General features: G+C 45.4%; 3 protein-coding genes and 1 long non-coding RNA gene across 4 annotated transcripts; 2 read left to right on the top strand and 2 right to left on the bottom strand.

Annotated features, from left to right (window-relative positions):
• The first annotated feature begins 25,382 nt into the window (after positions 1–25,382).
• Positions 25,383–29,282, top strand: LOC127308470 (uncharacterized). Its single transcript, XR_007856601.2, has 4 exons — positions 25,383–25,926; positions 26,575–26,627; positions 27,046–27,128; positions 28,865–29,282. It is a non-coding gene; the product is annotated as an uncharacterized lncRNA (long non-coding RNA).
• Positions 29,283–31,274: 1,992 nt separating this feature from the next.
• On the top strand, positions 31,275–31,799 carry LOC139832328 (uncharacterized). The gene has a single exon (XM_071822062.1). It carries the CDS (start codon positions 31,275–31,277, stop codon positions 31,797–31,799), a length of 525 nt encoding a protein of 174 aa, XP_071678163.1.
• A 635-nt stretch (positions 31,800–32,434) lies between these two features.
• Positions 32,435–35,632, bottom strand: LOC127308471 (protein STRUBBELIG-RECEPTOR FAMILY 1). The gene is made up of 10 exons (XM_051339299.2): positions 35,418–35,632; positions 35,200–35,329; positions 35,041–35,112; positions 34,876–34,947; positions 34,729–34,794; positions 34,414–34,479; positions 33,943–34,316; positions 33,578–33,846; positions 32,748–33,458; positions 32,435–32,675 (listed from the first exon to the last, which is right to left on the bottom strand). Exons 1-10 carry the CDS (start codon positions 35,551–35,553, stop codon positions 32,553–32,555), a joined length of 2,019 nt encoding a protein of 672 aa, XP_051195259.1. The 5' UTR covers positions 35,554–35,632; the 3' UTR covers positions 32,435–32,552.
• A 4,381-nt stretch (positions 35,633–40,013) lies between these two features.
• Positions 40,014–42,257, bottom strand: LOC127308472 (uncharacterized). The gene is made up of 2 exons (XM_051339300.2): positions 40,821–42,257; positions 40,014–40,297 (listed from the first exon to the last, which is right to left on the bottom strand). The coding sequence occupies exon 1, from the start codon at positions 42,130–42,132 to the stop codon at positions 40,825–40,827; it is 1,308 nt and encodes a 435-aa protein (XP_051195260.1). The 5' UTR covers positions 42,133–42,257; the 3' UTR covers positions 40,014–40,297; positions 40,821–40,824.
• Positions 42,258–72,089: the final 29,832 nt, after the last annotated feature.

Raw genomic sequence — 72,089 nt, 5'->3', positions numbered from 1 at the left:
CCAGGGATTCCGGCGCCAACGTGGAACCTGCACAACACAACCAAAGTACTTTGCCCCAACGAAACAGTGAGGTTGTCAATCTCACCGGCTTGCTGTAACAAAGGATTAACCGTATTGTGTGGAAGATGATTGTTTGCAGAAAACAGTAGAACAGTATTGTAGTAGATTGTATTTCAGTAAAGAGAATTGGACCGGGGTCCACAGTTCACTAGAGGTGTCTCTCCCATAAGACAAACAGCATGTTGGGTGAACAAATTACAGTTGGGCAATTGACAAATAAAGAGGGCATGACCATGCACATACATATCATGATGAGTATAGTGAGATTTAATTGGGCATTATGACAAAGTACATAGACCGCCATCCAACTGCATCTATGCCTAAAAAGTCCACCTTCAGGTTATCATCCGAACCCCCTCCAGTATTAAGTTGCAAAGCAACAGACAATTGCATTAAGTATGGTGCGTAATGTAATCAACAACTACATCCTTAGACATAGCATCAATGTTTTATCCCTAGTGGCTACAGCACAACACAACCTTAGAACGTTCACACACTGTCCTGTGTCAATGCAGGCATGAACCCACTATCGAGCATAAGTACTCCCTCTTGGAGTTACAAGCATCTACTTGGCCAGAGCATCTACTCGTAACGGAAAGCATGCAAGATCATAAACAACACGTAGATATAACTTTGATAATCAACATAACAAGTATTCTCTATTCATCGGATCCCAACAAACGCAACATATAGAATTACAGATAGATGATCTTGATCATGTTAGGCAGCTCACAAGATCCGACAATGATAGCACAATGGGGAGAAGACAACCATCTAGCTACTGCTATGGACCCATAGTCCAGGGGTAGACTACTCACACATCACACCGGAGGCGACCATGGCGGCGTAGAGTCCTCCGGGAGATGATTCCCCTCTCCGGCAGGGTGCCGGAGGCGATCTCCTGGATCCCCCGAGATGGGATCGGCGTTGGCGGCGTCTCTGGAAGGTTTTCCGTATCGTGGCTCTCGGTACTGGGGGTTTCGTCACGGAGGCTTTAAGTAGGCGGAAGGGTAGGTCAAGAGGCGGCACGAGGGGCCCAGACCATAGGGCCGCGCGGCCAGGGCAGGGGCCGCGCCGCCCTATGCTCTGGCTGCCTCGTGGCCCCTCTTCGTTTCGTCTTCGGACTTCTGGAAGCTTCGTGGAAAAATAGGCCCCTGGGCTTTGATTTCGTCCAATTCCGAGAATATTTCCTTACTAGGATTTCTGAAACCAAAAATAGCAGAAAACAGCAACTGGCACTTCGGCATCTTGTTAATAGGTTAGTTCTAGAAAATGCACGAATATGACATAAAGTGTGCATAAAACATGTAGATAACATCAATAATGTGGCATGGAACATAAGAAATTATCGATACGTCGGAGACGTATCAGACCTCAACAAACTGAAGTCATCCATGGGGACCATCTTAGCGGCCCCTTCCGCAGGCCCATCGTCTGGCATACTCTTAGGCGGTTAAGCCCGAAATAAGAGCCGAGGCTCTGATACCAATTGAAAGGATCGTATGCCGCACCTAGAGGGGGGGTGAATAGGTGCTAACTAATTTTTAGTTCTTTTTCAATTTAGGCTTGACACAAAGGTAAATTCTCTAGATATGCAACTAAGTGAATTTCCCTATATGTCAAGGTTATCAACTAAGCAAGATATAGCTACGCAATATATAGGAGATAGAATAGGATAGAGGTAACCGAGAGTGGAGCACGCGATGACACGGAGATGATTCCTGTAGTTCCCTTCCTTTGCAAGAAGGCACGTCTACGTTTGGAGGAGTGTGGTTGCTACGCAAGCCAAACCAACAGCCATGAAGGCTTCACTCAGATCTCCTGTGAGCAACGCCACGAAGGCCTAGCCCACTTCCACTAAGGGATTTCCTCGAGGCGGAAACCGGGCCTTTACAAAGTTCTTTGGGCACACATCCACAACCGAATTGGAGGCTCCCAAATCTGTAACAACAAAACAATCAACAACAATACATCAACACAAATCAACTAGGGATCCAAAGAGGAACACTAGCAAGGGGGCCCTGATGCGTGCAATTAACACACGTCCGTTGGGAACCCCAAGAGGAAGGTGTGATGCAGACAGTAGCAAGTTTTCCCTCAGAAAGAAACCAAGGTTTATCGAACCAGGAGGAGCCAAGAAGCACGTTGAAGGTTGATGGCGGCGAAGTGTAGTGCGGCGCAACACCAGGGATTCCGGCGCCAACGTGGAACCTGCACAACACAACCAAAGTACTTTGCCCCAACGTAACAGTGAGGTTGTCAATCTCACCGGCTTGATGTGAACAAAGGATTAACCGTATTGTGTGGAAGATGATTGTTTGCGAAGAACAGTAAAGAACAAGTATTGCAGTAGATTGTATTTCAGATGTAAAGAATAGACCGGGGTCCACAGTTCACTAGCGGTGTCTCTCCCATAAGATAAATAGCATGTTGGGTGAACGAATTACAGTTGGGCAATTGACCAATAAAGAAGGCATAACAATGCACATACATATATCATGATGAGTACTATGAGATTTAATCAGGGCATTACGACAAAGTACATAGACCGCCATCCAGCATGCATCTATGCCTAAAAAGTCCACTTTCAGGTTATCATCCGAACCCCTTCCGGTATTAAGTTGCAAGCAACAGACAATTGCATTAAGTATGGTGCGTAATGTAATCAACACAAATATCCTTAGACAAAGCATCGATGTTTTATCCCTAGTGGCAACAGCACATCCACAACCTTAGAACTTTCTGTCACTGTCCCAGATTTAATGGAGGCATGAACCCACTATCGAGCATAAATACTCCCTCTTGGAGTCACAAGTATCAACTTGGCCAGAGCCTCTACTAGCAACGGAGAGCATGCAAGAACATAAACAACATATATGATAGATTGATAATCAACTTGACATAGTATTCAATATCCATCGGATCCCAACAAACACAACATGTAGGATTACAAAGAAACGATCTTGATCATGATAGGCAGCTCACAAGATCGAGCATGATAGCACAATTAGGAGAAGACGACCATCTAGCTACTGCTATGGACCCATGGTCCAGGGGTGAACTACTCACACATCAATCCGGAGGCGATCATGGCGATGAAGAGTCCTCCGGGAGATGATTCCCCTCTCCGGCAGGGTGCCGGAGGCGATCTCCTGAATCCCCCGAGATGGGATTGGCGGCGGCTGCGTCTCTGGAAGGTTTTCCGTATCGTGGCTCTCGGTACTGGGGGTTTCGCGACAGAGGCTTTAAGTAGGCGGAAGGGTGGAGTCGGGAGAGTCACGGGGGCCCCACACGCTAGGGCCGCACCCCCCTAGTGTGGCGGTGCCCCGTGGCCCCACTTCGTCTCCCCTCCGGTCTTTTGGAAGCTTCATGCAAAAATAGGACCCTGGGCGTTGATTTCGTCCAATTCCGAGAATATTTCCTTACTAGGATTTCTGAAACCAAAAATAGCAGAAAACAGCAACTGGCTCTTCGGCATCTCGTCAATAGGTTAGTGCCGGAAAATGCATAATAACGACATATAATGTGTATAAAACATGTGAGTATCATCATAAAAGTAGCATGGAACATAAGAAATTATAGATACGTTTGGGACGTATCAAGCATCCCCAAGCTTAGTTCCTACTCGCCCTCGAGTAGGTAAACGATAACAAAGATAATTTCTGAAGTGACATGCTATCATAATCTTGATCATACTATTGTAAAGCACATGAGATGAATGCAGCGATTCGAAGCAATGATGAAGATAATGAGTAAACAAATGAATCATATAGCAAAGACTTTTCATGAATAATACTTTCAAGACAAGCATCAATAAGACTTGCATAAGAGTTAACTCATAAGCAATAAATTCTTAGTAGAAAGCTTTGAAACAACACAAAGGAAGATATAAGTTTCAGCGGTTGATTTCAACTTCAACATGTATGTCTCATGGATAATTGTCAACACAAAGTAATATAACAAGTGCAATAGGTAAACATGTAAGAATCAATGCACACAGTTTACACAAGTGTTTGCTTCTAAGATAGAAAGAATAGGTAAACTGACTCAACAATAAAGTAGAAGAAAGGCCCTTCGCAGAGGGAAGCATGGATTACTATTTTTGTGCTAGAGCTTTTCATTTTGAAAACAAGAAACAATTTTGTCAATGGTAGTAATAAAGCATATGAGTTATGTATACGACATCCTATAAGTTGTAAGCCTCATGCATAGTATACTAATAGTGCTCGCACCATGTCCTAATTAGCTTGGGTTAACACGGATTATCATTGCATAACATATGTTTCAACCAAGTGTCACAAAGGGGTACCTCTATGCCGCCTGTACAAAGGTCTAAGGAGAAAGCTCGCATTGTGTCAACACCCGGATTTTTAAGTCCAGATGCCTATTATGTCATTCATCGCAATCCCAGGATAATGTTGTTGCGAGGCATAATAGTCGAATATCACAGTCATTATTTATTACAAGCCATAATGTCTTACAATCTTGAATCACATGATTCATCTTACATAAATAGTTGATCTCACAATCAACATACAAGCACAAGTTCATACATAGCTGAAGCGTAACTATAGATGGACTCTCTAGTCCACAGGCCAACATTTGACGTCAGAAACCCCTAGTTGTCGTAGGCGTCCTGCTGGTCATCCTCGTGATAGTTCTGTTCATCATCGTACTCTGGCCATTTGAATAGCCAGGGACAAAGCCGTGAGTACTTTAAGTACTTGCAAACTAATACTAGTGTAAAATGCCAACCAAAGGTATTTAAGCTCTAATTTAACTTGCATAAGCCAAATTTTAGTTCACAAGCTTGGATCATGTACTAACTAACTCAAGTGGGAACATTAGTGTCATTCCCACAACATTGGTATAGTTCCAACAAGTCACCAAATCACCATTCACATTCACTAAGGTTTTTCAAGAATCTGACACAGGAAACTGTATGGCCTTTCCAACCGTCCGTAACCGTGGACACGGCTATTCGAATAGATTTACACTCTGCAGAGGTTGCACACTTGTGCCACAACATTTGATTTCATCCGTCGGAATAACTCCGAGTCACCGTAACACAGTACGCGGATCATCAACCATAACCTTTCACTTACACATCCTAGTATGAGCACCTCTCCCCATGAGCTTGGCCTCCCAGTGAAAACCAACTGTTAACCTGGGAACTGCACAGGGCTTGGCCGTACAATTTCACCTCAATTCACATCATATCCCAACAACGGAGGCAGCCTCGGCATAACCCCTATGACGTGTGTTTAGAGGGAACTCATACTAAAATCTATAAACTTCCAGTTAAGCCCTACCCATAATCAGGTATTGTGGGGGTACTCAAAAATTGGAAAGGTATCGCATTCAAACCAATATCAGTGTCTTATCAAAAATCACTATCTTCTCTTGTTCACATTCAACTTCAAATCATTCAAGTTCAACCATTCACATGTTCCCATCTAGAGTAGTCAAGTTTTAGTATTTTAGCACTAGCACTAACCAAGAGGGGTGCTACATTGCTTTGCTATCTATAAGACTAACTTTAATACTCTAGTAGTTTGATTCACCTATACCATTTGAAATCCATCTTTGAAAACACAACAAGTAAGACTTGTATGGTATAAATGTAGGATAGGATTATATGAAGAAAGATAAGAATCATGGTGCCTTGCCCAAGGAGGGCTTTGCACTTTGCAAGAGTATTAGCTTGCCTTGGTAGTTCTCTAGGTTTTCTTCTTCCTCTTCTGGGTAGAATTCTCCTTCCTCTTGATAATCTCCGGTGCTAGCGTCTAAATTTGAATACGAGGTATAATCACTAAACAAGCTCAAGGACTATGCTAAGCACATCATTATCTCACACAATCTAGGCTAAGCACACACATAAAATAATTAGGTGCATTGGTTTTCTTTATTAAAGAAAAGTGATTTTCTCTCATAGCATATGTAGTTAATAAATTTCCATTTAGTTCTTGAGGAAACTAATTTCCTCTCATTGAAATCTTCTTAAGAGTTAACTTCTCAAATAACCATACTTAAATTCATAATTATTTGAATATGAAAAAGTCCCTGCCTTCTTCTTTTTATCATTTTATTTCTACAACAAATCTCGAGGTGATACCAGTGGCATATTGTAGATATTTTTGCTAGCTTTCCAAATATATAAAGTTTGTTAAATTTGGCCAAGCCAAACAGATTCTATGAATTTTCAAAGTTGGGGTTCTGTATTGAATTTAAACTCAATTTATTAAACGAATTTTGAATTAAACGGGCTGGCGGGAAAACTACTGGGCTCAAATGTTTTAAAAACGGCCCAAGGCCAGCCCACCACGCATCTGTGCACGCGCGGGCCGCCTGACAGTGGGCTCCACCCGTCAGCGACGCTTAACGCCGAAGCGGTATGAATCAACAGGGGGCGTTGGATTAGAACGCGATCTAACGGCTCATGCGTGTCGTCATCGACGGCGAGAGAGAAGCTCGCCGGCGGCGCAGGTAGGGGGTCGGAGGGCTTACGGTGGCTCCAGCTAGGGTTGGCAGTATGCTCGACGAGGTTGTAGATGACGGCGAGGCTCCTGGTAGCAGTGGCGTCGCTTGGGGAGGCCTGGATCGACGGCGATTGCTGCAGAGCTTCCGCGGCAGTGATGCGTCGATTGGCCTTGCTCCGGCGATGATTGAGGTGGCTACTGGTGCTGGGCGAGGCGGTGGTGAGTGGTGATCATGGTGGTGTGCTTGGATTGTCGAGGGGAGGCCTCTATTTATAGTCGCGCGTGGGTGCTGAGGTGCTGCGGCAATGGCGACAAGGGCGCGGCGTTTCTGGTGGGCTAGCGAGCTAGGCATTGGCGCCGTGGTGTTCACGACGTCACCGCGGTCCTTGGAGCGTCAACGGCGCGGTCAATGGTGGCGTACGGTGGTCGGGCGGGCGCGTGTACAGTCACGGCCGTGGCGGGCGCGTTCGTCCTCTCCGGCGGCCGTGGTCGCCAAGGCATGACGTCGGCGTGTCCGGCGAGCTCCGCGTGGCGAGGTAAGTACCGTGGCGCGCGGATATGGTCGGGGTACGGCGAGATTTGGCGGGCGCCGCGTGGCCGGGTCGCGCGCGTCCGTGCGCCAGTGACGTCGCCCATGCCGCTCGCGACGTACCTGGGCGTACCTGGGTGCGCATCGTCCGGGGCTTGTCGGCGTCCTCGCGATCGACGGCGAGTACGGGCGATCTCAGCAGGTCGTGGGCTACGCGTTGGACATGGTGGCCGTGGCGATGGTGGAGAGAAAAGGGGGGAGGCGTGTCAAGGGGCGACGTGGCCGGCATGGCCATGGCTGGCCATGATCTGGTCGTGTCCATGGCGTGCTCTTGTATGGGCTAGGTAGAGTGATGTCCAGGGGACTTGGTTTAGCCAAGGAATGGTCAAGGGGCAGCAAGGTTTGATCAAAATTTGAAAATGGGGATTGTTGAATCTGTTTCAAAGTCTCATCTTTGCTGGCTCATAACTTGTGATCAACAGTGAATTTGGTATCATGATCTTTACAAAAGTTGTTCACCTTGTTGTGTACTTGGATGATATGCAAAGAGTTGGATTTGTTTAGTTTAGAAATTTTGAAATAGAGAGGCTCAAAGTGGTGACCAGACTATAAAAGTCGGAAATGACCATTATCATATGTGATCATATTTTCAAATTTGAATTTGGTTTAAATGGTATATCTTTGATTCTCAAAGTTGTAATTACTCTTTAATATCATATTACAACTATTGGTGAAGATCAAATGGGTCTAGGGTCAAATTTACAAAAATGACATAGACCATATGTTAGGGTTTTTAGGGTTTTACTAATATTTGATTTCTTTCTCTTTTTTATGGATTTGATTTATGATGATCACTTGACCAATCTAGGGTTTTGGAGTTCATCACATACACAAAGTAACAATCATCATGGCATATCACTCAAAATGCACAAGTCCTATGCAGGGTACTATATGCAAAGTAAAAGTTTTTGTTGGTTCTGAAATTTGGATATTTGGAATTGTTCTTCTTCCTTTATTTAAAATTTGGGATGTTACAAACCCTTCCCCCTTACAAAAGATCTCGTCCCGAGATCTTAAAGAAAATTAGGTACTAAAGAGATCTGGGTATTCCTGCTTCATGTCTTCCTCTCGCTCCCAAGTGGCTTCATCTTCGGTATGATTGCTCCACTGTATCTTTAGGAACTTGATGCTTCTGGTGCGAGTGGTTCTGTATGCTTCTTCCAAGATGCGAATCGGCACTTCGCGGTAGGTCAGATCTTGGTTGATATCCACCGAACGGTGATCGATGTTCTTGAACACTTCAGTCTTCTCAGGAACTTCAAGGCACTTCCTAAGGAGTGAGATGTGAAACACATCGTGCACAGCCGACATTTCTGCAGACAACTCCAGTTGATAGGATACTTCTCCTCGGCGACTCAGAACTTTGAAGGGTCCAACATATCGGGGTGCGAGCTTTCCTTTCAGCTGAAATCTCTGCATTCCTTTCAGGGGGGATACTTTGAGATAGACAAAATCTCCGATCTCGAAGGTCATCTCTCGGCGTCTCTTGTCAGCGTAACTCTTCTGCCTGGATTGCGCCGTCTTGAGGTATTCGCGAATTTTGTGCACCTTCTCTTCAGCTTCACGAAGAACATCAGGTCCAAAGACTTGACTTTCTCCAACTTCCGACCAATTCAGGGGGGTACGGCACTTCCTTCCGTACAGAGCTTCAAAGGGGGCCATCTGTAGACTAGCTTGGTAACTGTTGTTGTACGAGAACTCAGCATACGGCAAACAGTCTTCCCACTTAGATCCATATTCCAGTACACATGCTCTCAGCATGTCTTCCAATATCTGGTTGACTCTCTCGGTCTGTCCATCAGTCTGCGGGTGATAGGCGGTGCTGAAATTCAGGCGGGTTCCTAGTCCTTCATGCACCTTCTGCCAAAATCTCGAGGTAAATTGTGATCCTCTATCTGACACTATTGACTTCGGGGTTCCGTGCAAGGCGACTATTCTAGAGATGTACAGCTCAGCTAACTTTGGGCCTTGGTAGGTGGTCTTGACAGCGATGAAATGGGCTACCTTGGTCAATCTATCAACAACTACCCATATGGAATCATTTCCTTCGCTGGATTTGGGCAAACCTGTGATAAAGTCCATTCCTACAGAGTCCCACTTCCATTCCGGAATCTGTAGTGGTTGCAGCAGTCCTGCGGGTCGCTGATGTTCTGCCTTGACTCGCTGACAGATATCACACTTGGCGATGTAGCTTCCGATCTCCCTCTTCATACCATGCCACCAAAATTGTTCCTTTAAGTCCTGATACATCTTGGTACCTCCGGGGTGAATAGAGTATAAGGTGTCATGGGCTTCTTTCAGAATAACTTGCTTCAACTCTGAGTCTGACGGTACACACAGGCGTCCGTTGTACCAAAGAACTCCTTCTTCATCTACGGTGAATCCCGGTGCTTTTCCGGCGGCTATCTGGGTTTTGATTCCATCAATGCTGGCATTTCCCTTCTGAGCTTCCTTGATTTGACCAATCAAGGTGGGTTGTAGCTCCATGCTGGCTAGGAATCCTTCACTGACTAACTCCATTCTAAACTGCTCAAACTCCTGGTATAGGCTGGGTTGTTCTTCGGCTATCATTGAGTTTAACTGACACGGCAGTCTACTCAATGCATCCGCTACCACATTGGCCTTGCCGGGGTGGTAGTGGATCTCCATATCATAATCTTTGATTAATTCTAACCATCTTCTTTGCCTCATGTTCAGTTCCTTCTGGGTAAAGATATACTTCAGGCTCTTGTGATCTGAATAGATCTCGCAGCGATTACCCATGAGGTAATGACGCCACACCTTCAGTGCTAAAACTACGGCTGCGAGCTCGAGGTCATGGGTTGGGTAGTTCTGCTCATGCTGCTTCAGTTCCCAGGACAGATAAGATATCACTTTGCCTTCTTGCATAAGCACACATCCGAGACCAATCTTGGATGCATCGCAGTAAACGTCAAAGGGTTTGGTGATGTCCGGCATGATCAGAATTGGGGCTGAGGTTAGTCTAAGCTTGAGTTGTTGGAAACTCTCCTCACATTTGTCAGTCCATTCGAATTTCTTATCCTTCTTCAACAGTTGGGTCATTGGTCGAGCGATGCTTAAAAAACCTTCTACAAATCTGCGGTAATATCCGGATAATCCAAGAAAAGCGCGGACCTCGGTCTGGGTGGTTGGGGCTTTCCATTCTGCAACAGTCTTGATCTTGGCGGGATCTACGGCAATACCTCCTGTAGACAAGATATGTCCCAGGAATCCTACTTCCTTCAACCAAAACTCACATTTGCTGAACTTAGCATACAGCCTATGCTCCCTCAGGGTCTCCAAGACAGCTTCTAGGTGTTGTTCATGTTCTTCTTCAGACTTGGATTAGATTAGGATGTCATCGATGAAAACGACAACAAACTTAACCAGAAAGTTCATGAAGATCTTATTCATGAGATTCATGAAATAAGCGGGGGCATTGGTCAATCCAAATGACATGACATTGTACTCGTACAATCCATATCTGGTGGTAAAGACAGTTTTGGGAATGTCCGATGCACGAATCTTCAGCTGGTGGTATCCAGTCCTGAGATCAATCTTTGAGAAAACTACGGCACCGGTCAGCTGATCAAACAGGTCTTCTATCTTTGGCAAGGGGTATTTGTTCTTGATGGTGACATCGTTAAGCTTACGATAGTCCGTACATAAACGACTGGCACCATCCTTCTTATCCACAAACAAAACTGGGGATCTCCAAGGCGACGCACTTGGTCGAATCAGACCTTTGGCTAACAGTTCATCCAGTTGCTTCTTCAGCTCCACTAGCTCTGCTGGGTTCATGCTATAGGCTCTCTGAGCGATAGGTCCGGTTCCGGGGATTAACTCGATGATAAACTCGATATCCCGATCTGGGGGCATACTGGTAAACCATCAGGAAACACATCAGGATATCGACAAACGACCCTGATTTGATCCAAGGTTGGCTTGGCTACACTTTGGTTGCAGGTAAATTTTCTGGGTAGCAGTTCAGAGACATGTTCTACTATGATACCGGTGCTACTGGTCATGGTGATGGCTTTCTTGGCACAGTCAATCATTCCATGGTGTTTGGCCATCCAATCCATTCCCAGCACTATTTCCAAACCTTTGGTTCCCAGAATTATTAGATTGGCATAGAAATCTACTTCATGTATTCTGATGGGTACATTTTTACAAAATTTTCTAGCTTTAGTGGTCGACCCGGGGATTTGAACTATCATGACATGTTTCAAACTGAGAGGTTGAATTTTACTTGCGGATGCAAAGTCTTCGGTGACAAAAGAATGAGATGCTCCGGAATCAAACAACACTCTGGCAGGTACTGAGTTGACAGGAAACATACCCAGTACAACATCTGGTGCTTCCTGGGCTTCTTCAGCATTCATGTGGAAGAGACGGTCGTTGCGGTTATTGGGGTTGTTGGGGGCGAACTTCTTTCCGGTGGAGATGCGGCGTTGCTGCTGAACAGGTGCAGCGGTGTTGCCGGCGAGTTTGGCGAGTCTCTTGGGGCACTCGTTGGAGTAGTGTCCCACTACACTGCACTCATAGCAGGTGATGGTGGACTTGTCCTTGGTTGCGACAGGAATGGCGTTACTCCCAGTCCTTGGAGCGGTGTTGGTGTTGTTGTTGTTGGGGTTGGGGGCTCTCATTGGGGCACGGTTGAAGTAGTTGGTGTTGATCTGGTAGTTGTGGTTGTGGTTGGGATGGCCTCCTGGCCTGGGGTTTCCTCCACTCCGGTTCTGAAAACCGGGGCGTGAAGTCTGCATCTGGGGTTTGTTGTTTCTGGGGGCGAAACCTCCGCTTGAGCTGGGGCGATACTTGGGAGTATTGCTGGGCCCACTCTGGTGCATCATGCGGCATTTGCGGTTCTCGTTGGCTTGGTTCAACTTGCCCTCCATCTGGATGGCGGAGTCAACAAGGGCTTCAAGGTCAGCAAAGGGCATGTTGACTAGGACAGTCTGCATCTCATCATGCAGTCCGTTTAGGAATCTCTCCTGCCTCTTCTCTGTGGTGTCAGTCTCATCGGGGGCGTACCTTGACAGTGTAAGGAACCTGTCGCGGTATTCTACCACCGTCATCCGTCCTTGCTTCAGTTCGCGGAATTCATCCCGCATCTTCTTGATAAGACCCGGGGGCACATGGTACTTGCTGAACTTGAGCTTGAAATCTGCCCAAGTCATGACTTGACCTCCGTTCATGGCACGGGTGCTGGTCCACCAGGCTCGGGCTGGTCCGGCGAGGTAGTGGGTTGCAAACAGGACCTTCTCATTGGCTTCAACTCCGGCGACCTCCAAGTTGTTTTCCATAGTCTGGAGCCAGTCGTCGGTGTCGAGGGGTTCTTCAGTTTTGCTGAACACCGGAGGGTTGGTATTCTGGAAGTTCTTGAGTTTGGATCCGGGATGATCATGATTCCCATGGCCTTGGTTAGCAAGGTTTTGAAGGGCTGCGATGTTGGCTTGACGTTCAGCCCTTTCAGTCTCCCTGTCTTGAAGCAGGGTTTGCAGCAGTTGCATCATGGCATCGTTGTTGTTGCGATTGGGAGGGGCCATATGAATATACAGGAGATCATAAGATAAGAGGGAAATTCTATGGTTTATTTTGAATAAGTTCAAAAACTTGTAAAAACTTGAATGCTTTGGATGACACACACAAACATTCATTCATTCATTCATGCCACATCACATATTACAAACTAGTAGTTCAACACTCCAATGGTTTTAAGAACCATTTCACATGCTACGATACAACCGACGGGATACAACTCATGCCTACATCAGTGCTCAGGTGTGGCTGCCCTCATCCTCAATGTCGATGGGAACGACATCGTCAGGTCCTGGCTCCAGGAACGCGTAATCCTCCTCCTCAGTGAACTCGTCCTCCTCGAAGTCATCATCGTCACTCAGGAAGGCTCCTCCTCCCTGAATATCGATACCAGCTTCATCCTCCTCCATCTCCTGCAGCTGCTCCTCCTGGGCCTTCACCGTGGTCTCAAGTGACGCTATCTGAGCGCGAAGGCGCGTGATAGTGACATCCTTCTTCGCACACCGCAGGCGAAGCTTGTTGCGGTCCCGAGACAGCATCTTGATGCGTCGCCATGGGTGGCCAGGGCGAGGTGAGTCTGGTTCGCGTACATCCTGGCGTTATCCAGATCCTGCTGAGTATGGTACAGCATGAAGTCTAGATGCTCGGCGTGATGCCTCAGCTCAGGGTGAGACTGCAGAGCCATGGGTACTCCTGCGGCATCACGCTTCACTAGGTGAGCGAAACGGGACGCAAGCAGGCGCACCGCGTTCTGTCCGCAGAGGCGTGCCAGTGCCTCCTGCAGGCCGCGTGCAAGGCCATCGAGCCAGTTGCTCTCACGGAAAGAGAACAGGATTCTCTCCGCGGTAGGAGACTCCATGTTCCCCCTCAGATCTGCAGTAATGATCCATTGCATCTCGCCGCCAGGCTGATCGTTCACTTGGATCCCATGGAACTCGGGCTGGAGGCGCCCCAGAAAGTTCGAGACCGCAGTGAGATCATGCTCGAAAATCAAGCTGCCTCCGTTACCAAGTTGGTAAAACTTGGTGTTGACGGGTGCGTTGGGCTCCATCTGAAAGTGAATTGGGAGAATAAGTTAGAGATTTGAACAAGTGTGGCAAAATTTTAAGTAGACATCATAAGAAAGAGCATGTTTTATCAAAATTTCGTAAAATCCTCCAAGACAAGAGTATGAATAATTTTTCATAAATACTTTCTTCATTTTGATTTCAAAGTTAAGTTTTTCTGAACGCCCATTCTAACTAAGGTTTTCTAAGGTCAAATAATGGCTCTGATACCAACTTGTCAACACCCGGATTTTTAAGTCCAGATGCCTATTATGTCATTCATCGCAATCCCAGGATAATGTTGTTGCGAGGCATAATAGTCGAATATCACAGTCATTATTTATTACAAGCCATAATGTCTTACAATCTTGAATCACATGATTCATCTTACATAAATAGTTGATCACACAATCAACATACAAGCACAAGTTCATACATAGCGGAAGCGTAACTATAGATGGACTCTCTAGTCCACAGGCCAACATTTGACGTCAGAAACCCCTAGTTGTCATAGGCGTCCTCCTGGTCATCCTCGTGATAGTTCTGTTCATCATCGTACTCTGGCCATTTGAATAGCCAGGGACAAAGCCGTAAGTACTTTAAGTACTTGCAAACTAATACTAGTGTAAAATGCCAACCAAAGGTATTTAAGCTCTAATTTAACTTGCATAAGCCAAATTTTAGTTCACAAGCTTGGATCATGTACTAACTAACTCAAGTGGGAACATTAGTGTCATTCCCACAACATTGGTATAGTTCCAACAAGTCACCAAATCACCATTCACATTCACTAAGGTTTTTCAAGAATCTGACACAGGAAACTGTATGGCCTTTCCAACCGTCCGTAACCGTGGACACGGCTATTCGAATAGATTTACACTCTGCAGAGGTTGCACACTTGTGCCACAACATTTGATTTCATCCGTCGGAATAACTCCGAGTCACCGTAACACAGTACGCGGATCATCAACCATAACCTTTCACTTACACATCCTAGTATGAGCACCTCTCCCCATGAGCTTGGCCTCCCAGTGAAAACCAACTGTTAACTCGGGAACCGCACAGGCTTGGCCGTACAATTTCACCTCAATTCACATCATATCCCAACAACGGAGGCAGCCTCGGCATAACCCCTATGACGTGTGTTTAGAGGGAACTCATACTAAAATCTATAAACTTCCAGTTAAGCCCTACCCATAATCAGGTATTGTGGGGGTACTCAAAAATTGGAAAGGTATCGCATTCAAACCAATATCAGTGTCTTATCAAAAATCACTATCTTCTCTTGTTCACATTCAACTTCAAATCATTCAAGTTCAACCATTCACATGTTCCCATCTAGAGTAGTCAAGTTTTAGTATTTTAGCACTAGCACTAACCATGAGGGGTGCTACATTGCTTTGCTATCTATAAGACTAACTTTACTACTCTAGTAGTTTGATTCACCTATACCATTTGAAATCCATCTTTGAAAACACAACAAGTAAGACTTGTATGGTATAAATGTAGGATAGGATTATATGAAGAAAGATAAGAATCATGGTGCCTTGCCCAAGGAGGGCTTTGCACTTTGCAAGAGTATTAGCTTGCCTTGGTAGTTCTCTAGGTTTTCTTCTTCCTCTTCTGGGTAGAATTCTCCTTCCTCTTGATAATCTCCGGTGCTAGCGTCTAAATTTGAATACGAGGTATAATCACTAAACAAGCTCAAGGACTATGCTAAGCACATCATTATCTCACACAATCTAGGCTAAGCACACACATAAAATAATTAGGTGCATTGGTTTTCTTTATTAAAGAAAAGTGATTTTCTCTCATAGCATATGTAGTTAATAAATTTCCATTTAGTTCTTGAGGAAACTAATTTCCTCTCATTGAAATCTTCTTAAGAGTTAACTTCTCAAATAACCATACTTAAATTCATATTGACCAAAGTCAACATTCATTATTGGTATTTGAGAAAATGATTTAAATGAGGTATGTCACCTCATACCATTTGATAATTCTATAAATGATTTAAATCTCCAAATATTCATATAGGAGTGTTTGAACCAGGGGTACAAACATCACATGAATTCATTTGGGACAAGATTTAAATGAAGTAAAATACTTCAGATGCTTTACATAATAGTTTTGGACAATATCACTTAGCTAAACTAGCCATATAGTCCACAATTAATCTAGGGCATGATCATGCAAAGTGACCACACCATTTTCTTGCAGAAACAATTAGTGTAAGTCAAATGTGAGCTATAGGAGTTGGAATTAATTTCATATCTATTTTGGTTGATTTTTAATAATTATTTGAATATGAAAAAGTCCCTGCCTTCTTCTTTTTATCATTTTATTTCTACAACAATATCGAGGTGAGACCAGTGGCATATTGTAGATATTTTTTCTAGCTTTCCAAATTTATAAAGTTTGTTAAATTTGGCCAAGCCAAACAGATTCTATGAATTTTCAAAGTTGGGTTCTGTATTGAATTTAAACTCAATTTATTAAACGAATTTTGAATTAAACGGGCTGGCGGGAAAACTACTGGGCTCAAATGTTTTAAAAACGGCCCAAGGCCAGCCCACCACGCATCTGTGCACGCGCGGGCCGCCTGACAGTGGGCTCCACCCGTCAGCGACGCTTAACGCCGAAGCGGTATGAATCAACAGGGGGCGTTGGATTAGAACGCGATCTAACGGCTCATGCATGTCGTCGTCGACGGCGAGAGAGAAGCTCGCCGGTGGCGCAGGTAGGGGGTCGGAGGGCTTACGGTGGCTCCAGCTAGGGTTGGCAGTATGCTCGACGAGGTTGTAGACGACGGCGAGGCTCCTGGTAGCAGTGGCGTCGCTTGGGGAGGCCTGGATCGACGGCGATTGCTGCAGAGCTTCCGCAGCAGTGATGCGTCGATTGGCCTTGCTCCGGCGACGATTGAGGTGGCTACTGGTGCTGGGCGAGGCGGTGGTGAGTGGTGATCATGGTGGTGTGCTTGGATTGTCGAGGGGAGGCCTCTATTTATAGTCGCGCGTGGGTGCTGAGGTGCTGCGGCAATGGCGACAAGGGCACGGCGTTTCTGGTGGGCTAGCGAGCTAGGCGTTGGCGCCGTGGTGTTCACGACGTCACCGCGGTCCTTGGAGCGTCAACGGCGCGGTCAATGGTGGCGTACGGTGGTCGGGCGGGCGCGTGTACTGTCGCGGCCGTGGCGGGCGCGTTCGTCCTCTCCGGCGGCCGTGGTCGCCAAGGCATGACGTCGGCGTGTCCGGCGAGCTCCGCGTGGCGAGGTAAGTACCGTGGCACGCGGATATGGTCGGGGTACGGCGAGATTTGGCGGGCGCCGCGTGGCCGGGTCGCGCGCGTCCGTGCGCCAGTGACGTCGCCCATGCCGCTCGCGGCGTACCTGGGCGTACCTGGGCGCGCGTCGTCCGGGGCTTGTCGACGTCCTCACGATCGACGGCGAGTACGGGCGATCTCAGCAGGTCGTGGGCTACGCGTTGGACATGGTGGCCGTGGCGATGGTGGAGAGAAAAGGGGGGAGGCGTGTCAAGGGGCGACGTGGCCGGCATGGCCATGGCTGGCCATGATCTGGTCGTGTCCATGGCGTGCTCTTGTATGGGCTAGGTAGAGTGATGTCCAGGGGACTTGGTTTAGCCAAGGAATGGTCAAGGGGCAGCAAGGTTTGATCAAAATTTGAAAATGGGGATTGTTGAATCTGTTTCAAAGTCTCATCTTTGCTGGCTCATAACTTGTGATCAACAGTGAATTTGGTATCATGATCTTTACAAAAGTTGTTCACCTTGTTGTGTACTTGGATGACATGCAAAGAGTTGGATTTGTTTAGTTTAGAAATTTTGAAATAGAGAGGCTCAAAGTGGTGACCAGACTATAAAAGTCAGAAATGACCATTATCATATGTGATCATATTTTCAAATTTGAATTTGGTTTAAATGGTATATCTTTGATTCTCAAAGTTGTAATTACTCTTTAATATCATATTACAACTATTGGTGAAGATCAAATGGGTCTAGGGTCAAATTTACAAAAATGACATAGACCATATGTTAGGGTTTTTAGGGTTTTACTAATATTTGATTTCTTTCTCTTTTTGATGGATTTGATTTATGATGATCACTTGATCAATCTAGGGTTTTGGAGTTCTTCACATACACAAAGTAACAATCATCATGGCATATCACTCAAAATGCACAAGTCCTATGCAGGGTACTATATGCAAAGTAAAAGTTTTTGTTGGTTCTGAAATTTGGATATTTGGAATTGTTCTTCTTCCTTTATTTAAAATTTGGGATGTTACACATTGGATTTCTCGCTTTTGATTATTCTCAACTTAGACATCCATACCGGGACAACATAAACAACAGATAATGGACTCCTCTTTTAATGCTTAAGCATTCAACAACATGTAATATTCTCATAAGAGATTGAGGTTTTATGTCCAAACTGAAACTTCCACCATGAATCATGGCTTTAGTTAGCGGCCCAATGTTTTTCTCTAACAGTATGCATACTCAAACCATTTGATTGTGAAAACCGCCCTTACTTTAGACAAGACGAACATGCATAGCAACTCACATGATATTCAACAAAGGTAAAAGTTGATGGCGTCCCCAGAAAACATGGTTACCGCTCAACAAGCAACTTACTAAGAAATAAGACACATAAGTACATATTCTTCACCACGATAGTTTTTAAGCTATTTTGTCCCATGAGCTATATATTGTAAAGGTAAAGAATGGAATTTTAAAGGTAGCACTCAAGTAATGTACTTTGGAATGGCGGAGAAATACCATGTGGTAGGTAGGTATGGTGGACACAAATGGCATGGTTATTGGCTCAAGGATTTGGATGCACGAGAAGAATTCCTCTCAATACAAGGCTAGGCTAGCAAGGTTGTTTGAAGCAAACTCAAGTATAAAACGGTGCAGCAAGACTCACATATAAACATATTGTAAGCATTATAAGACTTTACATCGTCTCCTTGTTGTTCAAACACCTCAACCAGAAAATATCTAGACTTAGAGAGAACAATCATGCAAACCAAATTTTAACATGCTCTATGTAGTTATTCATTAATGGGTACAAGGTACATGATGCAAGAGCTTAAACACGATCTATATGAGCACAACAATTGCCAAGTATCACATTATTCAAGACATTATACCATTTACCACATGCGGCATTTTCCGTTTCCAACCATATATCAATGAATGAGATAGTTCAACTTTCGCAATGAACATTAAAGATAAAGCTAAGAACACATGTGTTCATACGAAACAGCGGAGCGTAATATCTCCAATATAAAGAATGCTAGGATCCGACTTTATTCAAACAAAACAAAAATAAAAACAAACAGACGCTCCAAGTAAAGCACATAAGATGTGACAGAATAAAAATATAGTTTCACTAGAGGAACCTGATAAGTTGTCGATGAAGAAGGGGATGCCTTGGGCATCCCCAAGCTTAGACGCTTGGATCTTCTTAAAATATGCAGGAATGAACCACGGGGGCATCCCCAAGCTTAGACTTTTCACTCTTCTTGATCATATTGTATCATCCTCCTCTCTTGACCCTTGAAAACTTCCCCCACACCAAACTCGAAACAAACTCATTAGAGGGTCAGTGCATAATTCATATATTCAGAGGTGACATAATCATTCTTAATACTTCTGAACATTGCACAAAGCTACTGAAAGTTAATGGAACAAAGAAATCCATCAAACATAGCAAAACAGGCAATGCGAAATAAAAGGCAGAATCTGTCAAAACAGAACAGTCCGTAAAGACGAATTTTAAAATGGCACCAGACTTGCTCAGATGAAAATGCCCAAATTGAATGAAAGTTGCGTACATATCTGAGGATCACGCACGTAAATTGGTAGATTTTTCTGAGTTACCTACAGAGAATTCTGCCCAGATTCGTGACAGCAAGAAATCTGTTCCTGCGCAGTAATCCAAATCTAGTATTGACTTTACTATCAAAGACTTTACTTGGCACAACAATGCAATAAAATAAAGATAAGGAGAGGTTGCTACAGTAGTAAACAACTTCCAAGACTCAAATATAAAACAAAGTACTGTAGTAAAAACATGGGTTGTCTCCCATAAGCGCTTTTCTTTAACGCCTTTCAGCTAGGCGCAGAAAGTGTGAATCAAGTAACATCAAGAGACGAAGCATCAACAACATAACTTATTCTAATAATAGAAGCATAAGGTAACTTCATTCTCTTTCTAGGGAAGTGTTCCATACCTTTCTTGAGAGGAAATTGATATTTAATATTACCTTCCTTCATATCAATGGTGGCACCAACAGTTCGAAGAAAAGGTCTTCCCAATATAATGGGACAAGATGCATTGCATTCAATATCCAAGACAACAAAATCAACGGGGACAAGGTTATTGTTAACCATAATACGAACATTATCAATCCTCCCCAAAGGTTTCTTTTTAGCATTATCAGCAAGATTAACATCCAAATAACAATTTTTCAATGGTGGCAAGTCAAGCATATCATAAATTTTCTTAGGCATAACAGAAATACTTGCACCAAGATCACATAAAGCATTACAATCAAAATCATTGACCCTCATCTTAATGATGGGCTCCCAACCATCTTCTAACTTCCTAGGAATAGAAGTTTCAAGTTTTAGTTTATCTTCTCTAGCTTTTATGAGAGCATTTGAAATATGTTTTGTAAAGGCCAAATTTATAGCACTAGCATTAGGACTTCTAGCAAGTTTTTGTAAGAACTTTATAACTTCAGAGATGTTACAATCATCAAAATCTTTTTTTCGCGGGCACGCGAACGGCGTGCCATATCTTTATAGAAGAAAGCAACAACAATTACAAGAAACCAGAGGGGGATGCGAACATCTGCCCTTGGCCAACCCACACACACCACCCAACTCGACGCCTACTCTCGCAACATGACTCTCCGCTCCCCTCCCCTCGCAGCCTCCCAAAGGCTAAACTCCTCCAACACACTATCAATGATTTGCGCCGTGGAAAGCTGCCTATCTAAGTTTCCGAAGACCCGGGCATTTCTTTGCTTCCACAACGTCCAGGCAACGAGCAGGACAAACGTGTCAAAACCTCGCCTATCCTCCCTCCGCAATCTCTTCCTCGTCTCAGTCCACCATCTCTCCAGGTTGGTGTTCTCCTGCGGCTCCTAGAGTTGCGATCCCATCCTTCTCAAGCAGCCGAACCAAACCATCCTTGCATACAATCATCAAAATCTAAACCATTATGAGCTACAGCAATGGGATCATTGTCCCCAATGTTGGAAAAAATTTCAGCAGTTTTATCACAAGCAGTTTCAGCAGTTTTAGCAATTTCAGGTAATTTTGCACGCTTTGCACTAGGAGTAGAAACATTGCCAACACCAATTATTTCACCATTGATGGTAGGAGGTGTAGCAACATGTGAATCATTATCATTACTAGTGGTGGTAATAGTCCAAACTTTAGCTACATTATTCTCTTTAGCTAGTTTTTCATTTTCTTCTCTATCCCACCTAGCTCGCAATTCAGCCATCAATCTTATATTCTCATTAATTCTAACTTGGATGGCATTTGCTGTAGTAGCAATCTTATTATCAATATCCTTATTAGGCATAACTTTCAATTTTAAAAGATCAACATCAGAGGCAAGTCTATCAACCTTAGAAGCAAGAATATCAATTTTATCAAGCTTTTCCTCAACAGATTTGTTAAAAGCAGTTTGTGTACTAATAAATTCTTTAAGCATGGCTTCAAGACCAGGGGTACACTCCTATTATTGTTGTAAGAATTACCATAAGAATTACCATAACCATTACCATTAGCAGAAGGATATGGTCTATAGTTGTTACCAGAATTATTCCTATAAGCATTGTTATGGAAATTATTATTTTTAATGAAATTCACATCAACTTGTTCTTCTTGGGCAACCAATGAAGCTAAAGAAACATTATTTGGATCAACATTTGATCTACCATTCGCAAGCATAGACATAATCACATCAATCTTATCACTCAAGGAGGAGGTTTCTTCGACAGAGTTTACCTTCTTACCTTGTGGAGCTCTTTCCGTGTGCCATTCAGAGTAATTGACCATCATATCATCAAGAAGCTTTGTAGCCACCCCCAAGGTGATGGACATAAAGGTACCTCCAGCAGCTGAATCCAATAGGTTCCGCGAAGAAAAATTCAGTCCTGCATAGAAAGTTTGGATGATCATCCAAGTAGTCAGTCCATGGGTTGGGCAATTCTTTACCAAAGATTTCATTCTGTCCCACGCTTGAGCAACATGTTCATTATCTAATTGCTTAAAATTCATTACGCTACTTCTCAAAGATATAATTTTAGCGGGAGGATAATATCTACTAATAAAAGCATCCTTACATTTAGTCCATGAATCAATACTATTCTTAGGCAAAGATATCAACCAATCTTTAGCTCTTCCTCTTAATGAGAAAGGAAACAATTTCAATTTTATAATATCACCATCTACATCCTTATACTTTTGCATTTCGCATAGTTCAACAAAATTATTAAGATGGGCAGCAGCATCATCAAAACTAACACCAGAAAATTGCTCTCTCATGACAAGATTCAGTAAAGCAGGTTTAATTTCAAAGAATTCTGCTGTAGTAGCAGGTGGAGCAATAGGTGTGCATAGGAAATCATTATTATTAGTGTTTGTGAAGTCACACAACTTAGTATTTTCAGGAGTATTCATTTTAACAGTAGTAAATAAAGCAAACTAGATAAAGTAAATGCAAGTAACTAATTTTTTTGTGTTTTTGATATAGAGAACAAGACAGTAAATAAAGTAAAACTAGCAACTAATTTTTTTGTGTTTTGTTTAAGTGCAGCAAACAAAGTAGTAAATAAAATAAAGCAAGACAAAAACAAAGTAAAGAGATTGGAAGTGGAGACTCCCCTTGCAGCGTGTCTTGATCTCCCCGGCAACGGCGCCAGAAAAAGAGCTTGATGCGTGCAATTAACACACGTCCGTTGGGAACCCCAAGAGGAAGGTGTGATGCAGACAGTAGCAAGTTTTCCCTCAGAAAGAAACCAAGGTTTATCGAACCAGGAGGAGCCAAGAAGCACGGTGAAGGTTGATGGCGGCGAAGTGTAGTGCGGCGCAACACCAGGGATTCCGGCGCCAACGTGGAACCTGCACAACACAACCAAAGTACTTTGCCCCAACGTAACAGTGAGGTTGTCAATCTCACCGGCTTGCTGTGAACAAAGGATTAACCGTATTGTGTGGAAGATGATTGTTTGCGAAGAACAGTAAAGAACAAGTATTGCAGTTGATTGTATTTCAGATGTAAAGAATAGACCGGGGTCCACAGTTCACTAGCGGTGTCTCTCCCATAAGATAAATAGCATGTTGGGTGAACGAATTACAGTTGGGCAATTGACAAATAAAGAAGGCATACCAATGCACATACATATATCATGATGAGTACTATGAGATTTAATCAGGGCATTACGACAAAGTACATAGACCGCCATCCAGCATGCATCTATGCCTAAAAAGTCCACTTTCAGGTTATCATCCGAACCCCTTCCGGTATTAAGTTGCAAGCAACAGACAATTGCATTAAGTATGGTGCGTAATGTAATCAACACAAATATCCTTAGACAAAGCATCGATGTTTTATCCCTAGTGATAACAGCACATCCACAACCTTAGAACTTTCTGTCACTGTACCAGATTTAATGGAGGCATGAACCCACTATCGAGCATAAATACTCCCTCTTGGAGTCACAAGTATCAACTTGGCCAGAGCCTCTACTAGCAACGGAGAGCATGCAAGAACATAAACAACATATATGATAGATTGATAATCAACTTGACATAGTATTCAATATCCATCGGATCCCAACAAACACAACATGTAGGATTACAAAGAAACGATCTTGATCATGATAGGCAGCTCACAAGATCGAGCATGATAGCACAATTAGGAGAAGACGACCATCTAGCTACTGCTATGGACCCATGGTCCAGGGGTGAACTACTCACACATCAATCCGGAGGCGATCATGGCGATGAAGAGTCCTCCGGGAGATGATTCCCCTCTCCGGCAGGGTGCCGGAGGCGATCTCCTGAATCCCCCGAGATGGGATTGGCGGCGGCTGCGTCTCTGGAAGGTTTTCCGTATCGTGGCTCTCGGTACTAGGGGTTTCGCGACAGAGGCTTTAAGTAGGCGGAAGGGCGGAGTCAGGAGAGTCACGGAGGCCCCACACGCTAGGGCCGCGCGGGCCCCCTCTAGGCCACGCCGCCCTAGTGTGGCGGCGCCCCGTGGCCCCACTTCGTCTCCCCTCCGGTCTTCTGGAAGCTTCGTGCAAAAATAGGACACTAGGCGTTGATTTCGTCCAATTCCGAGAATATTTCCTTACTAGGATTTCTGAAACCAAAAACAGCAGAAAACAGCAACTGGCTCTTCGGCATCTCGTCAATAGGTTAGTGCCGGAAAATGCATAATAACGACATATAATGTGTATAAAACATGTGAGTATCATCATAAAAGTAGCATGGAACATAAGAAATTATAGATACGTTTGGGACGTATCAGGCCCTCAAACAAATGAGGGGGAAATGTAAATCGCTTCGGTGAGGATGTAGATCGGTGTCTTCTCCTTCGAATCTCCAAAGATCAAGAGCTTTGGTTGGGGGAGGAAGGAGATCTTGCAAATCTTGTGTTCTTGAGGTGGCTCTAATGGTGGTGAAGCTTGGCAGATTTTGTGCAAATGATTGAGCAAGGAGCAAGGTAGAAGAAGGAGTGTATAAATACCCCCTCCATAATCCAGCCGTTGGGGCTTCCGGGGGGCCGGATAATCCAGCCTAAGGCCGGATAATCCGCCCCCCCCCCCCCCCCCCCCCCGGAAAATCCGGCCTCAGGGACAAAACCGGGTAAATATCCGGCCAAATGTCCGGCCCCTGTACTGAGCTGCTTTCCTTCTGGTCCTTAGCCGATTTCGAGGGGGCCGGATATTCTGGAAATATCCGGCCCGGATAATCCGGCCCTGGGACAAATCCGGGCAAATATCCGGGCAAATGTCCGGCCCCTGTCCAGAGTAGCAAACCCTCAAGTCCTTAGCCGAAAAACTGGGGGCCGGATATTTTGGAAATATCCGGCCCGGATTATCCGGCCTGGTGATATTGTTACAGCTTCTTTTTGACATGTCTCACCACATCCATCACACCACTACTGCAGAAATGCTTATAGCCTCCAAGTGATTAGTGACCGGCGAAATTGTGACTGTCACTAGTAAGTGTATAAGCCTGTCACTGATACAAAACACTAGTGACAGACGTACAAAAAAGATGTCACTGGTTCTTTTTTTGAAAGGGCGGCTGAGACCGAAAATAATTTAGCGACATGCTAATAAAAAAAGCCTGTCACTAGCAATATGTTATGTGTTTGCCCACCAGCTCCTCATCAACTGTGGCCTGTAGGCTGTTCTTCCCACGCGCGTCGTACCTGGGCCGGCTGGAGACTTCTCGGACGCGACGTACGCGTAAGACCCGAGCGAGCTGGCCTCTCCTTGCATCGATCGGTGTAGGTACAGGCTCCCTAAAAAAAGAAGGGTACATGCTACAGGAGAGATTGGACGTGGCTGTATGCAGTACGAAGTAAACCGAGCTTGTTCTAAAACTCCACCAAAACAAATCGAGTACCCCATTACCCCATGACCCCGAGCCCTCCTAATCCCCAACCGCAGCCGCGCTTCTCCCGATCGCAACTCCGCGCCGCCAGCCCACCCCAACGCTGCCGCGCCGCCAACACCGCCGCGCCGCCAACCCAGTCCAAAGCCGCCGCGCCGCCAGCCCACTCCAACGCCGCCGCCCCACCTCCCTGATCCAATTGGAGAAACACAAGTTATGTTGTTCTATTTCATCCCTTCGACCTCCCTGATAAACTTCTGAATTTACTTCCAAATTTGTTGTTCTATTTCCTTGATCCGATCGGGGAATCAACATATTTTTTCTTCTGTTTTCTTGATCCGATAGGGGAATCAGCAGATTTTTTATTTTATTTTCTTGATCCAATCTGGGAGTATTCAGATGAGGAATTGGATTTACCATGCAAAGACCTAGAACGATGGTACAAGGATGTCTAGCAGCCGGAGGCACTTGGCCAGACCGCAGCAGCATCAGCTGATGTTAACATCGCAAAGAAAAAGACGTTTGTTCAGCATCGGCAATCAAGTCAGGTAATCAGCCATGGTTTCTTGGATGTTTAGGCCTGATGAAGATCGGAGCGAGTAAAACTGATCCCCTCATGTTTGGTAATATTTCACCTATTTTGCCGCAGTGAGCTTTCAGTTTCACAAGGTATTTACATGGTTATTTAGAACAAAAGGCTACGCAACCAATCTAAGATCAGCCAAATGGTGCAAAACTAAGAGCAAAATACTAAACGTGTAAGCTTTGGACCAAGTTTAGTAGAACGAAGGGTCTGGCATGACATATGATTTCATTATCAACTGATTTTCCCTTCCGTTATTTAGAATTCCGCTGAAGAGCCATCTGCCTGCTGGAATATCTCACGTTTGGAATTCAATCTAAATGTTCACACTTAGAATAATACAATGCTTCTCTGTTGAGAAACTGCCATTTTTATGTTAGAAGTATTATTCATGATATGAGGTTGTCTAACAGCCCGCGCCCTCGGCGAGACCGCAGTTGTATCAGCAGCTGTTAAGCATTGGCAACCAAGTCAAATAATTAGCCATGTTTTCCTTAATCATTGTGTGCAATCTTAATGTTCGACCTCAGAGTAATACTATGTATATAAAGGTTTTCAAGAATGGTGCAATTTACATCGTGGGCTCCTACTGATGTTTGGTCTTATTTTGCAGGCACGATCTCTCCGTGGCAGGGAATTTATGATCATGACTTCACTGTACAAGAGGTAACAAAATTGTTGATAATTCATGGAAAGTATAAATTGTAACATGTGTAGAAGTTACTGAAATTCATGCTCTTCGTATTTGCTTGGATTTAATTAATTATTTCTATACATAAATGTTTTTATCAGATACTATCTTAGCTATCTTTCTAATGGGATAAATTCCCTATGTTTGATTCTAATCGTTAGGAAACTCTGCTGCGTGCTACTACTATATGTGAGGCTTACCTCATTAAACAAAATATATTAGTTGCCTACAACACGTGCTTTCACTTTAACCCTAACATTCATCACATTAGTAGTTTTCTAAATATTTGTAGGAGCTCACAAGCAAATAGTGTAAAGTAATTACATGGAGCGATTTACGAATTATGCTTATATTATTAACTTTTCTTTGACTGGAGGGTCAATACATTGTTAGAAAATGATGTGGCTGGATACCTGAAACCTGGATTGGCATGTATGATTCCCAATTTTTCCCTCTCTGCTGCTACATCTTTCATGGTACGTACCATGCTGTTAAACGGTTGAGGTATAACATTGTATTTCTCTTGCTCTGTTTCACGATTACATATTTACAAAAGTAGTTAAAATGCATATATATAGTGTTGCTCTTTCAGTTCTTCTTCGTAGCAAAGCTTTCCCTTTTCTCTGCGATATGATAAATATCAAGAAAGGTAAATTCCAGACCTAAACGCATGGTACGTATTTCTTGGTTCATATAGTAATATTTATTTCCTGAGTAAGCTAACATGATGCTATATTCCCACATTATAAAGTAAAACACATCCTTTCCATAGAATGTGGAATATTATTTTCAAAAGCATCACTTATCTAGCGCATGTGGAGCAGAATACATGTTCTTGATGTGTAAAGCTAGCTAGCTGTGTAAGAAAAAAAACAATTTGATGGAATCCCGTACACTAAAATCTAGCGCATCTACTACTCTTGTTTGATTGAAACTCACGACGAAAAAAAAGCTCACGTGAACCTGGCGGCTGAAAAACGGGAAAGGGTTTGTGTGATTGCTAAACACAGCAGCCCTACATACACATGAGGATTAGGGACTAAGATTAGGAATGCACATACATCGTATATGATTGTTGTACCGTTGCTAGTCTGGAGAGATAATTAGATCGAGTAATCACTTGGGGGGACAAAGCTAGTGCGTGTGGACGCGCGTGACCATGCTGGTACGTAAGGCCAGACTTGATCACACACAGCCACACAGGATCAGCTCGTTATAAGTAAATAGAGCTGAAGGGAATTAATTCTGCTGGCCAAAATATAAACATCAGGCACGAAATATATATGCATCCTATAATCTTCATTATCATTTATTTATCATATGATTGTATTTAGGCATGTACAAAATCCGGGCGAACACCATCAGCAACGTATGGGTCGCATTTGGTCATTTAACCATGACCAAATATATCACAATATTTTTGGATTTGTTTTGTGCAATTTTTTGTCACATAATGCACCAGGGGCAAAAGCGTCTTTTCATGTCAGTCCTTAACACCGTTAGTGCTTAAAATGAACTATAGTGTCATATAAGGGAAAAGATTTAAACCAAGTGTCAAATCAGGAAGAAAACAGAATCCAGTGTCAAAGAAGGAACCAAATTTTCAAGTAGTGTCAAATAAGGAATTCTCTCTGTATATATGTTGGTCTAACCAGCCATGTGGGAACTCCTCTCTAAAACTGTTGTGGTATTGTTGGTAAATAAATAAATGGGGTCTTTCATTAGTTGATTAATCTAGGAGCGTAGGTCAGTGCTAAACTGAACCATAAATCAGATCCCTGTTGTTTGTCACAACAGATTAGACCACACATCACTGAATTTGCATACTGCATATGTGTCTTAGTAGCTTAAGAAGACCTGGAACCATGAAATCCATCCTTAGTGTTCCTTGGGACTGTTCCAGATACAACCCTTCATAATTATCAGACATGGGTAATGCTCAAATGGATTGTTGATTTATGTTTTGAGACTGTCCCTCCTTGATAATAGCTTTATACTTCATGACAGTTTGTGAGCTTGTGGAGTCTATGTTTGAGCTAGTATTCCATTTTTTCGATTCCAATGTTTCTCTTAATTTTGGGTATTTTGGTTCAGTAACTAGTCGCTGTGTTTGGGCTTCTGGTTGCTGCAAGATAGGCAGTTAAATATTCATGCAGCTTCCAACATATGTACTTGTATACTCAGTCTCGCTTGGTTGTGTTACTTCACGCAGGGAAAGGGGTCAAAGAGCACTGGAGCAAAGATTGGCTGAAACTTGCTGCGGTTAGGAGCACGGAGAGCACATCAAGCGATGCATCTGACAAAGTTTGACCCTTGTGTGAAGCGACTAGTGCGCATTGTGAATTCCTGGTGCTTGCTTTACCCAAGTGATGTTTTCTGGAGGACAGACGGATCATCCTCGATTCGACGATTTCTCGTGTACTCTTTCAGCAGCCCCATCCTCAACCTGAATGTTTCCCTTTGCGTTGTAGTATAAATTGTCTGTAGGCGCTTCTAGGACATATGGTGATGTGTGATGTACTGATTTAGGGAGCCCTAGTGAACTGTGCAACGATGCATGGATATGTCTTACGACTATTTAGCTGCATGTACTGATTTTTTTATAACATCTTCTTATGCTATCTGGAATATTTGTGGAAAAAGCATTTATTTTTTTATTATGAAAATTGAAACCAGTGACAGGCAGGATAATGAGCCTGTCACTACAAAGCCTCACTGTCCGCAGCCTTCCATCGCAACTAGTGACAGGCATTTATTTTTGCCTGTCATTAGTATGCACACATCAGTGACAGGCACATGCCAGTCACTAGTGATCTGATACCAGTGACTATGCCTGTCACTAACATGCCTTTTGTGCATGTCACTAGAGGCCAATTCTGCAGTAGTGCACATGTATATGTAACTATATAATCCCTGTACCACTTAGACAAACATTAGTGTATCACATACATTGACATCAAACACACAAAACATAATATGAGAGATGTTCTTTCATGAGGCCTCATATTTATGTGCCGGTAATTTTCCAACGACACACAAGCGTGGTTAGTTTTAACACGAATCTTCAACATCAGCCGTGGTTCTGCATAGTAATGACCCGTCGGTAATTCTTAAGCAAAGCATAGTTTTCTAACGGTAATTCCAAAACAAATCAACATTTGCCCCTCTTTACCTGGGTAAATTAATGTTTTGTTCTTCTACGGAACGATCAAAATAATATACTTGCTCCACTGGTCATCGGTTTCTTCTATACCAACTTCGGAAACTGCGAAGCTCCCATCTGTTGTCTCTTTTAAGCAACAAAAATACCACTTTATTTTTTCTGGTATCTCCGGAAAAATGATCTGTTATCTTTGTTATATTCCAATCGATGCGAGTTGTTCTCACCCCAGAACTACAAGTTTCACTGGTATACTACCTCTTCTTCCACCGTGTTAAATTTCACGTAGATACATTTTTCATACAAAAACCTTTTCATCGGAGGTTGTATGCAACTAGAAAAGCCATTTTACTGATACATGGCGCAATTTTGCAAAAAAAATGAAATTCATTTTTGTTAATTTCTCTTGCAACTAGATGACATAACACATGGTCCAATGGAAGGATTTTATTTTTTGAATTTTGTAACATTTTCTTTAATTTTTTGAAAACCTAAAAGACGATCCACGAGGGAGGGGGTGGTGGGAATTTTGGGCAGGAGTTACCACCAGTGGCGCACCACATATAGCAGTGGCGCACCAATAAGTGGTGCGCCGCTGGTAATCGTAAGCCCATCTATACCCCCAACCTCACACTTACCAATGGCGCACCAATCATAGTTGTGCCACTGCCTCAAATAGCAGTGGCGCACCTATGCTTGGTACGCCATTTGGCAAATGTGGGGAGTGGTCAAACCATGGTCACACATAGTAGTGGCGCACTACCTCACCAGGTGTGCCATTGGTAATCTACTAGCAGTGGTGCACCATGGTGCGCCACTGGTAGTGATCCTACGGCTAGGCATTTTTCTAGTAGTGCGTCGTCCTCGTCCTCCCCCGTGCTCGCCTCCCACCCCGCCTGTCTAGAAGCCACCGGCCATCAAAATCACCGGCGCCTGATCTCACCGCATGGTCAACTCGCCGGTAGTAGGAGGCTGTCACCACGATCGTCCGTCCGTCCCACCCGCAAGGTGTTCGGCGGATTGCCGCGACGGAAAGCGATGACGAGAGCTATTCATGGAGGAGGAGAACACTGTCGCCATCCGGCGGCACTAGCAATAGATGATGCTGGCGAGCCTCCTCCGCCAATCCATTCTATCCTTCGTCATGCCTCGGCGCGACGGTTCAAGGGTTGGAAAGACGAGGAACAAGGAGCGGCACCGTCAAGCTCGTGCCTTTCTTCCTGACTCCGACTACTTCGTCAACGACGCGACTCACAAGCCGAAGGATTTTTGGCGTCAGTTTAGGATGAACAAGGATCTGTTCATGAAGATTGTCTTCAGTGTCAGAGAGTACGACGACTACCTCATGTGCAAGCAAGATTGCACCGATTTGTAGGGCTTCTCCTCAATCCAGAAGTTTACTGTTGCATTGCGCTGTCTTGCATATGGAGCTCCCTCGGATGCATCCGATAACTACCTACGCATGACGGAGTCAACATGCTCCAAGACTGTCTACAAGTTTTGTCGAGCCGTCATAGCAGTATTTGGTGGAGATTATTTGAGAGCACCGAGGACAGATGATACATCTCAGATCCTGGCACAAAATGCAGACCGAGGGTTTCCTGGGATGCTCATTGGGGTTGGAAAAATTGCCTTTTTACTTGGCAAGGGATGTTTAAGGGGCATAAATGTTAGTGCAATGTTATTCTTAATGCGATGGCAGACCATGACCTCTGGATTTGGCATGGCAGGAATCCACAATGATATCAACGTGTTGCAGCGCTTTCCGGTGTTTGTCAGGCTAGTTGAGGGACAAGCTTCTTCCGTGAGCTTTGATGTCAACGGCCACGCATACAACAATGGGTACTATCTAGCCGATGACATCTATCCAACGTATACTACATCTCTGAAGACAATCCCTGCTCTAACTTCAGAGATGGACGCTTATTTTGCGTCATGCCAGGAAGCAGCTCGCAAGAATGTTGAGCGGGCTTTTGATGTGCTCTAGCATCGCTTCGCCGTTGTTAGGTACCTCCTCTCACTTGGTCAAAATCTCAGATGTAGGAGGTGATAAACACTTGTGTGATCATTCAGAACATGATCATTGAGCGAGCGTGTTGTAGATGATGATCAACCATTTGATTATTAAAAACCTTTTGCTGAAGTTGAGATGTTCAACTTCAGGTGGATCTAGCTGTGCATCTATGGGCGAGGAGAGGAGCCGCCAACACATGATTTAAAATTTAAATTATAGTATGAATAATTCCATTTGTATTTATGTTAAACTATGTTAAACTATTGTATGAATAAATTTATGTGTTTGAAAACTGTTTGAACTATTGTTTGAAAATATTGTATAGAAGACGTAAATAGGAAAAAGAAATTGAGGACGGCGGTACAGGGGATGCCGGTGTGGGACGGCTGTCCCTATAGTTTGGGAGGACATGCGAGCGACCCTTACACTCGTCCTGGCGCAATCGTCGGCGCCTGTTTGAAAGCCCGGTGAACATGCTCTAAACATAACCATAAGGCGCAGATTTTACTTTGTAGCCTAGGCAATGATAGTTTTTTTTTTAAATAATAATTTATATATTAAGCAAGCAAGCCGTCTCATTAAAAACGTTCCAGTCCCCTTCGATAGTTCGGTACTCTGGTAAGGAAAAGAGTGCCTCCTCTTTACCAAATTGTTACAAGAAAACTATCGAGTTCAGGCGAGCGAATAGTTCCCCTTTTCTCCGAATAGTACAGGCTTCGATGTCAATCAGAGCGAACAGTTCCACGCTAGAGGCATCTCTCCACCGTCGCTCACCGCGCGCGCCTCCTCCATGGCGCGCCTCAGGTCCTGCACCACATCCGCCATCGCCGGCCTGAACTCTGCCTCTCGCTGCACCACGCAAGCTCCGTTACAACGCAACGCAAGAAGAGCGAGAAACCATGACGATCAAGCTTTAGTTACCTGCACACATCTGCTGATGATGTCCGCGAATCGCGACAGGGACCTGACCGGCACCGGTGTCAGCGTCCCCCCAAGCCGCGGGTCGGCCATCCTCCGCAGCGTGCTCAGGTCGTGCAGCCGCGCGCTGGCCCATGGCACCAGGCGCCTCTCATCCCTCGGCCGCGCGCCGTCATAGGGCCTGCGCCCGGTCAGGAGCTGCAGCATCAGCACCCCAAAGCCGTACACATCGTCTGTGGCCGCCGCCGCTTCTTCCGGCGGGTAGTTGTTGTCGTGCCAGTAGTCCTCCGAAGTGCTACCTGACGGCGGCGTCGGCGCAAATGAGGCTAGGCCGCACCCGGACACGCGCACCCGCATTGTCTCAGCGTCGACAAGCAAGTGCTCCGGCCTGAAAAGACCGTGGACTACGGCGACATCGCCTCCGTCGCCGTCGTGGAGGTACTCGAGAGCCTTGGCGACCTCAAGGGCCACGGCGATCCGAGATTCCCATGGGAAACTGACGCCGGAGCCGTCGTTGGTGTCGCCATGAATCATGTCGTCCAGTGTGTTCTCGCTGAAATGTCTGTAGACGATCAGCCTCTGGCCATGCTCGACGCAGCATCCCACGAGCTCTTCGACGTTGGGGTGTCGAAGGCCAGCGATGGCCTGGACCTTCTTCAGGAAAGCGCCGACCGCCATTTTCACAGCCATGTCGTGAAGGTTCAGCACCGCAAACTAGAAGAAAGGTTATCCATGGAATGGAAGCCGCCATCAATAACACCACCAAGAGACGGTACATCAAGACCATCTGAGCATGCATGACACGAGTGGGAATGGGAGTCAGTTCAATTTACCTTGCCTTCTGGGTGCTCTGCTAGATACATTTTGCCGAACCGGGTTTCGCGCATGAGATTCTGATCGCTGAAGCTATTGGTGCACTGTTGCAGCGATGCAACCGTGAAGAACCTGAAAGAAAACCGCGGAGATTGGCCTTCTTCTGAACTTCCCTGAACACTGTAGCCTGAAACAATACTCGGCATGCTGTTGTTCTGCAGAGATGGATGAGCCCATGAACCCGATGTCCTTGTATGATTTCCTGGACTTCCCACAATCGCCTCTGCAACTTCAGAGGTCCAACAAGAAACAACGATCATTTATGTCTGAATACGCTACCGATTGACTGTGAGAAGGAAATGTCAACAGAAAAAAAAGGATATACCTGTGATTCGTTCTTTGTCAGAGTTGACAGCTGCACCAAGCTTAGTAGCGTCCCTCCTCCAGCTCGGCGCCTTCATCGCAGATCCCCTTAGGTACCCTCCATGAATGGACCTCTCCTGCCGCCTTCTTGACACGACCAACACGATCACGAGAATTGCGATGGTCAGTGAACCGGCGGCGAGGACACTGTATCCAGCAGCCTTAGCTGGGGAGACCTTCATGCTGTGTCTCGGGGGACCAGAACCGTGTGCAGTGCCCTGTGGAGTAACTTCTGGGATTACATTAATTTGAGGGTGTGCAGCTGGAGAAGGAGACGGCGTCGTGGGCGGAGAGGAACTGGGGATCAGTGCATCAGTGAAATGGTTGCCGTTTCTTCTGCAGAATATTCAGGAAAGAATGGTCCTGTCAGATAGGCAGTAGTCAGCTGAGCTCTTACGGCTCTTGAATATCGATGGGAGGATGGAATTCTTACAGAAATTTTGGGATATTGAGCATCTTCTCTGGGATTGATCCTGAGAAAACATTGTTCTCTACATTCCTGCAAATGTCCACACAGAATCAGTATTTGGGAGCGAATGATGCGAAGAAATGCAGTACGAAGAAAATCGGTAAAATGGTGGTAGTAACAATGTTCAGGGCCAGTATGATATTTGTATCAGAGAAATTGTTTTCTTTTCTCCAGAACACCAAGAATTTGCGCGTTATTATTTTGTTAAGAAGGATTAGTGTCGTAACCATCATTTGATAGTATGAGCTGGGTATCTGTCTAAATTGGTGAAGCAATTACAAGTCTTTCAGGGGAAGATCACGTAGCATATCAAGTGTCCCAGTTAGCCTGTTGTTCTGCACATGCCTGCAACACATTGCAAAACCATAAACAAGCAGGAAGAGAATATCATGGCAGAATTTACAAGCATGATATTCAGGTACTCACAGTGTTGAAAGGGATTTAAGCATTGCCATTGAATCCGGGAGCTTGCCATTGAGATTGTTCGACGATAGATCCCTACATGAACACAAAACAAGAACAGTTTTCATCAACGAAATTAACTACTAGTGGACAGAAAATAGAACTTAAATATGATGCGAGATCACGGACAATCTTGTGATGGCAGTAAGCTTTCCCAGTGCCTCCGTCAGCTTCCCCTCCAGTCCCACGCCTCTGAGCTCTCTGTCAGGTTCAGAAAAAACACTTCTGACTACTGGAATGTACAATTTTGAAAGTAAACCGCCACGGTGTGGAGAGCGAAGCGCTTACATTGCTGTTATGTTGGGACCGATGCACTGCACCCCTTGCCACGCCTCCTCGCAGGGGTCTCCTCCCGTGGCAGCCCAGCCACGGAGGTCCGGCGAGCCAAGTGAAACGTACAGCTTGTTTACAGCATCAACTGCTTCAACAAAACCAGAGGGAAACAGTACTTATGTTACATGCATTGTGCTGCAAGGCTCAACAAAGTTCTATCAGATTCTTCTCACCGTTTTGTTGATTGGTGTGGGGCGGTGTAAAGAAGGGGATGGGGAACGGGAACACCTGGGAATACGAATGCTCTAGCAAGCAGAAGGCAAGCCATAGGAGCATCCACGTCTGTGCTCTTCCTCGCATTGGCTCCATGGATGGATCTTGGTGATTAGCAGCCACTGAGATCAGGTCAGCATATATACAATACAAGAGGCAGCATGATGGATTTTCATAAGCACCAGCACTGAGTATAGTATATATATAGTACAATGAGTTTCTGGTCACCTACCCGTTGACTGACTAGGTGCTTGGCAACCTGTATGTCACTGGAGCAATCCTTCTCTTGGGTTTCTTGAGACATGCTCTACAAGTTAACCCTCACAAACGAAATTAGACATGCACTGCAAGTTAACCTCTTGCCGCAGAGACTTGTGGAAAAAGTATTCTCAAACAAACAAAAAGATAATAATGCTACCTTTAATCTTGAGAACACTCTCTCTCATCCATTGTTGTTGAGCTTTAAAGTCGTGGATTTTCCTCCATAGCCAACCAAATCACCCAATACTTTGGTATTCGAAGGAGGGGGGCCCGATCTACCTATCTTATCAAGGAATATTTTAGGTTTTTACATCTTGTACGATATAATCACCAAGAGAACAGACAAAATATGTAGCGACGTAGACATATTCCCTGAAAATAAGCTGCTGACCCTGACAATGGTTACACCATGACCCCTCTAAAAGCAAGATGTTATATCATAGTTAATTTCTATAGATTTCACTGTATAAGACCCAAACCAGTTTTGCAAGTAAATCATGAACAGGCTATACAAGAATCTCAACAAAATATGGTTAAAGGTAAAATTACAGTAAAAACTAACTAATACATTGCAGCTTTCGACTTGCACATAACGTAAACAAGGCCTACACCACATAAACATTGTACAATTCAAAAACAGTAGAAAGGTAAATGTGACACTGACACGGTCTGACCTGCCTTGCATGGTAGTAAGCTTTGTCCATGGAGTTCAGAATCTCGTAGTATAACACAGATAAGTTAAGTAGTCAAGATCTTTTAGGACAAGTTAAACAGTTTGCCAGGGCAATACGTTACACATAAAATTATATTAAAAATAAACCCATTTTGAGCATTAACCAGTTCAGTACTTATTATGAATCATCAGATACATTAAAATGTTGGGCAGAAAATGAAGTGCTGCAACCACAGGTCCCAACAAGAATAATTAGACAGGCAAAACACACCAACACTCTCAGGGCCATTCTCCCAACACAAAAGAACAAATGCACCTACCTCACAGCATGACTCTACTATAAAGATGTGGACAAATGAACATCACGAATCTTTAATATAAGCGTCAACAAATGCACCTACCTAATTTGGAAAAGTTGCAGTTGCTTTCCTGATTTTGGAAAGTTACACAACAAAACTCAAACGCTGAAAACAGCATATGCATCAATAACCTGAAGCACATGAATACACTGAGCAGAGCATAGTGTGGCTGCAACAGTGGCGAGGTTGATGTCTAAACGTTGACCAACGGGGGAATGATCCCTCCTTTGGCTATACGTTGTTAGGTAGGATGAGACTCTCCCCACGGATGGACGCTAGGATGATAACCCGGTTTATTCGCCCCTCCCTGCGAAATTACCGCGAGATGGGGATTCGAACCCGGGTGGGCTGGCTGCGCACTCGCTTGCCTTACCACTGAGCTGGAACTCAGTTCTTAACAAAGATAAATAGAGTGGCCACAAAGCACACCACCACAACAAGACACGGCATTGCTTATTTGCTTCCAACACAAAAGAACGATACAGCTCTTACATATTAGAGCCAGATTCCGGAAAATTCAGCTTGCTTACAGCACGCCTTGGTTAAATAAGCCTAATACAGACGTATCAAAGAGCATAATGGCTAATTCCTAATGAATAATCCCAAGGCTCAAGTACTGTATCTAGCCAGGATATTTCTCAGCATCATCATGTACATCCTCCATTTCTCCTCAAAGGCATCAGACGCATGGCCCAAACAAGAGAAGTCCAAATGCGAAGTGAGTTCATCCCTGCAGATATATTTAGTTAAAACTCATAATAAGAAACACACTTTGATGCAATAAATATATTTGCTTCCATCCTTTCACAGTAATGCCTTATGTGCAAAATTGGAAATACAATTAAAGTTTATGACTAAATGCACACAAGCTGCTGATTCATGCTTTCAAGAAGCCCTGTAGCCATGCTATATTCTTAGTCCAATCAGGAAGCAGTGTACAGAAAAAGTATAGCAGTCTAAGATGTGAATGGTGAACTAAAACATTTCGTAACATGTTACTGGCGCTCAAACATTAATCAACATGGATCATATGCAAATTTGGTGGGACATAGATGCCTTTCCCGCTATGCAATGAAATTGTTTTCATTAATTGACTCTAGCACGACAATTAATAAAAACAATTTCATTCCATAGCCATCCTTTCATGGTTTCACAAGTTCACATATATTTGTATAAAACGATTGCTTTCGACACGAGGAAGGGGATTGCTCGCCGGAGAGTGGAGTGCACGCAGTGGATTTCTCGTTGGCGGGAGAGGAAGCGGCGGCGAGGCGGATGAGGTTTGACCTGCATTTGTGTCGCCGACCGGGATATATAGCGGCCAAGAGCGGTTTTGGGCTGCGGCCTGGAAAATATATCCTGATGCGGTATGGGTGTCTGCTAGAGATGCTCTTGTAGGAGTAGTAGGGAGGGTGACCATCAAACCTAGCCAACGGGCCACGCTTTGGCGTGCCGGCACTCGGCAGTCGCAGTCTCTCCCACGTCGGCTGTGAACTCCATCCCCTCCGCACCATCATGCGCCACCAGGGCATCTTCGAACGCAGTGGCCAGGTCGCAGTCGAGCCTGAGTAGTGCGCAAAGCATCTCAATGGATAATGGTGGCAGGCGGCGAACTTGGCGATCGCATCCCTCGTGGCAGCGTCGCCCTCCTTGATGATCCCTATGCGGTGGCACAGAAGCTCAGTGCCATGGCCGCGATCGGTGTGTTGGAGTTGTTGTAGAACTGCTGCGCCAGAGCGAGAACCCTGTCACGCCGGCCAGAGTCTTCGTCCTGTTCGTCGGTGGGATGGCGCGCGGTGACGACTGACGACCAGGCCGGGTCAGGCAGCACCGCAGCAGGGGCGGCAACAAACAGGGCCCCGGGCTGGGACGCGGCGGCGGCAGAGGTTGCAGCCTCGATGGTGCCCAGCAGAGGCGGAGGGTGGTGTTCTGGTCACCATGCACCGGAGTGGCAGCCACGGTGCTCGTCAGTCGTCACAAATTGGTGAAGAAGGGCCGGAGAGCCGGGCGAAGCTCGCATCCTCGCGCTCCCACCAGAGGAAGGCATGAGGCGCTCTGCCGTGACGGTGTGACGCGCACCGAGGTGAGCTGGAGATGGAGCGCGCGCGGATGGCTCGCCGGCCAGAGGCGTGGAGGAGGCGAGAGCATCAAACGGGGAAGCTTCACGGCGGCTCCCGTGTCATCGCGGCCGCTGCCTCTCCTTTCATCTGGCAATCTGGGTCATCACGGCGGCGGTCATTATATTGGCGACGCCCATCATCCCTTGGTTCCCTCCGGCGATCATCAGCCGTGCGGTCGCTGGCAGGAGCACGGGAGCGACTCCGGAAGTCTACACAGGCGCGGCGGCCACGACGGTATTCATCGTCGTTGTCGTCTGTGCGGCGGTCGCGGTCGCGGTCTCAACGGTGGTTGTAAGGTTGTTGTCGCGGCGGCACGGTCGTCCCAGTCTCGCCGTCGACGAGGTACACCAAATCGATGAAAACATGACGATTATAATACTATTCAAGTTGCCCACCGCGTGGGACATGTCGCGAACGCTCCTATAGCGTGGTGGCCACGTGCCCTCTCCCGACAGTCGGAGATATCCAACCCGGTTTCGATACCTGGGTCTCGCACTAAAAAATCCCCTCCATTATCCCCGCTATGGGCGCCGTTGGGGGTTTCTCACCTCATGCTAGGCTGAGTTTTTTTTGTACTGCATAAAACATTCCGTAAGGCCACTGTAATCTTCTGGTAACATACCTGTTGATGCTTGGCAGTTCAGACTTTTCACTCAATCAGAAAAAGGACCATAATAATAGTGAAAAACATCGCCGACCAGCGCACAATGGGAGAGGAGAAGAGACGATGAGTATTCTCAATCGCCATTAACATGACAAGGGAACTAAAACAAAGGGCATATGTGTGAGATAACCTAGCTAGGAAGAAACAGACAAGACGTGTCAAATCCAACCTAGCACAACACTTCCAAGATAAATCCATATATCTCTGTATTAAGATGGCGATACATGAATGCTTCAGACAAAGCTTCCACTGTCATTTTTCTGACTGTCTCAAAATCTGAATACAAACATGCATGCAGTAGTAGCTGAACGAACATGATATGATCAATCACTGTTGCTTCCCTGAATTTGAAAAGATATAAACACTAACAGATAGCATGGGAAAAAAAATCTGAAGAAGTAATGAATCATCAAATGCATGAACATCCTGTGGAGAGCATAAGGTGACCTGCACAAGAACGACAAGAGTGGCCGCAGAAGGAACCTGAGAAGTTAAGACATGGGTATTCTCCCAACTCAAAAAGAAGAGCTTACATATTAGAGTTCGATAATTCAGCTTGCTGAACGCATCTCTTGCTTAAATACGCTTAGCACAGTCATGGCAACGTACATGAAAGCTATTTCCTAAGGGATAACGCCATGGGTCTAGTACTATATCTAGCAAGCATATTCGCAGCACCATCTTGTCCATCCTCCAATTATCCTCGATGGCATCAGATGCATGGCCCAAATAAGAGACTCCAAAAGCAAAGCAAGTTTATTGTCTGCAGATATATAGCAAATTCTAATAAGCAACTAAATTGGATTAGTATATGCAATAAAGATTTTTTATTCCTAGTTCCACAGTAAGGCCATATATGCAAAAAAAAGTAAGGCCATATATGCAAAACTAAAATATACGGAACAGTTTAGTACTAAATGCAGAATAAGTTGCTCAGTTAAGCTCGAGTCCCACAGCCATGTTATTTATTTTGTATCAGTTACAGAGTAGTGTACATAAAAGGTAACAGAAACATAAGATGTGAAAGGTAAATTTAAATCATTCCGATGTGAGGGTGCTCAAACATTAACTGTAGTGAGGGATATAGATGTTTTTGCTGTGCTATGAAATGAAATTGTTTCTTCAATTGGTTTGTTTCATGGCAACTGTCCAACAGGACAAACAAATCAAATCATGGCCACCTTCCCTAGTTTGACAAATGAAAAGTTGTTGAAGTAGCACAAAACAAGTTCTACATGAACATTCGGGACAGCAAAACACACTAGATATAACCAAAACAAACTTACCACTTCATAAACTCGGCTTTGATAACGATGGAGGGAAGCCGAAGTACCAGTAAACATCTTCATAATGGAAGAATTGCTTCTTCCTCCTACAAACCTTAACAAGTTCAGAAGTCCTGACATCCAGCGAAAAATAATCTACATCCCAGGCAGTCCTCGACAACCGCACCGGAGAGTTTTCATCAATGTCCAGCTGATCTTCTGTAGTGGCTCCAAGGAATAAGAATCCCTCAGCTGCACCAGAGGTGAAATAGTCATACTGGCGGGGCAACGGTATAATATTCTCCAGCTGCCATTCCTTGGAAGATTCTAAGTTACTTGGCTGAGTGGTATGATGGAGATCAAATGAGCCATTTGGGCTGTGATCGCCAACGAGAGAAAACATCTCAATAGCTCCTTCCCTGCCCACTACAATGCGAGGGAGACTTCTTTCTTGGCCAGAGCGACTTCTTCGCGGCTCGTCGTTTCTTGCGAGAACATCTTCTGCCTGGCCAGGCAGGCGTCTGAGATGCATATGATAGCCAGAGCGATCATTGACAGTGGAGAACTCCATTGTCCTTGTGTCCAGCACAAGCAACTTGTCCATCCAAGGCGACGCCGAGTAGAAGCATCCACGCACATCGTCGAAACAAGACAAGCCACGACACCCATAAATGGAGATGTTGCGCGACCCATCTGGGGTGGTCGTGCCTAGAGAGCTCCAGCTGGGGGATGCAGCTATACACCATTCCCCCGTGAGGGACGAGAAGACAAACGCGGCCAGCTTGGTTTCATATTCTGCCATGCATATCACCTTGAACGACGTCTCATCCTCATCCTCCTCGTCAATGGGAGCGAGGGTGGGCACGATTCCGCAGAGGCGCTCTTTCCGGGCACCAGTCAGGTCCTCAGGTATGGGCGGAAGCAGCAGGTGGCGCCGGGAAAGTGGATCACATACCGCGAGGTTGCTGAATTCGTTCCAGCCGGGGGTGTCCTCGAGAAGGACGCGGCCGTCGCGGACGTCGCACGGTCTCCAGCGCCCCTTGCTGGGCTTGGGGACAAAGGAGTAGGTGAAATCGGCTGCATCGGCGAGGGCACGGGCGAGCGGGGCGGAGGAGTGGGGCGCCTGGGCGGGGTAGAATCCATCTTCCTCGATGAGTCCGAGGAGGGGCGGCCGTGTGCGTTTGCGGAAGCGGCGGAGGAAGGAGCGCTCGGTGATGATGCGGCGGAAACGGGGGCAGGCGGTCGAGGCGCGTGCAAGCGCGGCCGGGGTGGCCAAGCGTAGGAAGATCTCCTCCAGGATCTCGTCGACGAAGTGCGGGGCCGGCTTCGCCATGGCGGGAGGGCGGCGGAGGCCCGCCGGCGGGGTGGGAGGACGAAGGGGATGGGCGGCTAGGGCTTTTGGCCGGAGTGGAGTGAGAGCACGGCAGCAGTTGGGATCTGTGTTCTCCGTAGCGACCAGTGATGCGTCATGTGTGGTATTTGGGCCTGGGCCTGGGCCTGGAGTTTGTTCCTCGCAGCAAACCGGACCCTCCTCCCTGGCGTTTCTAGGTTTCTTGGGCACAAAAATATACCTTCATTGCTGATCTTGGAAAGCTCGATTCCTGCCCACTTCTCCTATGGTTCTTGCATAATTTTGAGACGATTGGAAGAGGAGATCTCGATTAATAACTTCATCAATCAAATCCTTTTGTAAATGACAGAAACTTTTGGGATCTAAATCTTGGAGTCATTAGTTGATCTTCACCATTGTTCTTCCTCTCCAATTCCTCCCTAGCATTTGTTGCTTTCGTAGAATTTAAGTGTGAATGATTTGAGTATCTTTGGTGTTTTTTGCTTTACATACTTGCATAGTGTTGATCTCTCCATTACTATTTTGATTTGTTCGAGTGAGGGACCATGATTTTAGGTCACTTGACAATGTCCACATCAGTACCATGTGTGTGTCCGTCTGTCTCCGTGTGTGGGGGGGGGATGATTCTTAGCATGTAGTGCGAAGGCGGTATAGTTTTGGTGGCGATGTCCACATCAAACCGTGTCTGTGGCATGTGTGAGGCGTGCCGCTAGTGCATTCCATCAGGTGTTTCCCGCAACATGTACCTCATCACTTTGGCGGACTTTTCTGTTTGTTTGTTGTGTGCATCTTGAATGTCTTGGCTAGCTCTTAACATTTTGTCGTTTGTATAGACTCGATGCAATTATAGCAAAACCATAAAAATGTAGTAGCAAAAAATTTATTCATATGTTGCAAATCCTCGGAGACATAAAAAGAGACCTCACATGCAGCCGGCATCAGAGCTGTCCAAGGTTGAAGCAATTCCATCAGTCCAAGGGAGCAACACCCGAACCACCAGTAGCAACGTCTGACACGTAAGGTAGCAAAGCAGTCCTCCGCCGGTAGCAAAAAAACTATCCTCCACCGGTAGCAATGTTGGAGGCCTAAGTTAGCAAAACCGGCCTCCGACGGTAGCAACACCAGAGGCATAAGGCAACAACCTCCTGGAGACGCACTGGGTCATCGTATGGAGGTGCTCGTAGTAGCAGCAACACGTCTGCACAGAGTTACCTCGCCAGCCCCACCTATCTCGTCTGAACATGGGCCATGGTACTTGGGTGCTTGGGAGCCTCTCACCAGGCGCGTGCCGATCCAGGTCGACTGGGATGGGGCGGGCACACGCTGACGAAAAGAAGCAGGTTGGGGCGGGCCCGCTGGTGGAGGAGCTAGCCATGACGGCCGCGCTGGCGGAAGCGCTAGGAAGGGGGTCGACCTCAGAGGGTTGCACGTGCAGGGGGTCAGGGAAACCGAGGACCGCGCCTTGGGGAGGCTCGCCGTGGGCATTGATGAGGACACGGCGCAATAGCTGCATTAGGAGGAGATTAGGGAGGCAGCGGCTGCGCGCAGGGCAGGTGAAGCACGACGCGAAAACTGCGGTGGGCGGCCGACAATGAGGGCGGGGCAGCTGTTGGAGGAGGAGGTCGGGGGAGGCGGTGTCTGACGAGCTAGGGCGGTGGCGTCTGATAGCGTGTATACACACGTCCGTTGGGAACCCCAAGAGGAAGGTGTGATGCGTATAGAAGCAAGTTTTCGCTCAGTAAGAAACCAAGGTTATCGAACCAGTAGGAGCCAAGAAGCACGTTGAAGGTTGATGGCGGCGGAGTGTAGTGCGGCGCAACACCAGGGATTCCGGCGCCAACGTGGAACCTGCACAACACAACCAAATTACTTTGCCCCAACGTAACAGTGAGGTTGTCAATCTCACTGGCTTGCTGTAACAAAGGATTAGATGTATAGTGTGGAAGATGATGTTTGCAGAAAACAGTAAAGTGAGTATTGCAGTAGATTGTATTCAATGTAAAAGAATGGACCGGGGTCCACAGTTCACTAGAGGTGTCTCTCCCATAAGAAATAGCATATTGGGTAAACAAATTACAGTTGGACAATTGACAAATAAAGAGAGCATAACAATGCACATACATGTTATGATGAGTAGTGTGAGATTTAATTGGGCATTACGACAAAGTACATAGACCGCTATCCAGCATGCATCTATGCCTAAAAAGTCCACCTTCATGTTATCATCCAAACCCCCTCCAGTATTAAGTTGCAAACAACAGACAATTGCATTAAGTATGGTGCGTAATGTAATCAACAAATACATCCTTAGATATAGAATTGATGTTTTATCCCTAGTGGCAACAGCACATCCACAACCTTAGAGGTTGCTGTCACTCCCCCAGATTCAATGGAGGCATGAACCCACTATCGAGCATAAATACTCCCTCTTGGAGTTACAAGCAATGACTTGGCCAGAGCCTCTACTAGCAACGGAGAGCATGCAAGATCATAAACAACACATAGATAGATTGATAATCAACATAGCATAGTATTCATTATTCATCGGATCCCAACAAACGCACATGTAGCATTACAGATAGATGATCTTGATCATGATAGGCAGCTCACAAGATCAGACAATGATAGCACAATGAGGAGAAGACAACCATCTAGCTACTGCTATGGACCCATAGTGACATAGGCATCCCAAATGGGCCTGCCGAAGATAGTACCCGGGGTTTACTGAAGGCCCATTACCCGAAGAATAAGAAGATTCGGGAGCCCAAGATATATTAAGGAAAGCTAGAGTTGTAATAGGAAGTGTTATTTGTAATCTGGCGGGATGAGTTAGAAACCGTCCCGGACTATGTAACTTGTGTAAGAATATTTAATCCCTCGACTCCACCTCCTATATAAAGGGGGAGTCGAGGGACGAAAAGATCATCGAATCATTGTTACAAACCCTAATTTTCATAATCGTCGAGTACTTTTCGGCTGAAACCTTCGAGATCTACTTGCCCTCTACTTCCAACTAAACCCTAGCCTACAATCTATAGGCATTGACAAGCTAATACCTTGTCAATTGGCGCCGTCTGTGGGAATTAGAGGCGTAAGGATCTGATCTCGATGGCACGTTCAAGATCTTCGACATCGTCAACCGCAAGCAACGCAATGGATCGAGGTAAACAGATCACCGTTGGTCCTGTCGATTTTGTTCCTCACCCACCCTCCCGTTTGGATGCATATGCGTATCTGGCGGAGCCCATGGAGATGACGTTCGGAAGGTTTCGCTTTCGCGTCGAGAAAGAAGGATCGTATCGTGTCGAAATTCCGATTTCGTCGAGATCGTCGGCGGTCGATTCCGATTTTTCAAGCTATACATCGTCAACCGAGTCAGGAGAAGAAGAAACTTCATCGACACGCTACGTCAGCACCAGAACAAGAGAGAAACTCGCCAAGATTTTCAACGACACGTCGTTTGAGTCATCTACGGACTCATATATAAGCGATGGCTCAAGCGATGTCGACAGTTACGACTTCATCGACAAATCTATCACAGTGGGCAAGGTCTTCATCAATCTCAACGATGATGCCACCAAACCCAACATAGATCTGAAAACAAAATATCATCAGATTTATGCAATTGAGGATCAAGAGGAAACATCTGAGGCTTTCGACGATCTGGGAAATCCATACGTCGATCCCTCCAATCTGCGACAAGGCCTGGGCAACAAATACGTCGGACCAGAGCCGCGCGACAGAGTTCAACTTTCACAAGCAGCGTGGGACAGAGCTGCGAGAGCTATGAATGGTACAGAACCAATGGCTACCACGGCCACACCAGAGGAATTACAAGCATATCAATATAGGCTCGCACGAGCTGCCAGAGAATTGGAAAAACAGACAGCCGAGTTAAACAGGAGAAAGGAGGCAGCTTCTGCATCTAGCAGGAGAAGGGCAGATCTAAGTCGACAATCTAGAACTTCGGGTGATAGCCACAGGGAGGCTCGGAACAGAGGAAGATCAAGGTTACAACACATACCCGAAGCTGAAAGAGAGCACTTGGTTCAAAACCTCGACATGTCCTTTATGTCGATAGATACAAGAGGGAACATTATCCCTAAGACACCAGAAGCCGGGTATATGGCGACACAAGCTTTTATCCTCGCATCTAAACCACCTCCAGGTGATCCAAGGGAAACATTATACAATATGGCGATAGCAGGAGTTGGAGCTATGGGGACAGCATTTGTATCAACGCCTCCCGAAGGAGTGGCAAGGCAAAATAGTCCACGACTGCGGCAAAGCAACGGCGGCGGCTTTGAAGGACCAAGCGGAGCAAGAGACACGGCAGCACAAGCAAGGGTAGATAGAGCGCGGCAAAGCAGAAGGGATCATCGGCAATCTCCGGAGCTTAACGACGAAGATATGTGCGGCTTGCCATGCTTCACGAGGAGAGTCCGAAAAACTCGAGTCCCCTCAGGATTCAAGTTACCCGATAACTTCAAGAAGTTCGACGGCCTTCAAGATCCAGAGGATTGGCTAGTTGATTATCTCGAGACAGTGAAGCTCACAGGAGGAACCAGGGCAACAGCCATGCAAAGCATCCAAGTGCATTTGAGTGGAGCCGCATGATCTTGGATAAAGAAACTCACTCCAGGATCTATCGACAGCTGGGAAAGTTTCGAGGACGTGTTCGTCAAGAACTTCAGATCCACGTGCAAAAAACCTGCGTCGTTAGAAGAATTGAGAGCATGTCGACAAAAGCCAGATGAGTCAATGAGAAAATACATCCAAAGGTGGAATATCATCAAAAACTCGGCAGAAAATATATCTGACGAGAGAGCAATAGATGCGTTTGTCGCAGGAATCAAGCGTGGAGATTTTGTCGAGGACTTGGGAAGGACCAATCCAAAGACAGTATCCGCGTTAATGGAGATAGCAAACAGATGGGCAGATGGAGAAGACGCTGTCCACAACAAACGGCACAGGTTCCCAGAGGAGGACCGTAGTCGAAACTATCAATCGAGGCGACGATTTCCTCGGCAGTACCCGAACTATGACGCTCCAGGGCAAATTTCGGCAGGTTTTCGGACAAACACAGGAGGAAACAACAGAGATGATTATCAGAGAAGCAGTGAACAGCGAGGTGATAACAGAGATGATTCTCGTAACAACAGGCAAAATAGCGGGCCTAGGTTCCCAAGGCCCTTCGTGTCCCCTGAAGACATGATGAATGGGCCGTGCCAGATGCACTTTTTCATCGACAGCAACGGTAAAAGACAGTCAGACACTGCAGAAAAGACCGTCGCAATTTCTGTGCAATGTTCGGGTATGCAGAGCACGCTAACGCTCGGGCAGCACAGAGAAATCCTCGAGAACCCGGGAGCGAGATTCACTTACCACCTCCTCCCGCGATTACGAGAAGACAATCGACATCGGCTCAGAATAGCGGCAGCACCACCACCACCACCTTATGTTGATCCCAACTCTCACGGAGCGGTGTCGATGATTCATTAGGCTAGTCCGTCAAATAGAGCTCTAAAAGTAATTTCACGACAGGTGTTTATGGCAGAAAAAATGCCTCCACCAATCAGAGTATCTTAATTGGTCGTGGCAAGATATTGGTTTCACCATAGCAGATCATCCACAACAAGTTCCTCGACCAGGGCAGTCAGCACTTATTCTCGCCAGCTTATTGCGGGATTTGATGTCTCTCGAGTGTTCATAGACGGCGGCAGCAGCTTAAACCTCATGTATGCAGACACATTGAGGAAGATGAACATATCCTTAGCGAACTTGAAGCCAACAGACACAAGGTTCCACGGTATCACATCGGAGAAGCCAAATTATCCATTGGGGAAGATCAATCTCGACGTTCAGTTTGGAACTCGAGAGAATTATAGAATCGAGAGGCTGGAATTTGAAGTCGTGGATTTTCCATCGCAGTACCACGCTTTGTTGGGACGACCAGCATATGCTAGATTTATGGCGGTGCCACATTATACATACCTGTTGTGGAGATTGCCTGGACCAAAGGGACCAATCACAGTCAAAGGAAGCTTCGCCCTAGCCGATAAGTGCGACAAGGATTTTCATCGACTATCAGAAACTTTCGGGATGCAAGCTGAGTATTTGGCGTCAAAAAGTATGACTGACTACGACGTGCTGCCAGACGTTGGAAGGCCAAATAAAGAATCAACTTTCAATACCGAGAAAAATTCTAAGGAGGTGCAGATTCACCCGACAGACCCGAAAAAGACGACATCCATTGCAACAAATATGGATATCGCATAGGAAAGCGCGCTCGTCAAGTTCCTCCGTGAGCACTGGAAAATCTTCGCATGGTGTCCAGCTGACATGCCAGGAGTACCCAGGGAACTTGCCGAGCACCACCTCAACTTAGATCCTCTCGCGAGACCAATCAAACAACCCTTGCGGCGTTTTTCGGAACCAAACCGCAAATCTATGTTATCAGAAATAAATCGACTCAAGGATGCTGGTTTTATTAAAGAGATATCCACAGAAGCCACATGGGTAGCTAACCCAGTGATGGTGCCGAAGAAACACACGACAGTCCTTCGCATGTGCGTCGACTTTACGTGTCTCAATAAACATTGTCCAAAGGATCACTTTCCCCTCCCGAGGATCGATCAAATTATCGACTCCACGGCTGGATGCGAACGTCTTTCCTTCCTGGACGCATACTCTGGTTATAACCAGATCAGATTGAAAGAAGAAGATGAAGTAAAGACCGCGTTTATTACACCATACGGCGTGTTTTGCTACAGAACAATGCCCTTTGGTCTAAAAAATGCGGGAGCAACATATCAGAGGATGATGCAGAAGTGTTTGGCGACACAGATTGGGAAAAACGTGCAAGTATACATCGATGATGTTGTCATAACGTCAAAAAAGGGGGCGACGCTGATCGAGGATCTCAAGGAAACTTTTGACAACCTCGACAAATTCTGCCTCAAGCTGAACCCGACGAATTGTTCTTTTGGCGTCCCAGCAGGAGAACTTCTGGGGTTCCTAGTTTCAGCAAGAGGGATTGAAGCAAATCCCGACAAAATACAAGCTATAGTAACAATGAGAAAGCCAACAAAGTTGAAAGAGATACAGCAGCTAACTGGGCGAGTCGCAGCTTTGAGCAGATTCGTCGCCAGGCTGGGAGAAAAAGCGTTACCATTTTACGCTCTGATAAAACAAGGAGATAAATTCCAGTGGAACGAAGAGGCCGACAAAGCTTTCGAGGATTTGAAGCGCACAATTTCGACACCACCAATTTTGGTGGCGCCGAAGGAAAAAGAACCTCTCCTGCTGTATATTGCAGCCACCCCTCAAGTGGTTAGCACGGTACTAGTCGTTGAAAGAGAAGAAGAAGGAAAAATCCATGGAGTACAGAGGCCAGTATATTTCGTTAGCGAAGTTTTATCACCCTCAAAACAAAGGTACCCTCAGTACCAAAAGCTAGCATATGGAGTGTTCACAACAGCACGAAAATTGCGCCACTATTTTTCGGCACACCCGATCATAGTGGTCAATGAAGCTCCCTTGTCAAATATACTAAACAATCCAGAAGCTACGGGTCGTGTTTCCCTTTGGGGAATCGAACTTTCCCCTCGGGACATCACGTATGAAAAAAGAAAAGCAATCAAGTCGCAAGTTCTGCCAGACTTCATCGCAGAGTGGATGGAGCTGCAAAACACAGGACCCCCAGACTTATCGAGAACATGGACCATGAACTTTGATGGATCCAAGAGACTTGAAGGAGCTGGCGCAGGAGTAGTACTTATATCACCTGAAGGCGACAAATTGAAATATGTCCTTCGGATGACGTTCCCTAACGCATCTAATAACGAAGCAGAATATGAAGCTCTCATACACGGGATAAAGATGGCAAAAGCTTGTGGTGCAACTCGGCTAAAAATCTTTGGCGACTCACAATTGGTGGCTCAGCAAGTTATGAACCAATGCGACGCAGTCAATGATAGCATGATGGCATACAAGGAGGTGTACAACGAGCTCGAGAAGTTGTTCGATGGATGCGAAGTAAATCATATTAGTAGATTGAGCAACGACGAAGCCGACGTTCTTGCAAACATCGGGTCGCAATGCCTTGCAGTTCCGCCAGGTGTATTTTGGGAAGAGATAACAGAGAGATCTACTAAATCGACAAAACCAAAAAAGAAGGAGAAGAAACCCTCGGGGGCTATTATGGAGGAGCAAGAAGAAGAAGAAGATCAGGACTTGATCATGATGATACAGATACCATGGATGCAGACGTATATATCATACATCCTCAGGAAAGAAATACCCGATGATCCAGTTGAGGCAAGGCGAGTAATTCGACGCTCCAAAGCTTTCACGGTGATCAAAGGAGAATTGTACAAACGAAGTATTTCAGGCGTCCTGCAAAGGTGTGTCACACCCGAAGAAGGAAGAATAATTCTGAAGGATGTACACGAAGGAATATGTGGCCACCACGCAAGTAGTCGAGCTATTGCAGCTAAGGTTTTTCGGGCGGGATTCTACTGGTTGACAGCAATCGAGGACGCCAAGGAAATAGTAAGAACGTGCGACGCGTGTCGAAGGTTTGCCGCAAAACCTCACTCTCCAGCAGCAGAACTAACACCAATACCATTGTCGTGGCCCTTTTCCCAATGGGGACTTGATATGGTGGGCAAGTTACACAAATCCTGGCCAGGAGGAAAGGAGTACATGCTAGTAGCTGTCGACAAATTTACAAAGTGGATAGAAGCGAAGCCGATAAATTCACCAGACGGAGCATCCGCAGTAAAATTCATAAAAGGCCTCGTCTTCAGATTTGGAGTGCCCCACAAAGATCGTCACAGACAATGGCAGTAACTTCACATCCCACGAATTCAAAGATTATTGCAAAGAAGTGGGTATCAAGTTGCACTTTGCGTCAGTTGCACATCCTCAAACCAATGGGCAAGTTGAGAAAGCCAATGGCATCATTTGCAATGGCATCAAGAAACGCCTGTTAGGACCACTGGAAAAAGCTCGACATACCTGGCCAGAAGAACTACCAAGTGTGTTGTGGAGCATCCGAACAACACCAAATACAGCGACACAGGAGACCCCGTTTTTCTCGGTCCATGGAGCAGAGGCAAGATCGCCAATAGAAATAGAGCACGACTCCCCCAGAGTCACAGAGTATAATGAAGAAACTTCCAAGATAGCATTGGAAGACGACGTCGACGCACTCGACGAAGCTCGAGACGAAGTACTATCAAGGGTAACCAAATACCAACAGGACTTGAAGAATTACCACAGTCGACGTTTACGGCCAAGATCTTTTCAGGTGGGAGACCTAGTTCTTCGGCTCACGCAAAAAAGTCATGAAAAACTCGAGTCACCATGGCTTGGCCCTTACATTGTCACGGACGTAATCGGAGGAGGAGCATACAGGATAAAGGACAAGAAGACAGGGGTGGAGGAGCAAAACCCCTTGAACGTGGCGCAACTCAGGCGGTTCTACGCCTAGAGTCGAAATATAGTCCTTGTAAAACTTCAATGTACTGAAACGCCCGCGAGTTTTCAGACGCACTCTTTTCCTTTTTCGGGGCACCGAGTGGGGCCGGGAAAGGTTTTTAATGAGGCGGGCTCGCGGTGCTGCAATATAATAAAGATAGCGTCAATATAACTTCTCTTCATCGACACGTTCAAAAGTCTCCGACCCGACGAATTTCAATATAGTTCCTCGAAAAAAGAAAAACTTCGCCTTGGTATCAAAATACCTCGCGAGTCAATAAAGATACAAAATAGTACTCAACAAAAAGCCCGGAGGCCGATTCTCGGCATAACTACATATTGAATAAACGCCTTGGTTCAAAATCCCGCGACACATAAATACAGAAAACAGCCACCAAAACACTCGGGGGCTATACAAATATAGAAATATGATGATTGCTTCACAATATAATCACAATTATGGGTTACAAAGAAGAGTTATTTACCAAAGGAAAATAATCAGTCATGATTCAATATGTTATCAAGGGTAATTCTGTTTTCTTCAGGAGCAGCGCCAAGAAAATCAGCATAATGACCATCTGCAAAAAAGTCGGCATCCATCCGAAGAAGGTCTTCAATCATTTCTTCGGCTATAGGCGAAACCTTTGTGTTAATTCGGTCGACACCAATTCTTCGGCGCCTTACTTTCTCATGAACTTTCGCAACAACTTGAGTCAAGTCAAGATTTGAGTGGCAGATCTGAAGCATGATAAGAGCAAATCTGGCGCTAGCCACCAGTTGAGCTCTGACAAAATCATGGATCTTGTGGGCATCCTTAAACTTCTCCATTAACTCGGGAAGAGTTTTTGGTTGAACGTTCCGAGGAAACATGGAGTTATAAACCATAGACAGGGTCCTGGTACAGAAGTCAAGGAAGTCGCGAGTTTGAGAGGTGCGATCCTGAAATCTTACAACCTGGCGGGTCCTCTCAGGGGTAGCCCAAAACAGAGAACCATGGTCAAGGGAAAGGTTAACAAGGAGGTTCGTCCTAGCATTTACCCTCTCTTCTTCGGCAACAGCATCAGTAAAGGAACCTATTAAAACAACGGAGCAGAAAACTTTAAGAGACGTAGCATGAAGACGGAAGATATCGGAGGATGAAACAAGCATACCCAACATATCCGCACTGGCTTCATTAATTAACTCGAGCATGAAATTTTCTCGAGTAGTCGCCTTTTCAGCCTCGGAAGCAGCGATTTCCTTAGCAGCCACGGCCTCATGAGCTTGTTGAAGTGCAATTTTTTCGGCTTCAGATGACTTACGAGACTTTTCCATCAGCGCAAGCATTTGTTTCTTCATGGATTGAAGTTGCTGTCGAAGTTCCTGCAATTCTTCTGACGAATGTTTGTTTGAAGAACCTTCGAGAGGGTTATCAGCGATTGGCATTTTCTTCGAGAAGGAAGAAGCGGGAGAGGCATCGGCAGAGCAAGGATTGGTCGAATAGTTGTCAAATATTAACTGGAAAAGAAAGCGCCAGGATCAATGATAGAGCCAGAGGAAATTCCATTACTTTCTAGAAACATTTACATAGGCATTACAAAAGAAGTTTCTCCTAAAGGACTACCAGGGTGATTGTCGCCACAGCTAAAATTGGCGACAAGGGTAAAAGAAGCAGAGAATGAAAAAACAAAGAGGTATGCAACTAGACCTCCGGCCTTGATGAGCTAGGAGTCGAAGCTGGTTTGATCCCAAGATAGGCCAGGATTTTCTTCGTGTTGGGCTTGGCTGCCTTAATCAACGACCTCCATCTTGACTGTTCTATCTGATCGGCGTCGCCAACCTTTATCCAATCAACAGATTGTTATCGTCATCGACCAAGGCAACAAGATTCTCGACAAAGAATCTTCATGTTTTTCTGGCGCATCTTCAGTCCAAGGTCCTCCGATGAATTGAAGCTCTTGGCAAGGGTAAGGAAAGTCGGGGGCTCCTCTTTCTTCGGGAAGAAGTAGGGGAACAGCGCCGACAGTCCCGCACTAGCATTCGCCACGCCTTCACGAATTTCGGCTCCATGAAGCTCCAGATAAGAAAGTGCGTCAAGAAGAGGATCATTGTCGGGATTCTCCAGGTCAAACTCTTGGTTTGTTTGGTCTGCCGCACGAAACAAAACGTTGGTCAAAAACAAGAAACAGCGGGTAGCACAAAAATAGAAGAAATCAATAATATTACTTTGAGTGCGTCGACTTTGTGATTTCAGGCGCTTGAGGATCCCTTGTTCACGAGCAGCTTGTGCAGTTTTATGCTCGTCTAAAGCAGATTCAGCATCCTCAAGTTTTTTCTGCAGTTCCTCGACACTAGCAGCTTTTGCTTTAGCTTCATCAGCCTCGGCTTTGGCTTCACTAGCAACAAGTTCAGCCTTCTTGCGAGCCGCCTCACTTTGCTCCAGTTTTTGAGCAAGTGCGTCGGCACGTTTGTTGGCCTCTACAAGTTTCTCTGTCGAGATATAAAAAAAAAGAGGAGAAGAAAGATCAAAAATCGCGACAAACAACAGGAGCAAAAAGTTAGAAAGAACGGCAAGTATAAGTGTTACCTTCGGTTCTGCTAGCATACTCACGGTACCCAATGAATTGGGATCCGATGCGGATAAGATCTTTGATCATGGGCTGTCAAAAAGAACACAGCAAGAGAAACATCGGCATGAAAAAAGAGTGAAGGCATGAAAAATCAAAATAGAGGAAATATAGATATCGACAAACTTACATCATCCAAGAGCAGGGTCGAAGAGCTGCCCGGTTGAAGGGCAGGTTCAAGAATTGTTTCAATCCTTGTCCTTTTTGGTGAAGGAGCAAGGGGGCTTGCTGGCGGAGTTGTGATGACGACGTTTCGTTGAGGTGGCGAGGATTCTTCTCCTTCAACTAGCGTGTCTGAAGCAAGTACAGTATGTGACGTGCTTGTTCGAGGAGCCACGTCAACAGTCGGTACTTCTTCCTCGTCGTCACTGTTGGTTAAAAATCGACAGCATAAAAAGCAAGACAAGATAAACATTTCGAGTACAGAAATAAGGAGAAAAGTTAAAAGGACTTACGAGCTGACGAGGGATCCAAGATAAGGATCGTAAGCTGCCTTCTGATGTGAAGGATCAACTTCTTCGGCTTTGGAAGTGCCGGAATCTTCGACATCATTCCTCTTCCTTTTGCTTTTCGGGGAGACAGCGGGAGGAGGCGATTGTGCCGACGAAGTACCTTCGGAATTACCCGCAGATTTTCGTGAATCCACGGGTTCGTTCACAAAGGACGGAGCTTCCTGATTGTCATCCGTGATAATGGCCCTCTCTTCGACTTCTCCATCCTCAGGAAGAGGAGGAAGGGAAGCAATAGTAGGATGGTTCTGCAGGAAAATAGCGACAAAATAAAAATTAGAGAAATATCAATACAATGAGATGCAGGGAAAGTTCAGAACAAAACAAAAATTCGAGAAGACAAAATACCTCGGGGAGAGGATTGGTGGAGCTGTATGGTTCCACGCGGCAAGAGGAGGGAATAGGATCCTTCTTGTTCAGCGAGGAAATTCTTCGAATCAGCTTCTCCAAGTCCTTTACAGAAAGATCATTGGAGAGCCTATTGGCGTCATTTGCACCAGCATACGTCCAAAGGGGATTTTTGCGGGCCTGAAGAGGCTGCACTCTAATCCTAAGGAAGTAGGCGGTGATTTGAATACCAGACAGTTCTTTGCCTCGAGTATTTTGAAGCTGATGAATACGAGACATAAGTGCTTCTGTCGACGTTTTCTCTTCTTCGGAAGCTTCAGCATCCCAGGAGCGGTGGCGCTGAATTTTAGCACTTCCGTCGAAAGGGGCTATGTTGTGCTCAACAGAATTGGCACTCTCTTCATGTATGTAGAGCCACCTTTTGCGCCACCCTTGGACAGAATCAGGAAATTTGACGTCGAAGTAATCAACGTCAGATCGAACACAGATAACAACGCCGCCTATGTTATAGGAGGCGTTGTGGGAGCCATTGCGGCGGAGGCAGAAAATGCGTTTCCACAGAGCCCAGTTAGGAGGGACTCCAAGGAAGCACTCGCAAAGAGTGATAAAAATAGAGACATGGAGGATGGAATTGGGGGTCAACTGGTGCAGCTGAATCCCATAAATAAAAAGAAGACCGCGGAGGAAATCGTGAATTGGGGTAGAAAGGCCGCAGATGAGGTGATCAACGAAACTAACCCGATACTCCATTGGAGGGTTTGGGTAGCTTTCTTCGCTGGGAAAGCGGATGGCATCCTCTTTCTTCATCAGGCCTAGCCTCTTCAGCAGGTTGACGTCTTGGTTGGAGATTTTAGATCTCTCCCACTCAAGGTCTTCAGCGGCCATCTTGGACTCTGGAGTACTGTGGCGAGTGAGTCGCGTGCGCGGTGGCATCAACGGCACTGGAAAAGCAACGTTCGTGCGTGCGGAAGACCAAAGAGAGTTGGGCGCAGGGGAAGTTTTTGCAAAGAGGAACAGATGGGCGGCGCAAGCGAAGGAGTAAACGGAGGTTGAAGAAAGGTTTATATAGGAATCGGGCGAGGCAATGCACCGTTGGATGGAGAAATCGTGTGGTGAAAAAAGATCTTCTAGATAAAAGGGCAAAAAGGTATTTTTATTGAGATGGAATAAGACAGGCGTTACCGTACGTGCGCCAGGAAAAGCGGAGGACGTGTGTCCCCCACTTGCACGACGTGTCAACGTGGTGGAAACAATGGACCCACAAGGCAGAAAAATCCCGACTATTAACAGAGATGAAGTGAATTTGAATAAGGGAAGCGTGCCGACAAGAAAAATAAAAGAAGATTGGCGACAGGAGAAGTTATTTGAATACTTCGGGAGCCTTTGGTCAAATACAAGTTTTTGCCCAAATGCTCGGGGGCTACTTCGACAAAAGTAAAATTTCGAGTATGGCAATATAGAAATTGGGGGAGCCTACAACCAAGCACAAGTCCTTGGCTGTAGCCTCGGGGGCTACTCCCATCGGGAGCGCTGTTCGCGCACCCGAGAGATAAAAAGAAGATCATATCGGGAAATAATGACAATATAGCGACAAGGTGGACTAAAATGTTGAGCCTACAACCAAGCACAAGTTCTTGGCTGTAGCCTCGGGGGGCTACTCCCATCGGGAACGCTGTTCGCGTGCCCGATGAAATTAAAAAAGAAAAAAGATAGAAAAGCAAGAGAGTATATTTCGAGTTATAATTAACTCTACATATACTCCCATCGGGAGAGCAATATAAGTCATATTTGACTCGATAAAATGTGCCATTCCAACAGCCGGAAAAGCACTCGACAATATATTCTCAGAACGCCAAAGTTGCGATCAATTTCTGAATGCCGCAAATTTGCGAAGGTAAGACCCAGATCCGTTCTGCTGGGCGTGGCATCGCCGAAGAATGCGCTCTGCTACTTTTATCCGTATCAACAGATACGAAGAAAAATCCTAACGGACGCGTTAGGTACCCGATAAATTTTACTGGGACTCGACAGAATGGTAAGACCTTAAGCGGCGCCTGTCGAAGTTTACACCAGTATCCCAAGGTCTTGTCCAGGGACGTGATCTTGAAGTAGGTTTTTGCGGATTGCCACAAGAGCAGTTAACTAGTACCTGATCCGTCAGATGAACTAGCCCCAACTACCATTATCCCTGTACAATATAGAATTTTATGTGAAGAAATATAGAAAAGTTAAAGCTGTCGATTAAAAATAAAACAGTGGAGATTTTCCCTGACTCTACGATTCAAGCAAAATCTCGGGGGCTACTGACATAGGCATCCCAAATGGGCCTGCCGAAGATAGTACCCGGGGTTTACTGAAGGCCCATTGCCCGAAGAATAAGAAGATTCGGGAGCCCAAGATATATTAAGTAAAGCTAGAGTTGTAATAGGAAGTGTTATTTGTAATCTGGCGGGATGAGTTAGAAACCGTCCCGGACTATGTAACTTGTACAGCACGAATCCCTCGACTCCACCTCCTATATAAAGGGGGAGTCGAGGGACGAAAAGATCATCGAATCATTGTTACAAACCCTAATTTTCATAATCGTCGAGTACTTTTCGGCTGAAACCTTCGAGATCTACTTGCCCTCTACTTCCAACTAAACCCTAGCCTACAATCTATAGGCATTGACAAGCTAATACCTTGTCACATAGTCGAGGGGTGAACTACTCACACATCAATCCGGAGGCGACCATGGCGGTGTAGAGTCCTCCGGGAGATGATTCCCCTCTCCGGCAGGGTGCCGGAGGCGATCTCTTGAATCCCCCGAGATGGGATTGGCGGCGGCGGCGTCTCTGGAAGGTTTTCCGTATCGTGGCTCTCGGTACTGGGGCTATTAACGACGAAGGCTTAAGTAGGCGAAGAGGTAGGTCAGGGGGCGTCACGAGGGGCCCAGACGCCAGGGCCGCGCGGCCAGGGTCCAGGCCGCGCCGCCCTGTTGTCTGGCCGCCTCGTGACCCCACTTTGTCTCTCCCTCGGTCTTCTGGAAGCTTCGTGGAAAAATATGATCCTGGGCGTTGATTTCGTCCAATTCCGAGAATATTTCCTTACTAGGATTTCTGAAACCAAAAACAGCAGAAAACAGCAACTGGCTCTTCGGCATCTCGTTAATAGGTTAGTGTCGGAAAATGCATAATAATGACATATAATGTATATAAAACATGTGAGTATCATCATAAAAGTAGCATGGAACATAAGAAATTATAGATACGTTTGAGACGTATCAGCGTCCTACAAGCGCGAGCTTGGAGCCGGCCGGCGGCGGAGCTCAGTGGGTGAGAGGAGCGACATCAACGCTCGATCAATGGAGAGAAAGAAAAGGAGAGAAGAAATGAGAAGATAAGGCTGAGGTGAGTCCCGCACGGATGCGTGGCTAGGAGGCGTGCGCGTGAGTGTGACACTAGTGATGCCCCTATCCGCGGTGGAAGCATCAGACGGCCATGAAGCAGGAGGTTGCCACACGCGAGATCCCCGGAGGAACACAATCATTTTCCTTATTTAAAAGTGTCTAAGACATGTTAGAGCATCTCCAGCCGCGTCCCCCAAAGCGTCCCCCAAACCGCGCCGGATTGAGCGTTTGGGGGACGTGTTTCGTTCGTGCCGCCTTTGGGGGACGTTGCTCCCCAGTCGCGTCCCCCAAACAAAAAATCGGAAATTTTAAACTTAACGAGATTCGACTAAGATTCGTCCAAACTTACATAGATTCGAATGAAATTTGACTAAAGTTAAACTAAACCTAAACACTTGCGGCGGCCGGAGACGTCGTAGTACTGCTGGAAGTTGTACATGTCGTCGGTGACGACCTCCTGCTTGACGCGCTCGCCGACGGGCTCGTCGACGGGCTCGTCCTTCACCGCGCCGCTTGGTCCTGCCTCGCCATCGTCGGTGAGGTCCACCAGCGGCTTGCCGGAGTCGCGGATGGACAAGGCGATCGCCGCGTCGAGGTCGCCCCTCCAGGCATCCTTGTCGTTCATGGACGCCAAGAACGCCGCCCGCAGACTTGGGCAGTCCTCGGGGTCGTCGCTGCTGGCGATGAGCCGCTGCTGCCGCTCATACTCCGCCAGCAGCGCCGCCTGCGATGCTTCCTCCGGCTCCTCCTTCACCTCCGGCTTCGGGATGAGGAGGGCGCCGCCGCGCCTCCCTTGCTGCCGCTGCCGCCACGCCTCGTGTTGACGGGCGTCGCCGGCTCCTCCTTCACCTCCCGTTTGGGAACGGTGTACGGCGCCGACCGGTAAGACGAGGACGGCGTCGATCGTGCCGTTCCTGAGGAAGAAGAGTGCGAGGAGGACGAGTATGTCTGAAAGGATCGTATGCCACACCTAGAGGGTGGGGGGTGAATAGGTGCTAACCAATTTTTAGTTCTTTTTCAATTTAGGCTTGACACAAAAGGTAAATTCTCTAGATATGCAACTAAGTGAATTTACCTATATGATAAGGCTATCAACTAAGCAAGATATAGCTAGGCAATATAAGAGATAGAATAGGATAGAGGTAACCGAGAGTGGAGCACGCGATGACACGGAGATGATTCCCGTAGTTCCCTTCCTTTGCAAGAAGGTACGTCTACGTTTGGAGGAGTGTGGTTGCTACGAAAGCCAAACCAACAGCCACGAAGGCTTCACTCAAATCTCCGGTGAGCAACGCCACGAAGGCCTAGCCCACTTCCACTAAGGGATTTCCTCGAGGCGGAAACCGGGCCTTTACAAGGTTCTTGGGGCACACATCCACAACCAAATTGGAGGCTCCCAAATCTGTTACAACACAACAATCAACAACAATACATCAACACAAATCAACTAGGGAACCAAATAGGAACACTAGCATGAGATCCCTCAAACAAGAGAGGGGGAAATGAAGAACGCTTCGGTGAGGATGTAGATCGATGTCTTCTCCTTCGAATCTCCAAAGATCAAGAGCTTTGGTTGGGGGAGGAAGGAGATCTTGGAAATCTTATTTTCTTGAGGTGGCTCTAATGGAGGTGAAGCTTGGCAGATTTCTTGTGCAATGATTGAGCAAAGGGGGAAGGAAGAAGAAGAGGGGTATAAATACCCCTCCCCAAAATCCAGCCGTTGAGCTTTTCGGGGGGCCGGATAATCCGGCCTAAGTAAGGGCCGGATAATCCGCCCCCGGATAATCCGGCCTCCTGGTACAAAACCAGGACAATATCCGGGCAAAAGTCCGGCCCCTATACTGAGTTGCAATTCTCCAAGTCCTTATCCATTTTCGAGGGGGCCGGATATTCTTGAAATATCCGGCCCGGATAATCCGGCCCAGGGACAAAACCTGGACAATATCCGGGCAAATGTCCGGCCCCCATACTGAGCTGCATATCCTCAAGTCCTTAGCCGAATTTCTGGGGGCCGGATATTTTGGAAATATCCGGCCCGGATTATCCGGCCTGATGAACATTTTTGCAAAAGCTTTTTGACAGCACTGACCACATCCAACACACAAACAAATGTATCTATGTAATCCCTGTACCACTTAACAAACATTAGTGTATCACATATATTGACATCAAACACTCAAAACATAATATGAGAGATGTTCTTTCAATCTCCCCCTTTTTGGTGTTTGATGACAATATACGGATTTGCAAGAGAGTAACTATAGAGGCAAGCATGATGGCAAAAACATAGAGGCACTCCCCCTACATGTGTGCATATAAGTAATTTGTATTTGAATACAAATACACAACACATAGGATTGAGGTGCCTCAACACTAGAGGCATCCATCATGAGCTCAAACAAGAGACATATACATGTAAGAAGTTGAGATAGGATGCTAGAAGTCATACCCATGTGTAGATATATGATACGGAGATATAAGCATCACACATGATATAAAAGTCTTGATCTCAACAAATAGAAATCTGAAAACCATAACAATGTCTCACACCACATAGCACATAGTTTTAAACGGAGCACAACTAAAGCAAATAGTTCAAATAAGAGGGAACACAAGCAATAAAGGAATGATAAACGCATATGTTTGTGCCCAAACCATGCAAATCCCCGAGAGAGTTCCTAATAGAACGCTTCTCCCCCTTTGGCATCGAGACGCCAAAAAGGGGACAAGCGCGATGCTACTCGCCCCATGGGGATCACTCGGAGACATCATCATCATCGGAATCTTGCGCCTCTTCTTCTTCATCTTCATCAGTGTCAGGGGCATCCGGAGAGCGGCGAGTGAGGCTGGACCTTTGAATGCAACTATCAAGATCACTCCACGGAACCTGTGCAGAATGCCACCCACCGTAACTTGGGTGAACTGGAGGCTGAGGAGGGGGTCCTTGCTCACCACTGAGCTTGTGCAGAATAACCGCCTGAGTATGCTGAATCTCAGAACGCTCCCGGCTGGCCGCATAGTTCTCCTTATGGATCTCAATGTTCATGCAAAGGATGTAACGCTGAAACCAACTGAGCCTGTTCACTTGTTTCTTCATAGCAGGGAGGTCAGAATGGCGAGCAGGAGCAAATCCACTAGAACGAGCAGCACCCATGAATGAGTCAGGTGGAGGTACAACAGAAGAGACAGGCTTAAGCTTGTAGGCCTTCTTGACAGTGTGCTTCAAATAAGAGTACCCGCTCAAGTCTTCACCACGTATGCCCGCAGTGTTGTTGATGAGGAGCTGGATGTAAGGCGCATAAGGTATAGTGGTCCGGGAAACCATGGCATCACGAATCTCATGGAAGATGTAGTCCATGATATCAATAGTGTAGTTGCGTTCCTCTTCCTCATCTCGGGCACATCGAAAGCTGAGGTACATGAGATCCACAAGAGTTCCCCGGAGAGCATCATTGTTACCACCACTAGGAGCGATGGTGGCCCGGAAGAACCTAAGCAGTTGACCATAGATGGTAAGCAGCCCCTTGGACTCTCCCACTTTTCCAGCAGATGTATAGAGATCAAACAAAACATTCTTATCAGCCCTATTAGGTCCATGGAGACGACGGCCTCCTTCAGCAGGAACTCCAAGAATAGCAGCAAAGCGGTGCAAGGTGGCACTGCAGTGAGTGGAGCCAGACATCCATTCCATAGTACGGTCCTCATCTGTCTTGATGGCTAACGTAGCAAAGAACTGCTTCACCAACTCTGGACTATAATCACATTGAATCTTCATCAAATTCTTCAAGCCCAACCTTCCAGTCACCCAGATGGCATCCTCAAAGTGATTGTTGACTGCCAGAACGTCCACATCGATAGCTTGCATGAGGCGTACTTTCCTCATGGGCTCATAGATATCTTTATAGATGAACTCCTGCTCCATGCACCAATTTTACGCCTCGCCTCTTCATCCCTTGGGAGGTCTTCATACCAGTTCTTCAAACGGATTGCCTGATAAGAGACAGGGTCCATAGTCTTGTAGTTCTCCCTTGAAGCCTTGTTCTTGTGCCTAGATGAGGTTGACTTGCGAGGAGCGTTGGACACGAACTCATCACTCGAACGATCAGCCCTTGGGCGTCTCCGAGAGGTACCCCGAGAAGAACGACCTGTGAATAGCAAAGATGGATAGCAAAGAGAAGATAATGCTCATGAGTCATGTATGATACAGTAATACACTCTAGAAACATACTATAAGCTGGTACAAATCTAAAACAAGATAGATTGAATCAAAACTGCAAGGGCGATGAAGCTCCAGACCGGATAATCCGGTGCCCCAAGGGGGCGGATAATCCGCCGGACCGGATAATCCGGTCCACGCGGGGGCCGGATAATCCGGCCCTGCGAATCTCGCAGATTTTGCAATCAACAACTTGTCTTGGAACAGATCGGCCTTATAGCATGCAAGAGGAGTACACTACAAGCGATTTGGAACAACTAGACACCAAATCCACCAAGAAAATAGCACATATAAAACACAACACCTAGGGTTAGGGATTGTGAGTCATACCCGCATCCATTGCGAAAGCCGCTTGGAGGAGAAGGTAGCTAGGAGGGAGGAGCACCCGATCCACCCAAAAGCTCCGGGAGGGAGTGGACGGGGCAACTCCGGCGAGGAGGAGAGTCTCCGGCAACCTTGAGAGGAGAGAGAGGAGAGAGAGGCGCGTGGGGGGTGGAGTGAACCGTTTCCCCCCCGCGGCCTCGTCCTCAGCCCTTTCAAGATCAGCCCAGGCCGGATAATCCGGCCCTAGTTTAGGGCGGATAATCCGGCCGGGCCGGATTTTCCGGGTCGCCAGGGGGGCGGATTATCCGGTGTTCTGGAAAATTCCAGAACACCGTCAATCCCGCCTATCTTTAGTTGGTTATTTGCGTACCGATATGTGGTGCAATAAACTATCACCTCACATATAAGATGCATATTTACCAATAAGATGGGGCAACTTAGATCATCCGACCGAGAAACCTCAAACTCCAAGATTTTTACCAAACATGACAAATGAGCAAGGTGGAAATGGCTTATAGATGAGTGTAGGCTTGGGTTTAGAGGACTCAAACTGTTAATGGTACATGATCACTCAAGTTTGCAAGATATGAGCAAATAAGGCCAAACTAGAGTGATTTTCCATAAGAACAAGGAGTTGTCAAATAAAAGGCAATAAGATTCAAATAACTCCAACTCTTCACAAAGAAGAGTGTGGTGGCCTAGGCCACCATATATGAGTATTGTGGCATGGCACCGCGAAGATATATCTTGGGTCCAAGCCACTACTCATCATTGACGCTCACATATCAACATGATATTAAGAGAATGATTTCTTAATGTTGGCATTATGGGGGGAGGGATAGCTCAATACTTTAAACCGCACTCCCCCTATTTCCATGCCCACATCTAAACCAAATAAAGTTTTGAGACAAAGGTGTGTTTGCAAGATGGTCAAGCTATACTCCTTGAATCAATGATATTTAGCTCATTCCTCAAATAAGTGAACCTTGCTTCATCAAGAGGCTTCGTGAATATATCGGCAAGTTGATCTTTGGTAGGAACATAGATAAGCTCAATATCACCCCGGGCAACATGATCCCTAATGAAATGATTCCGGATGTCAATATGCTTCGTTCTTGAATGTTGCACCGGATTATAGGCAATCTTGATGGCACTTTCATTGTCACATAATAGAGGCACTTTGTCACAAATGACACCGCATTCCTTTAAAGTTTGCCTCATCCATAACAATTGAGTGCATCCACTTGCGGCGGCAACATATTCGGCTTCGTCGGTGGAGAGAGATATACAATTTTGCTTCTTAGATGACCAACACACCAAGGACCTACCAAGGAATTGGCAAGCCCCGGGAGTTGATTTCCTATCATCCTTGTCACCCGCCCAATCCGCATCGGTATAACCATTGAGAATAAAACTTGAGCCTTTGGGGTACCAAATACCATATCTTGGGGTATCAACCAAATACCGAAAGATTCTTTTGAGAGCCATCATGTGGCTCTCCTTAGGAGAAGCTTGATACCTTGCACACTGATACGTCTCCGACGTATCGATAATTTCTTATGTTCCATGCCACATTATTGATATTATCTACATGTTTTATGCACACTTTATGTCATATTCGTGCATTTTCTGGAACTAACCTATTAACAAGATGCCGAAGTGCCGATTCTTTGTTTTCTTGCTGTTTTTGGTTTCAGAAATCCTAGTAACGAAATATTCTCGGAATTGGACGAAATCAACGCCCAGGGGCCTATTTTTCCACGAAGCTTCCAGAAGTCCGAAGACGAAACGAAGTGGGGCCACAGGGTGGCCAAACCCTAGGGCGGCGCGGCCCACCCCCTGGCCGCGCCGACCTATGGTGTGGGGCCCCTGTGCCCCCTCCTGACTTGCCCTTCCGCCTACTTAAAGCCTCCGTGACGAAACCCCCAGTACCGAGAGCCACGATACGGAAAACCCATCGAGACGCCGCCGCCGCCGATCCCATCTCGGGGGATCCAGGAGATCGCCTCCGGCACCCTGCCGGAGAGGGGATTCATCTCCCGGAGGACTCTACGCCGCCATGGTCGCCTCCGGTGTGATGTGTGAGTAGTCTACCCCTGGACTATGGGTCCATAGCAGTAGCTAGATGGTTGTCTTATCCCCATTGTGCTATCATTGTCGGATCTTGTGAGCTGCCTAACATGATCAAGATCATCTATCTGTAATTCTATATGTTGTGTTTGTTGGGATCCGATGGATAGAGAATACTTGTTATGTTGATTATCAAAGTTATATCTACGTGTTGTTTATGATCTTGCATGCTTTCCGTTACTAGTAGATGCTCTGGCCAAGTAGATGCTTGTAACTCCAAGAGGGAGTACTTATGCTCGATAGTGGGTTCATGCCTCGCATTGACACAGGACGATGTGAGAAAGTTCTAAGGTTGTGTTGTCTTGTTGCCACTAGGGATAAAACATTGATGCTATGTCTAAGGATGTAGTTGTTGATTACATTACGCACCATACTTAATGCAATTGTCTGTTGCTTTGCAACTTAATACTGGAGGGGGTTCGGATGATAACCTGAAGGTGGACTTTTTAGGCATAGATGCAGTTGGATGGCGGTCTATGTACTTTGTCGTAATGCCCAATTAAATCTCACTATACTCATCATGATATGTATGTGCATGGTCATGCCCTCTTTATTTGTCAATTGCCCAACTGTAATTTGTTCACCCAACATGCTGTTTGTCTTATGGGAGAGACACCTCTAGTGAACTGTGGACCCCGGTCCAATTCTCTTTACTGAAATACAATCTACTGCAATACTTGTTCTCTTGTTTCGCAAACAATCATCTTCCACACAATACGGTTAATCCTTTGTTACAGCAAGCCGGTGAGATTGACAACCTCACTGTTTCGTTGGGGCAAAGTACTTTGGTTGTGTTGTGCAGGTTCCACATTGGCGCCGGAATCCCTGGTGTTGCGCCGCACTACATCCCGCCGCCATCAACCTTCAACGTGCTTCTTGGCTCCTCCTGGTTCGATAAACCTTGGTTTCTTTCTGAGGGAAAACTTGCTGCTGTGCGCATCATACCTTCCTCTTGGGGTTCCCAACGAACGTGTGAGTTACACGCCATCAAGCATATTTTCTGGCGCCGTTGCCGGGGAGATCAAGACACGCTGCAAGGGAAGTCTCCACTTCTCAATCTCTTTACTTTGTTTTTGTCTTGCTTTATTTTATTTACTACTTTGTTTGCTGCATTATATCAAAACACAAAAAAATTAGTTGCTAGCTTTACTTTATTTACTGTCTTGCACTCTATATCAAAAACACAAAAAAATTAGTTACTTGTTTACTTTACTTAATATCATGCATGTTTTTATTTCACTAGTTAAGCATAATGGAAAACAACAAAAATATGAGAGATCTTTATGAAATTTATCTTGAATTAGGACATGATGTGTTTGAAGAGAGAATTAAAAAACCCATGGAACTTTATATGCATGCTAATGGGAATGTTATTACTATGAATGCTTTGAACACCATTGTTGCTAATGCTATGGAAAATTCTAAGCTTGGGGAAGCTGGCTCTGATGAGCATGAACTTTTTAGTCCCCCAAGCATGGAGGAGAAAATTTACTTTGATGACACTTTGCCTCCCATTTATGATGATAGTGGTATTTTGGTGGCACCTACTATTGAGGATAAAGTTTATTATGATTATACTATGCCTCCTACATTTGATGATTATGGTGATGAGAATAATAATGATAGCTACTTTGTTGAATTTGCTCCCACTACAATTAATAAGAATGACTATGCTTATGTTGGGAGTAGTAATTATTTTATGCATGAGACTCATGATAAGAATGCTTTATGTGATAGCTATATTGTTGAGTTTGCTCATGATGCTACTGAAAGTTATTATGAGAGAGGAAAATATGGTTGTAGAAATTTTCATGTTACTAAAACACCTCTCGACGTGCTGAAATTTTTGAAGCTACACTTGTTTTATCTTCCTATGCTTGTCACTTTGCTCTTCATGAACTTGTTTATTTACAAGATTCCTTTGCATAGGAAACATGTTAGACTTAAATGTGTTTTGAATTTGCCTCTTGATGCTCCCTTTTGCTTCAAATACTATTTCTTGCAAGTGCATCATTAAAACTGCTGAGCCCATCTTAATGGCTATAAAGAAAGAACTTCTTGGGAGATAACCCATGTGTTATTTTACCTACAGTACTTTGTTTTTATTTTGTGTCTTGGAAGTTGTTTACTACTGTAGCAACCTCTCCTTATCTTAGTTTAGTGTTTTGATTGTGCCAAGATAAGCCGTTGATAGAAAAGTAAGTACTAGATTTGGATTACTGCGCAGTTCCAGATTTCTTTGCTGTCACGAATCTGGGTCTACCTCCCTGTAGGTAGCTCAGAAAATTAAGCCAATTTACGTGCATGATCCTCAGATATGTACGCAACTTTCATTCAATTTGAGCATTTTCATTTGAGCAAGTCTGGTGCCATTTTAAAATTCGTCAATACGAGCTGTTCTGTTTTGACAGATTCTGCCTTTTATTTCGCATTGCCTCTTTTGCTATGTTGGATGAATTTCTTTGATCCACTAATGTCCAGTAGCATTATGCAATGTCCAGAAGTGTTAAGAATGATTGTGTCACCTCTGAATATGTTAATTTTTATTGTGCACTAACCCTCTAATGAGTTGTTTCGAGTTTGGTGTGGAGGAAGTTTTCAAGGATCAAGAGAGGAGTATGATGCAACATGATCAAGGAGAGTGAAAGCTCTAAGCTTGGGGATGCCCCGGTGGTTCACCCCTGCATATATTAAGAAGACTCAAGCGTCTAAGCTTGGGGATGCCCAAGGCATCCCCTTCTTCATCGACAACATTATCAGGTTCCTCCCCTGAAACTATATTTTTATTCCATCACATCTTATGTGCTTTACTTGGAGCGTCGGTTTGTTTTTGTTTTTTGTTTTGTTTGAATAAAATGGATCCTAGCATTCACTTTATGGGAGAGAGACACGCTCCGCTGTAGCATATGGACAAGTATGTCCTTGGTTTCTACTCATAGTATTCATGGCGAAGTTTCTTCTTCGTTAAATTGTTATATGGTTGGAATTTGAAAATGATACATGTAGTAATTGCTATAAATGTCTTGGGTAATGTGATACTTAGCAATTGTTGTGCTCATGATTAAGCTCTTGCATCATATGCTTTGCACCCATTAATGAAGAAATACATAGAGCATGCTAAAATTTGGTTTGCATATTTGGTTTCTCTAAGGTCTAGATAATTTCTAGTATTGAGTTTGAACAACAAGGAAGACGGTGTAGAGTCTTATAATGTTTACAATATGTCTTTTATGTGAGTTTTGCTGCACCAGTTCATCCTTGTGTTTGTTTCAAATAAGCCTTGCTAGCCTAAACCTTGTATCGAGAGGGAATACTTCTCATGCATCCAAAATACTTGAGCCAACCACTATGCCATTTGTGTCCACCATACCTACCTACTACATGGTATTTTCCTCCATTCCAAAGTAAATTGCTTGAGTGCTACCTTTAAAAAATTCCATCATTCACCTTTGCAATATATAGCTCATGGGACAAATAGCTTAAAAACTATTGTAGTATTGAATATGTAATTATGCACTTTATCTCTTATTAAGTTGCTTGTTGTGCGATAACCATGTTCACTGGGGACGCCATCAACTATTCATTGTTGAATTTCATGTGAGTTGCTATGCATGTCCGTCTTGTCTGAAGTAAGAGAGATCTACCACCTTATGGTTAAGCATGCATATTGTTAGAGAAGAACATTGGGCCGCTAACTAAAGCCATGATCCATGGTGGAAGTTTCAGTTTTGGACATATATCCTCAAATCTCAAATGAGAAAATTATTAATTGTTGTTACATGCTTATGCATAAAAGAGGAGTCCATTATCTGTTGTCTATGTTGTCCCGGTATGGATGTCTAAGTTGAAGAATAATCAATAGCGAGAAATCCAATGCGAGCTTTCTCCTTAGACCTTTGTACAGGCGACATAGAGGTACCCCTTTGTGACACTTGGTTAAAACAGTGCATTGTGATTATCCGGTAGTCCAAGCTAATTAGGACAAGGTGCGGGCACTATTAGTACACTATGCATGAGGCTTGCAACTTATAAGATATAATTTACATGATGCATATGCTTTATTACTACCGTTGACAAAATTGTTTCATGTTTTCAAAATCAAAGCTCTAGCACAAATATAGCAATCGATGCATTTCCTCTATGGAGGACAATTCTTTTACTTTCAATGTTGAGTCAGTTCACCTATTTCTCTCCATCTCAAGAAGCAAACACTTGTGTGAACTATGCATTGATTCCTACATACTTGCTTATTGCACTTATTATATTACTCTATGTTGACAATTATCCATGAGATATACATGTTATAAGTTTAAAGCAACCGCTGAAACTTAATCTTCTTTTGTGTTGCTTCAATGCTTTTACTATGAATTATTGCTTTATGAGTTAACTCTTATGCAAGACTTATTGAAGCTTGTCTTGAAGTGCTATTCATGAAAAGTCTTTGCTTTATGATTCACTTGTTTACTCATGTCATATACATTGTTTTGATCGCTGCATTCACTACATATGCTTTACAAATAGTATGATCAAGATTATGATGGCATGTCACTCCAGAAATTATCTGTGTTATCGTTTTACCTGCTAGGGACGAGCAGAACTAAGCTTGGGGATGCTGATACGTCTCCGACGTATCGATAATTTCTTATGTTCCATGCCACGTTATTGATGTTATCTACATGTTTTATGCACACTTTATGTCATATTCGTGCATTTTCTGGAACTAACCTATTAACAAGATGCCGAAGTGCCGATTCTTGTTTTCTGCTGTTTTTGGTTTCAGAAATCCTAGTAACGAAATATTCTCGGAATTGGACGAAATCAACGCCCAGGGGCCTATTTTTCCACGAAGCTTCCAGAAGTCCGAAGACGAAACGAAGTGGGGCCACAGGGTGGCCAAACCCTAGGGCGGCGCGGCCCACCCCCTGGCCACGCCGACCTATGGTGTGGGGCCCCTGTGCCCCCTCCTGACTTGCCCTTCCGCCTACTTAAAGCCTCCGTGACGAAACCCCCAGTACCGAGAGCCACGATACGGAAAACCTTACTGAGACGCCGCCGCCGCCAATCCCATCTCGGGGGATCCACGAGATCGCCTCCGGCACCCTGCCGGAGAGGGGATTCATCTCCCGGAGGACTCTACGCCGCCATGGTCGCTCCGGTCTGATGTGTGAGTAGTCTACCCCTGGACTATGGGTCCATAGCAGTAGCTAGATGGTTGTCTTCTCCCCATTGTGCTATCATTGTCGGATCTTGTGAGCTGCCTAACATGATCAAGATCATCTATCTGTAATTCTATATGTTGCGTTTGTTGGGATCCGATGAATAGAGAATACTTGTTATGTTGATTATCAAAGTTATATCTACGTGTTGTTTATGATCTTGCATGCTTTCCGTTACTAGTAGATGCTCTGGCCAAGTAGATGCTTGTAACTCCAAGAGGGAGTACTTATGCTCGATAGTGGGTTCATGCCTGCATTGACACCGGGACGATTGATGAAAGTTCTAAGGTTGTGTTGTCTTGTTGCCACTAGGGATAAAACCTTGATGCTATGTCTAAGGATGTAGTTGTTGATTACATTACGCACCATACTTAATGCAATTGTCTGTTGCTTTGCAACTTAATACTGGAGGGGGTTCGGATGATAACCTGAAGGTGGACTTTTTAGGCATAGATGCAGTTGGATGGCGGTCTATGTACTTTGTCGTAATGCCCAATTAAATCTCACTATACTCATCATGATATGTATGTGCATGGTCATGCCCTCTTTATTTGTCAATTGCCCAACTGTAATTTGTTCACCCAACATGCTGTTTGTCTTATGGGAGAGACACCTCTAGTGAACTGTGGACCCCGGTCCAATTCTCTTTACTGAAATACAATCTACTGCAATACTTGTTCTACTGTTTTCTGCAAACAATCATCTTCCACACAATACGGTTAATCCTTTGTTACAGCAAGCCGGTGAGATTGACAACCTCACTGTTTCGTTGGGGCAAAGTACTTTGGTTGTGTTGTGCAGGTTCCACGTTGGCGCCAGAATCCCTGGTGTTGCGCCGCACTACATCCCGCCGCCATCAACCTTCAACGTGCTTCTTGGCTCCTCCTGGTTCGATAAACCTTGGTTTCTTTCTGAGGGAAAACTTGCTGCTGTGCGCATCATACCTTCCTCTTGGGGTTCCCAACGAACGTGTGAGTTACACGCCATCACACACACACCAACACTCAACACTATGTCCGGTCTAGATGCACAAAGGTAAAGCAAGGATCCAATCATGGAGCGATATACCTTTTGATCCACCTCTTTACCATTGGGATCTAGTGCAAGATGACATTTAGTAACCACTAGTTGAATGCCCGTGCGTTTCTACGGCCTCTATTTTTTCTTGCTATATGTTAATAAAATAGATGTAAAAATTTGTTATTAGAAAGATAAGCACAAGATATTCTAATATTTTTTAAAAACACGGTGATACGTACGAACATACAAGATTATAGTAAATTACACAAAAATATAGATTGATGTAGTGCACTTCAGTCCCTGCCATTTACAAGATCTCATCACATCGACAAGATCATCGCATCTACCATAGGTCGGTCCATCCTGAGTATGCCATGAATTATCACACATTTTTCCAGTATGTGTCACTTCAGCTATGCAAGGTGTCATTTTAATCCATGTCTATTCGGCGCCAACCTGATGCTCGTGGAAGCAATTCACTACTCACAACACAAACTTCCCAAAAATTGATGAGTGTGATTTGGTGAAATGCCAGCGCGAATTTGGATCCAGGTCAAACCAAAGGCATACATGTAGTCACTTTTTTATTTTTAAATCAAATAACCATGCAAAAATTACAAGAATAGTCACACACTGTGGTAATTAGACCTTGCTCGTGTAGTTTGTCTTTAGAAATGCTACCAGATCAACAAGTACCAT

Source organism: Lolium perenne, chromosome 6 (genome assembly GCF_019359855.2).
Source record: "Lolium perenne isolate Kyuss_39 chromosome 6, Kyuss_2.0, whole genome shotgun sequence".
NCBI lineage: Eukaryota > Viridiplantae > Streptophyta > Magnoliopsida > Poales > Poaceae > Lolium > Lolium perenne.
This window is presented reverse-complemented; position numbering and strand designations above follow the sequence as displayed.

Excerpts from the sequence above, each read along its gene's own strand:
- LOC139832328 (XM_071822062.1), top strand. The coding sequence starts at position 31,275 with ATGACGGAGTCAACATGCTCCAAGACTGTCTACAAGTTTTGTCGAGCC.
- LOC127308471 (XM_051339299.2), bottom strand. The coding sequence starts at position 35,553 with ATGGAGCCAATGCGAGGAAGAGCACAGACGTGGATGCTCCTATGGCTT. Across the intron at positions 34,948-35,040 it reads CTTACTGCCATCACAAGATT|GGATCTATCGTCGAACAATC; the intron begins GTCCGTGATCTC and ends GTGTTCATGTAG. Across the intron at positions 32,676-32,747 it reads TCATCAGCAGATGTGTGCAG|CGAGAGGCAGAGTTCAGGCC; the intron begins GTAACTAAAGCT and ends TGCGTGGTGCAG.
- LOC127308472 (XM_051339300.2), bottom strand. The coding sequence starts at position 42,132 with ATGGCGAAGCCGGCCCCGCACTTCGTCGACGAGATCCTGGAGGAGATC.